General features: G+C 47.4%; 2 protein-coding genes across 2 annotated transcripts; one reads left to right on the top strand and one right to left on the bottom strand.

The window, feature by feature from the left end:
• Window positions 1–45,465: 45,465 nt before the first annotated feature.
• Window positions 45,466–46,773, bottom strand: LOC109752188 (protein FAR1-RELATED SEQUENCE 11-like). The gene is made up of 4 exons (XM_073506338.1): window positions 46,552–46,773; window positions 46,412–46,477; window positions 46,194–46,319; window positions 45,466–46,113 (listed from the first exon to the last, which is right to left on the bottom strand). The coding sequence occupies exons 1-4, from the start codon at window positions 46,693–46,695 to the stop codon at window positions 45,466–45,468; spliced, it is 984 nt and encodes a 327-aa protein (XP_073362439.1). The 5' UTR covers window positions 46,696–46,773.
• A 5,976-nt stretch (window positions 46,774–52,749) lies between these two features.
• Window positions 52,750–57,735, top strand: LOC109752175 (protein MALE DISCOVERER 1). Its single transcript, XM_020311066.4, has 9 exons — window positions 52,750–53,413; window positions 53,521–53,656; window positions 54,198–54,269; window positions 54,816–54,959; window positions 55,039–55,158; window positions 55,787–56,217; window positions 56,354–56,544; window positions 56,628–56,760; window positions 56,882–57,735. The coding sequence occupies exons 1-9, from the start codon at window positions 53,320–53,322 to the stop codon at window positions 57,445–57,447; spliced, it is 1,887 nt and encodes a 628-aa protein (XP_020166655.1). The 5' UTR covers window positions 52,750–53,319; the 3' UTR covers window positions 57,448–57,735.
• The last annotated feature ends 7,486 nt before the right edge of the window (window positions 57,736–65,221 follow it).

Below are 65,221 nucleotides of genomic sequence, written 5' to 3'. Positions count from 1 at the left end.
AGTCAGTCTAGAGGGCATTATAAATTAATAAAAAAATCAAAAAAAATATAAAATCTTGGAAACCTACCTTTGTTTGTGCAAGAGATCATGTGTGCCAAAGTTGAGGTGATTTGGAGGTGGTCGAAAAAATGACCGCATTCCGGAGGGGCCATTTGGTCTAACTTAAGCCAGTTTTTGAACAAATGTGATTTTTCCCACCACCTCCAAATCACCCAAACTTTCTTGAACATGGTGACCCACATGTGCCAATCATGCCTACGAATTCGTGCACACCTTGCCTGGGGGCCACATTGGCCATGCTCACATGCTCCCAAAAGTTGGGGTCATCTCATGCATGCCCCCACATGCACCATGTACAAGCCGGACCATTCGGGTCTGCCGGAGGGCAAGTTTGAAAGAGGTTTTCCTTGCCGGACACCAAATGATCCCAAACTTTTTGCACACCCTACCATGACCATGGCATGCATGTGGGAGGAGAATTCATACACCACGGCCTCATTTTTGTTGAAATCCCATTAATATCCATGCGTATTACATGTAAGTGAGCATGTGTAAAATTTATTAGATGACTTGAAGGTCAAAACATTAACTTTTCATATATGCAAAAAAATGTGTATCGAATGCAAGTGAGCATGTGTATAATTTAGTGTGTGTTTTGAAGATCAATACACATGGCAATATGCCAAAAAAAAGTGCCCAACCTACCAGAGCAGGAGAATTCATACTCCACGGCCAGCATATGACTAGGAACCCTGCCATGCATGGGCCGGGATGCAGGCCCGTGGTGCAGAATATCTCTGCTGCTAGTAGGCCCCACGGGGCAGAGGGGACGAGAGTTAGGCAATGTACTGCCTGCAATTGATAGGAGCTTGGGAGGGGAGTCGCAGCCGGGTATATAAACCGGTGCGGCGCTCTCTCGCTTGGCGAGGTGGGACTAAACTCCCACCACCCAACGGTTGTGCGCTGCGATGTGCCCTGCGCGGCTCCGCCTTGGGCCCAATTCGGGCGGGCTGGCCCAGGGCAGCCTTACCCGCGCGCTGATCTGTTTGATATTCTCTTTGTTTTTCACTTCTTAACTCCGGAATTTGTTTTCTTGTTTATATTTCTAATATTTAAAATCAAATCTCTTTTTTTCTATATTATTTCTAACAGTGTTTACTAAAATTAAAAAATTATGCCAAATTCTGTTGTGTTTTATTTCATTTGTTCGTTCTCTTTTGTATATTGATAATATTTACGAAATATAAACTAAAATGGTGTGTTTTATTTCAATTCTTCATTCTAATATTTCTTATCTTTATTATTTTTGAAATATTTTTAGTTTGTAAGATAAAACGTTCTGTTTTATTTCACTTCTTCATTCTAATATTTGTTCTCTTCTTTATGTTTGAAATATTTTGAAAATGTAAGATAATATGTTATCTTTTATTTCACTTCTTCATTCTAATAGATCTTATCTTTTTTATATTTGAATTATTTTTTAAATGTAAGATAATATGTTGTCTTTTATTGCACTTATTCATTCAAATTTTTCTTCTGTTTTCTATATTCTCCTCTTTTCTTTGTTCTGACAGTTATAAATTTAATTAATGTATGATATAATGTTGTCTTTTATTTCATTTTTCATGGTTGTCCTTCCTAATTATAAATTTTCTTTTCTGTTTCATACTTGAAATATTATTAAATCAAATATAGTTGGGACAATCGCATGTATGCCTCCACTTGCACCATGTACTACAAGCAGGTTTTTCTTCTCGGTCTCACCAATTGATACCAAACTTTTATGCACACCCTACGATGAGCATAGCAAGCATGCCTGGAAACTACCGTTCATTTCTGACACTCTATGCATTTTGTAGGCGTTTTGCGGTGATAAAACCCTAGAACAGTGCCTCAACGTGACGCAACGTACGTATTGTGTCCGAATTCGTGCACACCTTGCCTGGGGGGCCACATTGGCCATGCCCACGTGCTCCCAAAAAGTTGGGGTCATCTCATGCATGCCTCCACATGAACCATGTACAAGCCGGACCATTCGGGTCTGCTGGAGGGCAAGTTTGAAAGTGGTTTTCCTTGCCGGTCCCACCAAATGATCCCAAACTTTTTGCACACCCTACCATGACCATGGCATGCATGTGGGAGGAGAATTCATACACCACGGCCTCATTTTTGTTGAAATCCCATTAATATCCATGTGTATTACATGTAAGTGAGCATGTGTAAAATTTATTAGATGATTTGAAGGTGAAAACATTAACTTGTCATATATGCAAAAAAATGTGTATTGAATGCAAGTGAGCATGTGTATAATTTAGTGTGTGATTTGAAGATAAAAACACATGGCAAAATGCCAAAAAAAGTGCCCACCTACCAGAGCAGGGGAATTCATACACCCCGGCCTGCATACGACTAGGAACCCAGCCGTTCATGGGCCAGGATGCAGGCCCACGGCCGCATTTTTGTTGAAATCCCATTAATATCCATGTGTATTACATGTAAGTGAGCATGTGTAAAATTTATTAGATGATTTGAAGGTGAAAACATTAACTTTTCATATATCCAAAAAAATGTGTATTGAATGCAAGTGAGCATGTGTATAATTTAGTGTGTGATTTGAAGATCAAAACACATGGCAAAATGCCAAAAAAATGTGCCCACCTACCAGAGCAGGGGAATTCATACACCCCGGCCTGCATACGACTAGGAACCCAGCCGTTCATGGGCCAGGATGCAGGCCCGTGGTGCAGAATATCTGCTGCTAGTAGGCCCCACGGGGCAGAGGGGACGAGAGTTAGGCAATGTACTGCTTGCATATGATAGGAGCTTGGGAGGGGAGTCGCAGCCCGGTATATAAACCGGTGCGGCGCTCTCTCGCTTGGCGAGGTGGGACTAAACTCCTACCACCCCACGGCTGTGGGCTGCGCTGTGCCCTGCACGGCTCTGCCTTGGGCCCAATTGGGGCGGGCTGGCCCAGGGCAGCCTTACCCACGCGCTGATCTATTTTATATTTCTTTGTTTTTCACTTCTTAACTCCAAAATTTCTTTTCTTGTTTATATTTCTAATATTTAAAATCAAATCTATTTTTCTATGTTATTTCTAACAGTTTTTACTAAAATTAAAAAAATATGCCAAATTCTGTTGTGTTTTATTTCATTTGTACGTTCTCTTTTGTATATTGATAATATTTACGAAATATAAACTAAAATGGTGTGTTTTATTTCAATTCTTCATTCTAATATTTCTTATCTTTATTATTTTTGAAATATTTTTAGTTTGTAAGATAAAATGTTCTGTTTTATTTCACTTCTTCATTCTAATATTTGTTCTCTTCTTTACATTTGAAATATTTCCAAAATGTAAGATAATATGTTATCTTCTATTGCACTTCTTCATTCTGATAGATCTTACCTTTTTTACATTTGAATTATTTTTTAAATGTAAGATAATATGTTGTCCTTCCTAATTATAAATTTTATTTTCTGTTTGATACTTGAAATATTATTAAATCAAATCTAGTTGGGACAATCGCATGCATGCCTCCACATGCACCATGTACTAGAAGCAGGTTTATCTTCTCGGTCTCACCAATTGAGACCAAACTGTATGCACACCCTAGGATGACCATGGCAAGCATGCATGGCGAGTATCGTTCATTTCCGTCACTCGATGCATTTTCTAGGGTTTTTCCGGCGACAAAACCCTACAACACTGCCCCCACATGACGCAACGTGCGTTTTGTGTCTGAAATCGTGCACACCTTGCCTGGGGACCACATTGGCCAAGCCCACATGGTCCCAAAAGTTGGGGTCATCTCATGCATGCTTGCACATGCACCATGTACAAGCAGGACCATTCGGGTCTGCCGGAGGGCAGGTCTGAAAGTGGTTTTCCTTGACGGTCCCACCAAATGATCCCAAACTTTATGCATACCCTAGGATGACCATGGCATGCATGCATGACAAGTATCGTTCATTTCCGACACTCGATGCATTTTCTAGGGTTTTTCCGGCGACAAAACCCTACAACACTGCCCCCACGTGACGCAACGTGCGTTTTGTGTCCAAATTCGTGCACACCTTGCCTGGGGGACCACATTGGCCAAGCCCACATGGTCCCTAAAGTTGGGGTCATCTCATGCATGCTTCCACATGCACCATGTACAAGCAGGACCATTCGGGTCTGCCGGAGGGCAGGTCTGAAAGTGGTTTTCCTTGACGGTCCCACCAAATGATCCCAAACTTTATGCATACCCTAGGATGACCATGGCATGCATGCATGACAAGTATCGTTCATTTCCGACACTTGATGCATTTTCTAGGGTTTTTCCGGTGACAAAACCCTACAACACTGCCCCCGCGTGACGCAACGTGCGTTTTGTGTCCGAATTTGTGCACACCTTCCCTGGGGGACCACATTGGCCATGCCCACCTGGTCCCAAAAGTTGGGGTCATCTCATGCATGCCTCCACATGCACCATGTACAAGCAGGACCATTCGGGTCTGCCGGAGGGCAGGTCTGAAAGTGGTTTTCCTTGCCGGTCCCACCAATTAGGAAGTCATAAATAGGACAACATTTAATCATACATATTTGAAATGAAATTGAAAACAATGAGAAGAAGTGATATGGAATTATGAAACATGAACAAAAAAATAGGAATAAGAAGGAGAAAACATAAAATAACAGGAAAACCTACATTTGTTGCAACTTAAAGTTGTGATGAGAGGCATAAGCAATCAACAAACGAATAGATTCAAGGCGAGCAACGGGAGCAAAGGTTTCACCGTAGTCGATACCCTCGACTTGGGAGTAGCCTTGTGCCACCAATCGTGCCTTGTTGCGAATGATGGTCCCATGAGCATCTTGCTTGTTCTTGAATATCCACTTGGTTCCAATGACATTGTGGTTCCCCGTTGGCCTCGGCACTAAACTCCACACCTTGTTGTACTCAAAGTTGTTGAGTTCTTCATGCATGGCATTAAGCCAATCCGGATCTTCGAGTGCTTCATATACCTTATGGGGTTCAACACAAGAGACAAACGCGTGATGTTCACAATAGTTTGCCAATTGTCTACGAGTGCTTACCCCCTTTTGAATGCTTCCAAGCACATTCTTCATGAGATGACCCTTGGTGGAGAGCTTGGATGCAATCTTGGCGGCACGACGCTCCAATTCCTCCTCGGTGGTGAGTCGAGGAGCGGTCACTTGATCATCTTGAGCGCCGTCTTGAGCTTGTTCTTGATCTTGAACTTGCTCGGGGGAGAGAACTTGACCTTGGGCATCACTTGGTGTGTCACCACCGTCTTGATCATGATTTTGCCCTTGGTCTTGTTCATGAGGTTGAGGGCCTTCACTTTGTTCTTCGGAAGCGTGTGGGCCTTGGGTTGGTGATGGCTCCACTTGAGTGGAGCATTGTCCTTCTCCTTCGGCCACAAGGGGTTCCTCAATGGGTAGGATAAAACCAACACCCATTCTTCTTATGGCTTGAGGAGGAATTTCATCACCTACATCACAAGTGCCACTTTGCTCCACTTGGGAGCCGTTATTCTCATCAAAATCCACGTTACACGTCTCCTCAATAAGTCCCGTGGATTTATTGAGGACACGGTAAGCATGAGAGTTTGTAGCATAACCAACAAATATGCCCTCATATGCTCTAGCCTCAAATTTAGACAATCGAACACCTTTCTTGAGAATGAAACACTTACACCCGAACACCCGAAAGTACTTGAGGTTGGGCTTATTACCGGTGAGTATCTCATACGGAGTCTTGTTCAAGCCCTTGCGGAGGTAGAGCCGATTGGATGCATGACACGCGGTGTTGATGGCTTCGGCCCAAAAGTTGTATGGAGACTTGAACTCCGCCATCATGGTCCTTGCGGCATCCATCAACGTCCGGTTCTTCCTCTCCGCAACACCGTTTTGTTGAGGGGTGTAAGGTGCGGAATATTGATGCTTGATCCCCTCATCACTAAGAAACTCATCCAAGGTGTAGTTTTTGAACTCGGTGCCGTTGTCACTTCTTATTGTCAAGATCTTTGCATTGTGTTGACGTTGGGCTTCATTCGCAAAGTCAATGACGGTTTGTTGGGTCTCGCTCTTCCTCTTGAAGAAATACACCCAAGTGTATCTTGAATAGTCATCCACAATCACCAAGCAATACTTCCTACCCCCAAGACTATCAAAGGATGGAGGCCCAAAGAGATCCAAATGAAGGAGCTCCAAAGGCCTCTTCGAGTAAATGATAGTCGTGGGAGGGTGAGCCGTCTCATGAAGCTTTCCTTCGATACAAGCACTGCAAGCACGATCTTTAGCAAAACTAACATTCGTTAGTCCACGGACATGGCCCCCCTTGAGAAGACTTTGCAAAGATCTCATATTGACATGGGCTAACTGGCGATGCCAAAGCCATCCCACGTCAACTTTAGCCATTAGGCATGTCGCGGTCCTAGTGGGTCGCTCCGAAAAGTTAATCACATAGAGACCGTTTTCGACATGCCCAACAAAGGCTACTTTAAGAGTCTTGCTCCACAAGAGGGCCACGGTATCAATATCAAAGAAAGTGGCAAAGCCCATGATAGCAAGTTGACGAACGGAAAGTAAATTGTATGCAAGGGACTCAACTAGCATGACCTTCTCGATCATGAGATCATGAGAAATGACAACTTTGCCGAGTCCCAATACCTTAGAAGACGAGGCATCACCCCACTTGAAATTGGTGGGCATAGATGGAATCTTGTGCACGTCCACCACCAAGTCCTTGCTTCCGGTCATATGATTTGAAGCTCCACTATCGAGCAACCATGATCCCCCACCGGAAGCAAACACCTACAAGAGATCAATGCTTGGTTTTAGGTACCCATTTTGTAATGGGTCCTTTGATGTTAGTAACAAGGGTCTTAGGAACCCAAATAGACCATTCAATATACTCATGAGGAGAACCAACAAATTTGGCATAAACATGCCCATCACTAGCACGGCATAGCACATAAGAAGGATTAAAGTCGCCGGCTTTGTTGGATGGGGTGGTATTGCCCTTCTTGACACCGTCACCCTTCGCATTGTTCTTCTTCTCCTTGGAAGCACCCTCTCCCTCCTTCACAAAAGTTTGCTTGAGAGGAGGAGGTCGTTTGGTCTTGTCATTCTTCTTCTTGTTCTTGGGCTTGGGTGCGAACCCAATCCCCTCCTTGGCCACAACTTCCTTTTGGTTTCTCAAAAGGTCGTTGAGGTTCATCTCACCTTGTATGCATGACACAAGGCCTTTCTCAAGCTGCTCCTTCAACTTAGCATTCTCCTCAACAAGGTGCACATGCTCACAACAAGGGTTAGTAGCATTTGCATTATCAATTAACACCATATGAGGAAAGGTGGCTTTCTCCTTAGTTAGCTTTACTTGGAGTTGATCATGAGACTCCTTGAGGCTAGCATGAACACCCTTCAAGACTTTGTGAGCCTTGTCGAGAATGTCAAACTCCTCTTTAAGTCTAGCAAGATCTGTTGGAAATATGCCCTAGAGGCAATAATAAATTGGTTATTATTATATTTCCTTGTTCATGATAATCGTTTATTATCCATGCTAGAATTGTATTGATAGGAAACTCAGATACATGTGTGGATACATAGACAACACCATGTCCCTAGTAAGCCTCTAGTTGACTAGCTCGTTGATCAACAGATGGTTACGGTTTCCTGACCATGGACATTGGATGTCATTGATAACGGGATCACATCATTAGGAGAATGATGTGATGGACAAGACCCAATCCTAAGCCTAGCACAAGATCGTGTAGTTCGTTTGCTCAGAGCTTTTCTAATGTCAAGTATCATTTCCTTAGACCATGAGATTGTGCAACTCCCGGATACCGTAGGAATGCTTTGCGTGTACCAAACGTCACAACGTAACTGGGTGGCTATAAAGGTGCACTACAGGTATCTCCGAAAGTGTCTGTTGGGTTGGCACGAATCGAGACTGGGATTTGTCACTCCGTGTAAACGGAGAGGTATCTCTGGGCCCACTCGGTAGGACATCATCATAATGTGCACAATGTGACCAAGGAGTTGATCACGGGATGATGTGAGTTACGGAACGAGTAAAGAGACTTGCCGGTAACGAGATTGAACAAGGTATAGGGATACCGACGATCGAATCTCGGGCAAGTAACATACCGATAGACAAAGGGAATTGTATACGGGATTGATTGAATCCTCGACATCGTGGTTCATCCGATGAGATCATCGTGGAACATGTGGGAGCCAACATGGGTATCCAGATCCCGCTGTTGGTTATTGGCCGGAGAACATCTCGGCCATGTCTGCATGGTTCCCGAACCCGTAGGGTCTACACACTTAAGGTTCGGTGACGCTAGGGTTATAGAGATATTAGTATGCGGTAACCCGAAAGTTGTTCGGAGTCCCGGATGAGATCCCGGACGTCACGAGGAGTTCCGGAATGGTCCGGAGGTAAAGATTTATATATGGGAAGTCTTATTTTGGTTGCCGGAAAAGTTTCGCACTTTATCGGTATTGTACCGGGAGTGCCGAAAGGGGTCTGGGGGTCCACCAGCCCCGGGGGGCCACATGGGCTTTAGGGGGTGCGCCTTGGCCTATATGGGCCAAGGGCACCAGCCCCAAGAGGCCCATGCGCCAAGAGATAAGGAAAAGGGAGAGTCCTAAAGGGGGGAGGCACCTCCGAGGTGCCTTGGGGGGGAAGGACTCCTCCCTGGCCGCACCCTTCCTTGGAGGAAGGGCCAAGGCTGCGCCCCCCCCCCCTCTCCCTTGGCCCTATATATAGTGGGGGGAAGGAGGGCAGCAAAACCCCAAGCCCTGGCGCCTCCCTCTCCCTCCCGTGACACCTCTTCCTCCCCGCTTGCGCTTGGCGAAGCCCTGCCGGGATCCCGCTACTTCCACCACCACGCCGTCGTGCTGTTGGATCTCCATCAACCTCTCCTCCCCACTTGCTGGATCAAGAAGGAGGAGACGTCGCTACTCCGTACGTGTGTTGAACGCGGAGGTGTCGTCCGTTCGGCGCTAGGATCATCGGTGATTTGGATCACGACGAGTACGACTCCATCAACCCCGTTCTCTTGAACGCTTCCGCTAGCGATCTACAAGGGTATGTAGATGCACTCCCCTTCCCCTCGTTGCTAGATTACTCCATAGATTGATCTTGGTGATGCGTAGAAAATTTTGAATTTCTGCTACGTTCCCCAACAGTGGCATCATGAGCTAGGTCTATGCGTAGTTTCTATGCACGAGTAGAACACAAAGTAGTTGTGGGCGTAGATGTTGCCAATTCTTCTTGCCGCTACTAGTCTTATCTTGTTTCGGCGGCATTGTGGGATGAAGCGGCCCGGACCGACCTTACACGTACGCTTACGTGAGACAGGTTCCACCGACTGACATGCACTAGTTGCATAAGGTGGCTAGCGGGTGTCTGTATCTCCCACTTTAGTCGGAACGGATTCGATGAAAAGGGTCCTTATGAAGGGTAAATAGAAATTGGCATATCACGTTGTGGTTTTACGTAGGTAAGAAACGTTCTTGCTAGAAACCTATACAAGCCACGTAAAAACTTGCAACAACAATTAGAGGACGTCTAACTTGTTTTTGCAGCATGTGCTATGTGATGTGATATGGCCAGAAGATGTGATGAATGATATATGTGATGTATGAGATTGATCATATTCTTGTAATAGGAATCACGACTTGCATGTCGATGAGTATGACAACCGGCAGGAGCCATAGGAGTTGTCTTTATTTTTTGTATGACCTGCGTGTCATTGAATAACGCCATGTAAATTACTTTACTTTATTGCTAAGCGCGTTAGCCATAGAAGTAGAAGTAATCATTGGCGTGACAACTTCATGAAGACACAATGATGGAGATCATGATGATGGAGATCATGGTGTCATGCCGGTGACAAAGATGATCATGGTGCCCCGAAGATGGAGATCAAAGGAGCAAAATGATATTGGCCATATCATGTCACTATTTGATTGCATGTGATGTTTATCATGTTTTGCATCTTATTTGCTTAGAACGACGGTAGTAAGTAAGATGATCCCTCACTAAAATTTCAAGAGACGTGTTCCCCCTAACTGTGCACCGTTGCGAAGGTTCGTTGTTTCGAAGCACCACGTGATGATCGGGTGTGATAGATTCTAACGTTCGAATACAACGGGTGTTGACGAGCCTAGCATGTACAGGCATGGCCTCGGAACACATGCAAAACACTTAGGTTGACTTGACGAGCCTAGCATGTACAGACATGGCCTCGGAACACAAGAGACCGAAAGGTCGAACATGAGTCGTATAGTAGATACGATCAACATGGAGATGTTCACCGATGATGACTAGTCCGTCTCACGTGATGATCGGACACGGCCTAGTTTGACTCGGATCATGTATCACTTAGATGACTAGAAGGATGTCTATCTGAGTGGGAGTTCATTAATCAGATGAACTTCATTTATCATGAACATAGTCAAAAGGTATTTGCAAATTATGTCATACGCTTTAGTTCTACTGTTTAAGATATGTTCCTAGAGAAAAATTTAGTTGAAAGTTGGTAGTAGCAATTATGCGGACTGGGTCCGTAAACTGAGGATTGTCCTCATTGTTGCACAGAAGGCTTATGTCCTTAATGCACCGCTCGGTGTGCTGAACCTCAGCGTCGTCTGTAGATGTTGCGAAACATCTGACATACGCATTTTGATGACTATGTGATAGTTCAGTGCATAATGCTAATGGTTTAGAATTGTGGCACCAAAGACGTTCTTGAAACGTCGCAGAACATGTGAGATGTTCCGAAGACTGAAATTGGGATTTCGGAATAGTGCCCACGTCAAGAGGTATGAGACCTCTGACAAGTTTCTTAAGCCTGCAAACTAAGGGAGAAAAGCTCAATCGTTGAGCATGTGCTCAGATTGTCTGAGTACCACAATCGCTTGAATCGAGTGGGAGTTAATCTCCCAGATGAGATAGTGGTGGTTCTCCATAGTCACTGCCACCAAGCTAGTAGAGCTTCGTGATGAACAATAACATATCAGGGATAGTTATGATGATCCTTGAGCTATTCGCGATGTTTGACACCGCGAGAGTAGAAATCAAGAAGGAGCATCAATTGTTGATGGTTAGTAAAACCACTAGTTTAAGAAGGGCAAGGGAAAAAGGGATACTTCATGAAACAGCAAGTCGTTTGCTGCTCTAGTGAAGAATCCCAAGGTTGAACCCAAACCCGAGACTAAGTGCTTCTGTAATGAGGGGAACGGTCACTGAAGCAGGACTACCCTAGATACTTGGTAGATGAGAAGGCAGGCAAGGTCGACAGAAGTATATTGGATATACATTATATGAATGTGTACTTTACTAGTACTCCTAGCAGCACCAGGGTATTAGATACCGGTTCGGTTGCTAAGTGTTAGTAACTCGAAATAAAAGCTGCGGAATAAATGGAGACTGGCTAAAGGTGAGATGACGATGTGTGTTGGAAGTGTTTCCAAGGTTGATGTGATCAAGCATCGCATGCTCCCTCTACTATCGAGATTTGGTGTTTGCGTTGAGCATGATTGGATTATGTTTATCGCAATACGGTTATTCATTTAAGGAGAATAATGGTTACTTTGTTTATTTGAATAATACCTTCAATGGTCTTGCACCTAAAATGAATCTCGATCGTAGTGATACACATGTTCGTGCCAAAAGATATAAAATAGTAATGATAGTTCCACATACTTGTGGCACTGCCATTTGAGTCATATTGGTATAGAACGCATGAAGAAGCTCCATGTAGATGGATCTTTGGACTCAGTCGTTTTTTAAAAGATTGAGACATGCGAACCATGTCTATTGGTATATATGCATGAAGAAACTCCATGCAGATGGATCGTTTGGACTCACTTGATTTTGAATCACTTGAGACATGCAAATCATACCACATGGGCAAGATGACTGAAAGTCCTCGTTTTCAATAAGATGGAACAAGAGAGCAACTTATTGGAAGTAATACATTTTGATGTATGCAGTCCAATGAGTGCTGAGGCATGCAGTGGATATCGTTATGTTCTTACTTCACAGATGATTTGAGTAGATGCTGAGTGTATTTACTTGATGAAACACAAGTCTGAATTATTGAAAGGTTCAAGTAATTTCAGAGTGAAGTTGAAGATCGTCGTGACAACAGGATAAAATGTCTGTGATATGATCATAGAGATGAGTATCTGAGTTACGAGTTTGGCACACAATTAAGACATTGTGGAAAGTGTTTCACAATTAATACCGCCTGGAACACCATAGTGTGATGGTGTGTCCGGACATCATAGCTGCACCCTATTGGATATGGTGCATACCATGATGTCTCTTATCGAATTACCACTATCGTTTATGGGTTAGGCATTAGAGACAACCGCATTCACTTTAAAAGGGGCACCACGCAATTCCGTTGAGACGACACCGTTTAGAGAAACCTAAGTTGTCGTTTCTTAAAAGTTTGGGGCTGCGATGCTTATGTGAAAAAGTTTCAGGCTGATAAGCTCGAACCCAAAGCGGATAAATGCATCTTCATAGAAAACCCAAAACAGTTGGGTATACCTCCTATTTCAGATCTGGAAGCAAAAGTAATTGCTTCTAGAAACGGGTCCTTTCTCGAGGAAAAGTTTCTCTCGAAAGAATTGAGTGGGAGGATGGTGGAGACTTGATAAGGTTATTGAACCGTCACTTCAACTAGTGTGTAGCAGGGCACAAGAAGTTGTTCCTGTGGCACCTACACCAATTGAAGTGGAAGCTTATGATAGTGATCATGAAACTTCGGATCAAGTCACTACCAAACCTCGTAGGACGACGAGGATGCGTGCTACTTCAGAGTGGTACGTGATCCTGTCTGAGATATCATGTTGTTGGACAATACTGAACCTACGAGCTATGGAGAAGCGATGGTGGGCCCATATTCCGACAAATGGTTAGAAGCCATGAAATCCGAGATAAATGGATCTTTGAGAAGAAGACGGACGTGGACGGTAATGTTACCGTCTATGAAGCTCAACTTGTGGCAAAGAGTATTTCCACAAGTTCAAGGAGTTGACTACGATGAGATTTTCTCATCCGCAGCGATGCTTAAGTCCGTCGGAATCATGTTAGCATTAGCTACATTTATGAAATCTAGCAGATGGATGTCAAAACAAGTTTCCTTACCGGTTTTCGTAAGGAAAGGTTGTATGTGATACAATCAGAAAAGTTTTGTCGATCCTAAGGATGCTAAAAGGTATGCTAGCTCCAGCGATCCTTCCATGGACTAGAGCAAGCATCTCGGAGTCAGAATATACGCTTTGATGGAGTGAGCAAAGTTTTTGGGTTTATACAAAGTTTGTTAGAAACTTGTATTTACAATAAAGTGAGTGGGAGCGCTACAACATTTCTGATAAGTATATGTGAATGACATATTGTTGATCCGAGATGATGTAAAATTTCTGGAAAGCATAAAGGGTTGTTTGAAAGGAGTTTTTCAAAGGAATACCTGGATAAAAGCTGCTTACATATTGGGCATCAAGATCTATAGAGATAGATCAAGACGCCCGATGATACTTTCAAAGAACGCACACCTTGACATGATTTTGAAAGAGTTCAAAATAGATCAGCAAAGAAGGAGTTCTTGGCTGTGTTACAAGGTGTGAGTATTGAGTAAGACTCGAGACCTGACCACAGCAGAAGAGAGAGAAAGGACGAAGGTCGTCCCCTATGCTTTAGACGTAGGCTCTATAGTATGCTATGCTGTGTACCGCACATGAAGTGTGCCTTGCCATGAGTTGGTCAAGGGGTACAATAGTGATCCGGGAATGGATCACATGACAGCGGTCGAACTTATCCTTAGTATCTAGTGGACTAAGGAATTTTCTCGATTATGGAGGTGAAAAGGAGTTCGTCGTAAAGGGTTACGTCGATGCGAACTTTGACACTAATCCGGATGACTCTGAGTAGTAAACCGGATTCGTATAGTAGAGCAGTTATTTGAAATGGCTCCAAGTAGCGCGTGGTAGCATCCACAAGATGACATAGATATTCGTAAAGCACACACGGATCTGAAAGGTTCAGACCCGTTGACTAATAACCTCTCTCACAAGCATAACATGATCAAACCAGAACTCATTGAGTGTTAATCACATAGTGATGTGAACTAGATTGTTGACTCTAGTAAACTCTTTGGATGTTGGTCACATGGTGATGTGACCTGTGAGTGTTAATCACATGGTGATGTGAACTAGATTATTGACTCTAGTGCAAGTGGGAGACTGTTGGAAATATGCCCTAGAGGCAATAATAAATTGGTTATTATTATATTTCCTTGTTCATGATAATCGTTTATTATAGATGCTAGAATTGTATTGATAGGAAACTCGGATACATGTGTGGATACATAGACAACACCATGTCCCTAGTAAGCCTCTAGTTGACTAGCTCGTTGATCAATAGATGGTTACGGTTTCCTGACCATGGACATTGGATGTCATTGATAACGGGATCACATCATTAGGAGAATGATGTGATGGACAAGACCCAATCCTAAGCCTAGCACAAGATCGTGTAGTTCGTTTGCTCAGAGCTTTTCTAATGTCAAGTATCATTTCCTTAGACCATGAGATTGTGCAACTCCCGGATACCGTAGGAATGCTTTGCGTGTACCAAACGTCACAACGTAACTGGGTGGCTATAAAGGTGCACTACAGGTATCTCCGAAAGTGTCTGTTGGGTTGGCACGAATCGAGACTGGGATTTGTCACTCCGTGTAAACGGAGAGGTATCTCTGGGCCCACTCGGTAGGACATCATCATAATGTGCACAATGTGACCAAGGAGTTGATCACGGGATGATGTGAGTTACGGAACGAGTAAAGAGACTTGCCGGTAACGAGATTGAACAAGGTATACACTACTAGGAAAAGGCCTACTAATGGCGCACCTAATTTGGCCATTACTGGCGCATTAGTGGTGCGCCATTAGTAGCACGCCATTAGTATATTTTACTAATGGCGCACCACTGGTGCACCATTAGTATCTGGTATACTAATGGCGCACCCCAGATGCGCCATTAGTATGTACAACAGTGCGCCATTAGTATGCCTCCCAGGGGGCCATCTATACCCAGGTGCTTTGGCATACTAATGGCGCACAACAACAGGATGCGCCATTAGTAACTTCGGCATACTAATGGCGCACTGTTTAGTGATGCGCCATTAGTAACCTTTGGCATACTAATGGCGCACTATGATGTGATGCGCCATTAGTATGAATATTAGGTTTTTTTATTTTTTATTTTTCTGTTTTTTGCACAGGTTACAAAATGTATAATTGGACAAAATATAGACAGCACACATCAACAACAGATTCATCGAATACAATAGAAGATTAGTCTCTGAATACAATTCATCATTTTAGTCTCCGAATACAATTCATCATATTAGTCTCCGAATTGAAAAGACTGAACAAAGATAGAACATTATATTACAAGTCTCGAGACCGCGAGTTTGTCTTCACATTACAAGTCGATATCGATCATCTAAACTACCATCACATAGAAGAGAGCTGCGGTCATCACGATGAGCATCATCACGATGAAACTCGTCTTCATCCGGTTCCTCCAACGCTCCCTCCCCTCTCCCGCTAGATAGCGGGCGTATCTAGATTCGGCCTCGGCCCTAGTGGCGTACCCTTTGTAACTGTTACCGTTGAATCGGTGAACCTGTCTCTGACACTCCTCCCAGTCGTCGTAGACTCCGGGAACCTTACCCTTGTACACGACATACCACGGCATCGCTATGCAGTAGCCAAACGAAACGTTAGTACCAATTCACAGACAATACATAAGCAATATATAAGTATGCAACAGAACGATCGGAAGAGAAAAGCAAGACATTAATAGCATCGATTACATCTAAGTTGAACGACTCTCGAAACCAAAGAGACATACTACAAGTTCATTAAAGTTTAATTACAACATGAGCCAATCGATGTTTCAGAACTAGACACAGCATCACTGCTTCCGACTCGACTCAAGGGACCGGAGTGTGGATGAAGCCGCCGTCTATTGTGGGAGTCATGAAACAACGGGCGTTGTCAGCCTGCATTTGTAGGATTGTGTCGATGTCACTGTTGGACGGTTGATTTCTGAGGTAGAACTGCCCCGAGGTACGAAGGACATCTTGATGGATGATTTCCGCAAACTCCGACTGGATGCGAAAGAATTCTTGTCTGATGTCCGCGTCCTGGATTGCCGACACGCTCGCGGCCCAATCTTTGAGTCTACTCGGTAGCAGTAGTTATTGATGGTCCCGTACGATCGCCCGCATGTGATGGATGGCGTAGTAGGCACCCTTCTGACCGCCAGGCGGCTGCTTGACGCAGCAGAACGTCGTATTGTGGGAGAACACGTGCTTGCCGTACTTACGAATAGGCCTGGTGAAGGTGGCTCCAGATTTGACGTAGCCGGGGAGAACATCATCAAGAACCTTCTTGACATTTGTGTAGTCTATGTTCGACTGACGGTCCGGGTCGAAATACGTGGCCATGGAATATTTGGGGCTTAGGAGGATGAGCGTGCAATGTGTGTCACTGCAGAAAACACGGAATGTTAAAAGAAAAACGATCGAAATCTAAGAATTCATATGTTACGGGGCGGTTGAGGGGAGGACTTACTCGGGAAAGTAAGGCATGAGGAAGTTATCCTTATCTTGGTTTGCCAGAATGACGCCTTTGAGGTAAGAACTCGCGACTTGCCGATCCCCAGCGCTGCCCAAGATCTTGGCACGCATGTAGAAGGGGTCGACTATCACGATGTCCGGGGTCTTGTCGCGAATGATCCGCATCTCCATACTCAGCGAAAATAGCCGAACGAAGGTGTAGTGCAGCGGATGAAGGTTCAACATAGCGTGGATGTCATCAAACCGCAGGACGATCGTACCCCCGATGGAGTTATCCACAAAGCCCTTGCCCTCTGGCACCTTGGCCGCGAAAACCGGGTATGCCACATCCTTCTCTCGGAGACGCCGCTTCTCCAAAGAAAGAACACTGTCATGCAGACTCCGCATAGCACCGGTTGCAGCATCGAGCATATTTCTCGGTAGCATCGGCCTACCCGCCACATGCACCCTCCTCGAGATATCCGCAGTTGAAGGTGGGCCGTCCTGAGCACGGATCGTACTCGGTGCCGGCTGGCCCGCACCCTTGTTAGTCTTTCTTTTGCGTGCCTTCTTCTTCTCCTGTAATGGGACCGAGTTCTGCTCACAGACCGCCTTCTTGAGTGTGTTGGGGCTGATCATATTTCGCACCTCGCCTATCTGAGGCTCGGTGAAGTCGGCAGCTGGAGGCGTCTCCTGAGAGCTGAACTGCAGACGACGCCTGTTGCAACTTGGCTTCTCCGCGGTACTAGCTAGATCGCACACGTCTTTTGTTGGGTTGGGTTCTTGAGAAGGAGGCCCCATGAAGTCGCCACCGTCCCCATGATCGGCAAAGTACTGATCGACGTTGGCAAATGTATCTCGTCGTCGTCGTTCTGATCCTGTGCCATATGCATGTTTGGATCCAGTGGCATAGGGATGTCCAGCACCGTTGCGGCGGTCTTGCCATGGGGCCGACTTGGCGCCGGCACGACTGGCGGTGTTGTCTTTGGGGTGGTGTCCCCTGCCCCCAAACGAATCTGGCTCTTCGGCCAAAGCAGGGGCCAGCTCAGGCAGGCGCTGAGGGTCATCACGTCATCATCGTCGGCCCCGATGGGTCGAATCGGAGGTAACAACTCGTCGCAGCCTGGCAGCACCCGAACCAGTTGAACCCTAAACAAGTTGGGTGGCATCTGGGTACCGTGGAACAAGGGGTTGCCCGGTTGAACGATTTTGCCCTTGGCGACATCGACCAACTCGTTGTTCACGAAGTGCAGGAGAGTGCACGGAACGTCGGCGGCGCCCTGCGAAAACATGTAGGGCGTTAGGGAGGCCCAGTCAAAGGCAAGGAGATGAAGTCCTCGGCCGAGAGAGGCTTAATTAGTTACCGTGATGATGGCGTCGAGCTCGGCTAATGTCGAGGCACCACCAACGGCAGGCGTGCAGTTGACGGAGGGGCCGCTTGCTGCAGAGGTGCCGGCCGGCGTACACCCGGGTGCATTAAGCTCCCGTGCCGGCGTCGGAGACACCAATGCCGCCTCCGCCGGAGACACCAATGGCCCCGCCATCGCGTTCTGCGAGTTGCTGGCCGTGAAGCTAGGAATCGGGGGCGGCCCCTGTTGGCCGCCCGCAATCCACGCACTAATCCCCTGGATCAAGGTAGGCACAATGGCGGTGATCGTCGCTCCGAGTTGTTGTTGCACTTGCTCTTGGACAATCTCCGGAATCCACCTGTGCCCTGAGTTCTTGAACCTCGCGCGCCTGGCTTTCCGAGCTGGTCTTTTTCTCCTTTCGCCCAGCAATGTTATAGTATGACGACCATTTTGTCGACAAGCCTTTGCCGGCCACACGACCAGCTGACGTCGGCTTACTGAGCTTATCCTTGTTCTTCATTACATTCAACGCCCTATTTAGAGTGGTGTCCCAAGGGTTGCTCTTAGTCGACCCCACGCTACTGCTTTCAGTCGCCTGCGGAAGGAATGTGAACCATTTAGAAATTTGGCTTCATTAATTAGAATGCAACCATATGGAGCTAATTACGCGGGGGTGTATTCCTTACCAGAAAAGCTCAAGCGCCCTGGTCTTCGGATCCGTGGTAAGCTCCTTTGTTTTCGGGTCCTTCTTGTACCGGGCCCTGACAAAGTTCCTGGTCTGCTTGTCACCGTATTTATCGAAGAGGGGCGGTAGGCCTTGCTCGGCACGGTCCGCCTCCTCCTTGTCCCATATAGGCTCCGCCACTCTGTAACCGCCGGGACCGAGTGTGTGTTCCCCTAAGTTCAGCTCCCGCATTTCTTTCCCCCACTTACTTGATTCGGAGTTTGCGGTGCTCGAGCAATTGATCTTGAAGTCGTTGTAGTCATCTTCGGTGATCGAAGGATTTTTCTCCTTGATCTTCTCATAACTCTCACCTTTCTCGATCATTCTCTTCACATTGCTTTTCCAAGTAGACAGGGCCTTGCTCATCTTCGTGAGGGCAGCATTGTTCACTTTATTCCCTTTGAGGCTTGTGTTTTCAAATTCAGCGGGGAACTTGTATCGTTCGTGCAGCTTCGTGAAGAGGAGGTTGCGCAAATTCCCTCGGTCAGGATGCCTCAGGTTCTCGGTGTTGATCGAGACGGTGCTCCGGAGAATGCACCCGAGCTGAAGCGAGTACCCCTTGACTATTCGTTCGGGCGCCGTTGGATTCCCGTCGGAGTCCACTTCAGTAACTTCCTCCTTGAGGGTGCGGAGCACGGTCGGGCGCCGGTCCTTCCGTTGCCTCTTCGGTTGGCTGCCATCTGTGCGTGCGCCGCCATCATCAGTGGTGGCATCCTCGGCGGCACCATCAGTGGTGGCATCAGTGGGGTCATCCTCGGCGGTACCATCAGTGGTCTCAGGATCGGTGGGGAAGGCGGCGTCCTCATACAAGTGAGGTTGTTCCTCCATCTCCTGGGACAGCTTCCAGAATGGCTTGTCGACGCCCGAACCCCCGGCCTCATCGTTGTTGGCCATGTTTCTCTCTAAATAGGAACAAAGTTTGGTCAAAAAGTTGGTTATTGTCAAGTAACAAGATCATGGTCTCATCATTTAGGGTTTGTCGACACCGAGGCATCCTAAAAGCTAAGCTTTTATCATTGAGGGTTTTTCGACGCCGAGGCACCCTAAAAGCCTAAGCTTTCATCATTTCGGTTTTTATCGACACCGAGGCACCCTAAAAGCCATGCATTAGTCACAAGTACGCCGGGGCACTTGATCCTACTTAATTAACTACTAAGATACCCCGGCCCATGCATTAGTCACAAGTACCCCATATGTCCTATTTTTAGCAAAGTCATGCTAAAATTCACGAAAAATTTCAGCATGACCTTTGCTGAAAATAGGACATATGGAGTACCCGAATTTGCCGGAACGGAAGTTAATCGACATTCCGGCAAACTCAAGGGCCTCTCGGGTGGACAAGGCAAAAAAGGCCTCCATCACAACATGGAAAATACATTGGCATGTGAAGAGGTGAAACAATATATGCATCTCCAAGTAGTATCATTCAACATTTTGGACAAAACACTACAAGCAACATGAGACACTGAAAACAATTGCTACCAATGAATCTACACTTCTATAACAAAATAAATCAGAAACTTAGTTTGTCATCATTAGGCAGCCACCATTAGTTATTCCGTTATGTTAAAGCAGAAATAGAAAAATAGACTGAAACAAAGAAAGAAACTACGGGTGTTGGTAGCAAGAAACAATGCAACCACCTGAAAACTTCTTATGTTTTAGTCAATCATCACAACCAATATGATTTGCTTGGAGATTCAGAGCACAACCATGATACTGAGGATATCATAGTGGTGGAGACATTGACTGCAATAAAGATGACTAAAAGAGAACTTTTCTGCCTCCTTAGATCTATCAAACGAAAAAGTGTACAAAATGGGCTGTCTTTGAGTGGAATGCATTTTCTCAAGGTAAAACACACGCGGAAGGGTGGGTGACATGAAAAAAGTGTCCATTTTGGCAGGCAATGAATGAATGAGCACTGCTGTTGTATACCAGTAAATTTTTAATGGCAGTAAATTTAGGATGCAGGTCTTGTGGGAAGAATCCAAAAACCTTGTGTAATCACATTTTTAATGGCAGTAAATTTTTAATGGCACCAGCCTCCACCCTGATGCTCATACAACATAGAGAATCTAAGAACATGAAAGCATTACCATGGGACAACCAATGGCAACAAACAAACAACCACTAACGCCATAAACTACTGTGTAAACTAGTAACTGACAGTTGAGTGCATCAAATTAAGCAAGTGAGGGTTCCCTCTGGGTTCATCTATATGTTTCAATATAGATGAATAACCATTGTGGTGTCATCATCCACAAGAAAGTCAAATCAGTATATACTAATGATGTATGTACCCAACGATATGTTTCCAAGATATCCAAATAGTGCCTATTTGTTTTTCAACACTGTCCTAATCTGCATGCACAGTCCTATCACTGCTGGGACATGGAACAACTTCTTCAGGGGCTACTAATCCAAACAAGTCATCAGCGAATTCATGTAATCTAGATTTCAAATTCAGAAAGCTTGCATTGTCCAAGCTAAGCTGAGCACTGACCAACACCAAGCTTCGAAGAAAACTCATGGTTTTGTACCAGAATTTGGTAATGATAATCTGCATACCTCCAAGTGGATGAGCCAGCTCTGAGACCCACTCCCTAACCCTCTCTGCAGATGGTACCCCGGCGCGCTCCCGTCCAAGCACACTGCATCATCCCAAGCACGAAATTTCAGAAATCACACTCAAACCCTGACAAACCTGAGGGTGCATCATCATATTTGTAATGACTGAAAATATTTACTTCAGGAAATATTTACTACTGTAGTTTCTGTTACAAACAAAAAAAAGACTGAAGTTTGTCCTAGCTATATTTCAGGATGATTTTTCAGTTGCTCATGCTTTTTACAAATTGTAGCTACTGTTTTTTATACCTAAACAAAATTGCCCTAGCTATATTTGCTACTATTTTTATACCTAATTTTTTGCTACTGTTTTTTTAATTTGCTACTGCTTTTTTTAATTTGCTACTATTTTTATACCTAAACAAAATTTCCCTAGCTATATTTGCTACTCTTTTTTTATTTGCTACTGTTTTTATACCTAATTTTTTTGCTACTGTTTTTAAAATTGCTACTATTCTTTTAAAATTGCTACTGTTTTTTATACCTAAACAAAATTACCCTAGCTATATTTGCTAATATTTTTTATTTGCTACTGTTTTTATACCTAATTTTTTTGGTACTGTTTTTTTAAATTGCTACTGTTTTTGCTACTCGGTTAATTATAAAGGACCGAAGCTAGCCATGGTTCAGGGGGAATGCTACTGTACTGTTGATTCATTTTATACAAAAGAAATAGAGGTGAATGTGGTGAAGCTAATGAATGCTCGGCCTCCTCTCTTGTTACTCCAGTTTGAACATCAAAGTCATAAAGAACAATGACATCAAACTCAAACAATTCAAGTCTTATTCTGAGGGATTGAATTCTTGGAACGGTATCCAGCACTGTGTCCACATATTTGGCAATATCTGCCTAATCAAAGCGATGATGTGTGGCGAGCAGATTTGAAGCAGGCCTTATGCAGACCCTTTTGTAGAATTGCAAAGTTTATGGTACACAAGATCGACACTTCAAGTATAAGTGATTTAATCCATACCATTAGGGACTAATAAATGTATCTTCGCCCTCCTAAGATTTATTTCAATCTACGCCACTGCCACCTATATATATTACTCAAACTGGCCCAAGGGCCATGATGTTACAGACAAATTACAAGCCGATGTAATCCATTCAGTTAGTGAACTCTCATTGTTTCTCAAAGGAATTCCAAACAAGCACAAACAGAAACTTCATGTAAAATTCATGAGTTCACATGTACATGCTAGGTGCTTACATACACCGAGTAGTTTCAGACTGGAACCGTGTAGAACATACAGAAGATTGATTATTTGCAAACCCTACACCCTAAAATTTACAAAGGGGAAGGAGGAGGCTGGAGGGGGAGGGAGAGGTGGGGGCAGTACCTGAGGAGGCGGAGGAGGCCGGAGGGGACAAGGAGGAGGTCGGAGCGGCGCGGCGGTGGCGCGGACGAGGAGGAGGGCGAGGACGAGGACGACGGGGCGGCGGCGTCGGGAGAGGAGAGGGGAAGGGGATCGAGGGCGACGTCGAGGGGCGAGGAGGAGGTCGGGGCAGCGGCGTCGGGAGAGGAGAGGGGAAGGGGCAGCGGCGTCGGGGCGTCGGGGCGGAGACGAGGACGACGGGGCGGCGTCGAGGCAGCGGGGCAGCGGCGTCGGGAGAGGAGAGGGGAAGGGGATCGAGGGCGAGGGCGAGGGAGAGAGAGGGGATAGGTTATCTTCCAACAGGTACATCCATACTAATGGCGCACCTCACCCTGGTGCGCCATAAGTACATCCATACTAATGGCGCACCTCACCCTGGTGCGCCATTAGTATTTTTTTTTGATTTCTGCTCGAGCCAACAGGTTATCTTCCACCTGACCTGATCCACACCAAGTTCCCTCTACTAGCTCGACTGGTCAGCAGCCAGTTCTCACACCAGGAGGTCCTGGGTTCGATTCCCAGGCTCCACAATTTTTTTTATGCATTTAAAATGCTGTTTGCTATTTATTTGTGTTTAAATATGTTCAAACTTGTTTAAATCATAACAGTAATATTTTTTTATAAGACAGTAATAATTTTTTTAAAAATATCATCAAACAGTAATGCCGGTGGAGCGGGGGAGGGTGCGCGGGGTGCGGGGGGCCGGTGGACCGGGGGGTGCTCGGCGGCGAGGGGGACCGGATCTGGCGAGGTGGGATAGCGATCGAGATGGAGGGGGATCGAGATCGAGTGTCCATGAAATTTAAAAATATTCATGATAGTTCAAAAAGTGCCCATGAAATACAATCGAGAAATGAAGGCTACGATTTAAATACAATCGATCTTAGCTAGCTATTTGTTCACAATCTTCTTGCCCTTCTTTTTCGCAAATGGAGTTCTTCTGTGGAACGGACGTCCTTTAGGTAGGGTGGTCCTGCTTCTTCTTGTGGTGTATGCTGCTACTTCATCATCGTCGTCATGTTCGATTCTCGGGTCGCCGTACTTGTCGAAGTCTTGCTCATTGGCTACTCCATCCATTCCGATGATCTTCCTTTTGCCTCTCCTCACGACAACACGACTGGGCTTTGACGGGTCGGTAATGAAGAAGCATTGGTCCACTTGGGAAGCCAGTACCCATGGCTCATTTTTCGCGGTGACGTTTGCGCCTGCGGTCTTGGATTTGGCTTCGGGTATAACCATGGTGGTGAAATACCGGTCTTCTTTTAGGACGCTCTTGGCCCATCTGACACGGAACATCGGGACCTTCTCTCCAGCGTAGCTCAGCTCCCAGATCTCCTCGATCCTTCCGTAGTATCTGTCCTTGTCGTTACCGGTGTAGGATTCCATCGTTACCCCGGAGTTCTGATAACCATCGCTCTTCATGTCCTTGGCCTCGGTGTAGAATTTGTAGCCGTTGATATCGTACGCCTCATAGGTCATCAGGTTGTGCTCGGCGCCCTGTGACAAGGCGAATATGAGTTGTTCTTCCGCGGAAGAATCCTCATGTAAAGGGTACGACAGAAGCTTCTGCTTGAACCAACGCGTGAAACATGAGTTGTGCTCTTTGAGTATATCTCCGTCCGTCCTCTGTTGGCCTCGGTCATTGTACGTCTTCTTAATAAAGGTTTTGTGCTCTACCACCCAAGGATCGACCACGTCTATGTGTTGTAGCGCGACTAGGTTTTCTCTTTCAAAGTCGGCGAGTCGACCCTCGAAGTCGACATGCATTTCGCGGCGACCCTCACGGTGACCCCATCCAGCGAGCCTGCCGAGGTGCCTGTTGACGGGCAGACCAACGGGGTTCTCGATGCCTAGATAATTCGTGCAGTAGGAGATGCACTCTTCGGTCAGAAAGCCCCTGGCTATGCTTCCCTCTGGACGTGACATGTTGCGAACGTATCCTTTGATGACACCATTCATCCTTTCGAACGGCATCATGCTGTGCAGGAACGTCGGCCCAAGTTGGATGATATCGTCCACGATATGGACCAGCAAATGCACCATAACGTCGAAGAATGCGGGCGGGAAGTACATCTCAAGCTCGCATAGTATCACCACGATCTCTTCCTGTAGCCTTCTGAGTTGCCTCACGCCAACAGACTTCCGAGAGATGACGTCGAAAAAGTTGCATAGGCCAAATAGCGTTTCACGGACGTGCGCGTCCATGATCCCACGGATTGCAACTGGAAGTATCTGTGTCATCAGCACGTGACAGTCGTGAGACTTCATCCCGCTGAACTTCAGCTTCGCTAGGTCTAGGTATCTGCTTATCTTCCCCGCGTAACCGTAAGGAAGTTTTACTCCTACGAGGCAGGTGAAAAACTGCTCGATCTCCTCCTGACTTAGAGTGAAGCACGCGGGAGGGTAGTCATTTCCGGTCTTCTTGGCCTTTTTGCCTTTGCGACGACTTTCCGTGTCCTGCTTCGCCTCATCATCATCATCATCATCATATATAGCGTGAAGCTCCTGCCTGATGCCCATTGATTTCAAGTCTGCCCTTGCTTTCGGCCCATCTTTGGTCCTCTCTGGCATGTTGAGCAGGGTACCAAGCAGACTCTCGCACACGTTCTTCGTGATATGCATGACATCAAGGCTGTGAGGCACACGGTGGATCTTCCAGTACGGCAAGTCCCAGAAAACAGACCTCGTTTTCCATACCTTCAGCAGCGGCTCTGGCGCCTTTCGCTTCTTTCCCGGCTCTGGCGCCTTTTGCTTCTTTCCCGGCAGTGGGCAGTCTTTCCAATTTTTCAACAGCTCGTCTATTTCCTCGCCACTCCTCGTACGCGGGCGTCCTCGGGGTTCGGTTTCACCATCGAATAGATCCTTGCGTTTTCTCCACGGGTCATCGTCGCGAAGCCACCTTCGATGTCCCATGAACACGGTTTTCAAAGACCCGGGATCTCTATCTAGCTGGCGATACGTTGTGTCATCCATGCACCTGACGCATCCAGAAAATCCGTGGACCACCTGCCCCGCGACATATCCGTAACCGAGATAGTCGTGCACCGTCGTGAGCAGCGCGGCTCTCATAGGGAAATATTCTTTCTCTGCGGCGTCCCACGTATTGGCTGGCGTTTTCCACAGCGTGTCAAGCTCCTCTTTCAGCAGCCCCAGATACAGATTGATGTCGTTCCCTGGTTGTTTCGGTCCTTCAATTAGCATACTCATGTGAATGTACTTCCTCTTCATGCACAACCAGGGGGGAAGGTTGTACATCCACACAAACACAGGCCAGGTGCTATGTGTGCTTCTCTGGCTGCCAAACGAATTGACTCCGTCGGTGCTCGCGCCCAGCACGATGTTCCTTGGATCGTTCCCAAATTCTAGGTCTTCGAAGTTCAACGCTTGCCACTGGCTCGCATCCTTAGGGTGACTCAGCATCTTGTCTTTTTTATCTATCTCCGGATCATTTGCGTCATCTTCTCGCTTCTTCTCCTCCCTATCCGCGTGCCAACGTAGGAGCTTTGCTACCTTAGGGTCCGCGAAATACCGCTGCAGACGAGGAGTGATCGGAAAGTACCACACCACTTTTCGAGGAGCTTTCTTCCTCTTCTTGTATCGAGTGACGCCGCACACCGGACATATGGTAGACTCCGCGTGCTCGTCCCGATAAATGATGCAATTGTTCATGCACACATGGTATTTCACGTGCGGTAAATCCAGAGGACACACGATTTTCTTCGCCTCCTCCAAACTGGTCAGGCACTTGTTCCCCTTGGGAAGACGTTCGTGCCAGAATGACATGTTCTCGTCGAAGCATGCGTCAGTCATTTTGTGTTTTACCTTCATCTCCAGAGCCATGAGCGTTACTTTCAGGCGGGTATCCTCGGGCCTGCATCCTTCATACAATGGAGTAACCGCGTCTAACTCAAGTTGATCCATCTTGGCTTTCTCTCGGGCGGCAGCTCTTGCGTTATCCGTCTGCTTGAGAAGCAGCTCTTGAATATGAGGGTCCTGCACCCAGCCCATCGATGGTCCAGCGTCGTCTGCTCCGCCGGCATCATCATCTTCATGATCATGCCCGTCGTCTGCTCCGGCATCTTCCTCATCATCATGTCCTGCATCTTCTACATGATGACTGTGTACAGCATCACCGTCGTGATCATCTCCTGGGGATTCTTCGTCTTCTCGCCCGCCCGAGCCGCAGTGGTTGTCTTGCTGCCCTTCCTCATTTCTTGCCCGGCCCCCATGGACGACTTCGTAGTCATCTTCATCACCTTGCCACCGATAGCCATCCATGAAACCACGCAAGAGCAGGTGGTCCCGCACCTGCCCGGATTCCGGGTCCGCAATAAGGCTCTTCAGCTTGCATCTTCGACACGGACATCTTATCTCCGTCTCGTTCTTTTGAAGCATCTCGGCCTTCGCGGAACTCAAAAACCTATTCACGATGCCTTCGGTCATCATGCGGACCATGGTCGCCTGCGGGGTAGAGCAAAACGATATTTTAGAACCAAGAAAAAAATTGGCATGACTTTCCCTAAAAATAGGACCAAAAAGAATGCTTAATGCCAAAATTCTCGCCGAAACAGAAATGAATCAACATTCCGGCAAAATATTGGCAACTATCGCATTTCAAATACCGGTACACCTCCAAACACAAACACATATGCAACACCACAAACATATGCAACACCACGAACATACATAGATCTAGCTAGGCCATAAAAAGTGCATGTGCACATTGTTGTAGGGAGAACAACATAAATATAGCTTCCCCCCTTACTTACCTATCAAAACAAGGTAATTTAACCACTTAAATTGAATGAATCTATGGTGGAAATAAGGTGAAAAAGAGGAGGCACCCGAGACAAGGAGGAGGTGGAGAGAATGAAGTGGGGAGAAAGTGAGTGTGGGTAGGAGAGGCTGTCCAAAATATCTTGTTGCTGCCCACTTACTAATGGCGCACCAACTCTAAATGCGCCATTAGTAATCCAGGTTACTAATGGCGCACCTTCTGGTGGTGCGCCATTAGTAGTTTTGCAAAAAAAACATACTAATGGCGCACGGTGGAAAAGTGCGCCATTAGTAGTTTTGCAAAAAAGGGAATAAAAAATATAATAGAAAAAACAACATTAGTGGCGCACTTTCCGGCAGGTGCGCCATTACTAGTTACAACTAGTAATGGCGCACTGTGTCTGGATGCGCCATTAGTATGTTTGGACTGGCGCACTAGTTAAAAAAATTGATACTAATGGCGCACCCTAGGCCAGGTGCGCCATTACTAGTTACAACTAGTAATGGCGCACTGTGTCTGGATGCGCCATTAGTATGTTTGGACAGGCGCACTAGTTAAAAAAAATTTGATACTAATGGCGCACCCTGGGCCAGGTGCGCCATTACTAGTTACAACTAGTAATGGCGCACTGTGTCTGGATGCGCCATTAGTATGTTTGGACAGGCGCACTAGTTAAAAAAAATTCATACTAATGGCGCACCCTGGGCCAGGTGCGCCATTAGTAGTTTCAACTCTAATGGCGTATCAGAAGGTGGTGCGCCATTAGTATATACTAATGGCGCACCACTTGTCAGGTGCGCCATTAGTGTCAATCCCATCTATAGCCCTTTTTCTAGTAGTGATAGGGATACCGACGATCGAATCTCGGGCAAGTAACATACCGATAGACAAAGGGAATTGTATACGGGATTGATTGAATCCTCGACATCGTGGTTCATCCGATGAGATCATTGTGGAACATGTGGGAGCCAACATGGGTATCCAGATCCCGCTGTTGGTTATTGGCCGGAGAACATCTCGGTCATGTCTGCATGGTTCCCGAACCCGTAGGGTCTACACACTTAAGGTTCGGTGACGCTAGGGTTATAGAGATATTAGTATGCGGTAACCCGAAAGTTGTTCGGAGTCCCGGATGAGATCCCGGACGTCACGAGGAGTTCCGGAATGGTCCGGAGGTAAAGATTTATATATGGGAAGTCTTATTTTGGTCGCCGGAAAAGTTTCGCACTTTATCGGTATTGTACCGGGAGTGCCGAAAGGGGTCTGGGGGTCCACCAAGGGGGTCCACCAGCCCCGGGGGGCCACATGGGCTGTAGGGGGTGCGCCTTGGCCTATATGGGCCAAGGGCACCAGCCCCAAGAGGCCCATGCGCCAAGAGATAAGGAAAAGGGAGAGTCCTAAAGGGGGAAGGCACCTCCGAGGTGCCTTGGGGGGGAAGGACTCCTCCCTGGACGCACCCTTCCTTGGAGGAAGGGCCAAGGTTGCGCCCCCCCCCCCTCTCCCTTGGCCCTATATATAGTGGGGGGAAGGGAGGGCAGCAAAACCCCAAGCCCTGGCGCCTCCCTCTCCCTCCCGTGACACCTCTTCCTCCCCGCTTGCGCTTGGCGAAGCCCTGCCGGGATCCCGCTACTTCCACCACCACGCCGTCGTGCTGTTGGATCTCCATCAACCTCTCCTCCCCCCTTGCTGGATCAAGAAGGAGGAGACGTCGCTGCTCCGTACGTGTGTTGAACGCGGAGGTGCCGTCCGTTCGGCGCTAGGATCATCGGTGATTTGGATCACGACGAGTACGACTCCATCAACCCCGTTCTCTTGAACGCTTCCGCTAGCGATATACAAGGGTATGTAGATGCACTCCCCTTCCCCTCGTTGCTAGATTACTCCATAGATTGATCTTGGTGATGCGTAGAAAATTTTGAATTTCTGCTACGTTCCCCAACAAGATCAACCCCAAGTTTTGCCTTCTCAGAGTTTAGCACACGAGACACAACAAGAGCATGATCAAGATCTTTCTTTAACTTAGCATGATCATCGTTGTATGACTCCTCAAGAGCCAAATGAAGACCACGCTCTTCATCAAGAGCATTGGAAAGATCTGAAATCTCATCGGCATAGTCACGACGATGCCCCTCCATCTTAGAGATGGTATCTTCGTGAGCCTCGATCATGTCATTGGCTTCACCAAGTTGTTCCAAGAGAGCAACGAAGTGCTTCTTGGATTTACCCTTGAGCTTACCCATAAAGGTCTCAAACTCATTTTCCTCCACATTTGTCCCCTCATGTTCATCAATGCTATCCGTCGAAGAAGGAGGATTAATGATGGTAGTTTTGATGTTGGGGGTTACCTTGTTGGTGGCTTTAGCCATGAGACACTTGGCGGTGATGTTCTCATTGGGTGAGTCGAAGAGAGACATCCGTGGAGTCTTCGCAATGGCAACGGAGGCCATGGAAACCGACTCACCATCTTCATCATCGTCATCATCCTCATTGTACTCTTCTTGTACCACCAATGCCTTGGGAGGAGTCTTCTTGGTGAAGTTGCTCTTGTTGGGGAACGACTTGGCCTTGTCCTTTCTAATGAGCTTGCCACCATTGTCTTCCCTCTTCTCGTAGGGGCACTCCGCAACAAAGTGGCTCACATTGCCACAATTGAAGCACGTCCTCACTCGTTGCTTGCCCTTTGCGCCACTTGAATTGCTCTTGTTGAAGTTTGGCCTTGTGTTCTTCTTGCTCCAAAATTGCCTTGAAGCAAGAGCCATGTGTTCATGATAGGCATACTTCGTATCTTCGAGGCTGCCCTCCTCTTCTTCCTCTTCATCCTCTTCCTCCATACTAACCTTGGCCTTTAGAGCAAGGTTGGGCTTCTTTACTCTTTGAGAGCAAAGAACCGCATTGTCGGCGGTCTTGTCCAAGATGCTCATAGCAACAAACTCATCCAACACTTCACTTGAGGACAAGGTGTGGAAGTCCGGCCTTTGACGAATTACGGAGGGCATGGCTTTGTGGTAGGGCATCATTGCCTTGAGGAATTTGCGCTTGATCCAATTGTCATCCGTGTCCTTACTTCCATGATCTCGGAGAGAGACCGCGAGTTTGATTACTCTCCGAAAAAGCTCACGAGGTTCTTCATCTTCTTTCATTGCAAACTCGTCGGCTTCATCTTGCACTACTTCATAGTTGGAGCGTTGAATGCTTGCGCTTCCCCGATAGAGGGAAACAACTTGGAGCCAAGCATCTTTGGCCATGGTGTAAGGCCGGAGATGAGGAAGATCTTCGGGTGGGATTGCTTCTTGGATGATGAAGAGAGCATTCTCATTGAATTGATGATCCACAACTTCTCTAGGAGTGAAGTTACGTCGGTCATGCGGATAGAAACCTTCCTCAATGATTCTCCAAAGGTTAGTGTTCACATGATTTAAATGACGCTTAAAACGATAGACCCAAGAATCAAAATCTACATTCTTCTCAATCTTAGGAGCCGAGCCGGCATGATTTAAATGAGTGGAAGGGAGCGGTCCACCATAGACAGGTGGAGGTTCCACATGGGCAAAGATGTCGGTGCCCTTTTTACCACTAGAAGAAGGAGCTTTCTCGCTAGTAGCTTCCCCTTTGTCGGAGGTAGCATCCGTCACCTTGTTGGCGGGATCACCCACTTTCAACGGTGCGGTGGAAAGCTTAAGCCCTTCTAAGTATTTATTAAACATGCTTTCGACCTCGGTAGTCATGGAGGTTTTCAATGTGTCCAACGCCACATTTAATTCCTCACGAGAGACCGCGGTTCCCCCGTCTCCCGTAGACGAGACCGGATTCACACCGGAGTGCTCCTCCACACTGTCTACGACGTCAACCATACTCTTCAGACGGTAAAGTCCTTAATAAAGAGACGAGGCTCTGATACCAATTGAAAGGATCGATATAGTTGACTAGAGGGGGGTGAATAGGCAACTAACAATTTTTAGCTTTTCTTTACCAATTTAAACTTTGCATCAAAGTAGGTTGTCTAGATATGCAACTAGGTGAGCAACCTATATTATGCAACAACAATAAGCATACACGCAAGCAAGAGATAAGGCACAAATAAACTTGCACAAGTAAAGGCACGAGATAACCAAGAGTGGAGCCGGTGAAGACGAGGATGTGTTACCGAAGTTCCTTCCCTTTGAGAGGAAGTACGTCTCCGTTGGAGCGGTGTGGAGGCACAATGCTCCCCAAGAAGCCACTAGGGCCACCGTATTCTCCTCACGCCCTCACACAATGCGAGATGCCGTGATTCCACTATTGGTGCCCTTGAAGGCGGCGACCGAACCTTTACAAACAAGGTTGGGGCAATCTCCACAACTTAATTGGAGGCTCCCAACGACACCACGAAGCTTCACCAAAATGGACTATGGCTCCACGGTGACCTCAACCGTCTAGGGTGCTCAACACCCAAGAGTAACAAGATCCACAAGGGATTAGTGGGGGGATTCAAATATCTCTTGGTGGAAGTGTAGATCGGGGCCTCCTCAACCAATCCCTAGAGAATCAACAAGTTTGATTGGCTAGGGAAGGAGATCGGGCGAAAATGGAGCTTAGAGCAACAATGGAGCTTGGAGGTGGAAGAGGTGGTCAACTAGAGGAGGAAGATACCCCTTATATAGTGGGAGAACAAATCCAACCGTTATCCACCAACTCAGCCTGCGCAGCGCGGTACTACCACACCTGAGGCGCGGTACTACCGCAGGGGCACGCGGTACTACCGCACCTGAGGCACGGTACTACCGTAGGGGTACGCGGTACTACCGCCCACGCAGCAGAGACCAGAACAGCCACACAGCACTACGGTAGAGGGCGGTAGTACTGCTGGCGCGGTACTACCGCACCTCCTTGCGGTACTACCGCAAGGCAGGGGCTGTCGAGGGATGGGAAGGCACGGATATAAAAAATTACATCCGTGGCTACTTCCGCGGAGTTGGAGTCGATGCAAAAACCCGACGCGGTAGTACCGTAAGCCACGCGCGGTACTACCGCGCTAGGTGCGGATGTAAAAAATTACATCCGCCCCTTACAGCCGCATAGTTGCGGAACTAAGCAGGGACCACGGTACTACCGCTCACTAGAAGCGGTACTACCGTGGGGCCTTGCGGTACTACCGCACCAGTGGGCGGTACTACCGCAAGGTCCTGCGGTACTACCGCTCTGACGAGCGGTACTACCGCACTTCCTAGTTCGGGAGACAAGAGCTATAATTGCATAGACACGGAAAACTTAGGATGCTCCAAAGGCAAGAGGAAAAGAGGTGCAAGGGACGATGTGTACGTGATGAATCCACCCAACCTTTCCAAAGCGGACCCCCTCTTAATAGTATGGCTTCCCTACGACTCAATACCACCGAAAAGAACCGAAGAGAAACGCCGTCTTCTATAGCCTTTGAGGGGAACCCAATCATCTTGTGCCTAGTCAATATATCTGAAATATTTGATGCACATGATTAGTCCGCAAAAGCATTGTCATCAATCACCAAAACCAACTAAGGGATAAAATGCCCTTACAGTTACCCTGTTAATAAGACAACCAGACGAATTAGTAACAGTTTACCATATTAAATTTATTGATTATATAATTTATCTGATACTCAAAGAACTTGATCAGATGCAAGTAAATTCAATTACCAATTGTAGTTATTTTTTTATTGCCTCATGTCAGCACACACTTGGCTGCATGTTGCAGTATACATGGTGCTAGTTTTGTATTTGCATTAGTGTTAGCTACTGCCAGAAAGTTTTATATTTTTGCATGTCTATTGTTATTTTTGCTTTAGTGTTCGCTAATGTCACGAAGTTATATATTTTCTTTCAACAGGATGGACGAGCTGAATGGAGAAATAGTATGCGCCGTTGAGAAATGGTGCAAGCTTGTTGCAGCTCTATCGAGCGGTCAACGTGCTAGAGTGGCTGATACAACATTGCGCAGCATGCTACACATACCATCTATTAAGATGCATAACCTACTGATTAGGTATATGATTGAGAATTTTCAGGCCAGCACGGCTAGATTCATTATACAAGAGTAGGTTGGGGAGGTGACTCTCGGTGCGGTCGACGTCGAGTGCATCTTTAACCTCGAGAACCAAGGACTGTCCACTTCGGACATTCTGACTGAAGAAGGCGAGGACATCAAGGAGCAGGTGCCGCCACAATTTCTCAGTAAGACATCAGAAAACATAGTGATAGATAATCTCATTGAGGACATAATTAAAAGTAAAGCCACCGACGACGATTCCTTCGGAAAGTAGTCCTTGTCCTGTTAGGAACAATTATTGCTCCCATGTCGAGCAAGATTGTGCCAAAGCAGTACTACGCTTTGGTTGATGATGTGAAACGTATTTCAAAGATTAACTAGAATGCCTTCACCATGCGTGTTCTCCTTGATTGCCTTCGCATAGTGAAGAGAGGCAAACACCTCCGCCAATGGCCGAAAGGCAATTTGGCTCTCTTGCAGGTACACATATGAGACCTGTTGCATAATGTCAATTATCATATCATTGCAATTGTATGTGATGTATTGTACTAACTCTAAATCCTTATATTTTTTTGTAGTACTTGTAGTGGGAGAAGGTGCAACCGGTTGAAGGAGAATGCGCCTATAATCCCAACTTGTCCATACAACCTCTTATGAGGAACTGGACCGAAGGTGCAGCCACTAGGAGAGATCGGTTCGACTATGACAATGGGCGCGGCCGTGGTAACGTCAGGGTAAGTCATTGTGTTTCGTCTTTCTTAAATGTTTTGTAACTTAATAATATTTATTTTTTATTCATCACATGTATTTCAATATCGCATGCAGATCGAAAATAATATCACCGAAGAGTATAGGGCTCAGGAGCCCAACATCCCAAATAATGCGCCTACCATGAAGCCAAAAACCAAGCCTGCAAATGGAAACGCAAAGAAGTCGACGACAGCCCCAATGTCGGAAGATTTGATGGAGCTTCTAATGAAGCGGTGCATGGACTTCATACACACCCAGATGAGGCAAATCCCTGATCAAGTTGCTGAGGTGTCACGCCCAAACTTTATAGTTTACAGTATGTTTGCTGTTTTAAACCATGCTAGAATTACTAAATTTATATTTCTATTGCAGAGGTTGTTGGAGAAGTTGAACAAATCAGGTGTCATGTACAAGCCGGCTGCTGCCGTGCCATCCGCGGACAATGATGTGGATGAAGAACTAGATTCGTTCGAGAACGGTCCATATGAAAAGAAGGAATTCGTGTACAAGGATGACATAGACTCACGCGGAGAGCCTGTCATTGACATGACGCGGCCTGATGAAGTGGTTCCCAACCATAAAACCGTACCTGAGGTACTATGTATATATATTTCTGTCTATAATTTTCTCCTTTAATTTATTTACGTGCTGAAATGTTCACACGATTTTGTTTGCCAAACAAAAAACCCCACCGAAGATGAATGGACACAAGGAAGCTTCACCTATTAGGCGTAATGATGAATGTGGCGCTACACCCGAAAACCCTTGGGTCATTGGTACTTCTACTCAAGCACCTTCATCGGACATAGACATTTGTCCATCTTCTGTCAGCAAGTTCATGGCTAAGGCGAATGGAAAAAAGGGTGCAACAATCGATAAGGATGAGGAAGTTATGTCCGGTAAGTGCAAGAGGACCGTTCCTAAGAAATTTGAATCCCCCTACGCACTTGACAAGCCCAGCAGGCGTCCCAACCATGGTCAGAAACCCTCCGGTACTTCTACTGCTACTAGAGGTATCGTAACTAACTTTCTTATTTTTTTATATGCTACGAATGCATATGATCACCATTGTTGACGTTCATATTATTTCATGCAGCTCTGTTTTCTGAAAATCATGAGCCGGAGGTTGTGGCAGATGAGTTGACGCCGGAAATAATTGATGCAGCTGTTTCATTTGTCGAGTTAGCTGCTAGCACCGAGAAAAATAAGGGGAAGAAAGTTTACTACAGTGAAGGGCGTGGCATATCTCTAACTTCCGAAAGGATTCGATCGGTACTAACTCACAGATGGCTGTCGGACGATGTAAGTACTACTTGCATGTCCTGTTATTAAAATTCTCAATAATCTATGTCTCAACTTTTAACATGTAATGCCCTCATATTCTATGAAGGTAATTGATGCTTATATGGGACATTTGGAGCTGCGCGTTGGTCATGATCGTTACCTCTGTCCAGCGTGGAGGTCCAAATTCCTTGTAGATCGTGCTATCGCACGAGACGATCCATTGCCGTCGAGCTGCAACATGGATAGTGCTCTTTCCAAAGCTGGAGCAGTTAATAGAGTCACGAACGAGTATACTGTGTGTGATAAGGTACGTTATGTTTGTAATTCTTCACTACAGGACATTTCATCAAGTATTTCGTTTGATCCACAATGGTTTTTTGCACTGTAGACGTATATCGCGTTGAATATCGACAATGCCCACTGGATGACCGTGGTCATGCACTTGATCAAGCAAGAATTCCAAGTTCTCGATTCGCTCTATCCTCTGGACCTGACAGAAAAGACTGTGAAAGCACTGGTAATATAACCAACATTTGTACCATTGGTCTTACATGTTGTTTATGATTATTCTTTAACACTATCCTCTTTATAGCGAATGGCTATAGCACAGGATATAAGTAAGTGGCCTATCAAGGAGTATGACATGCCCCAACAAGAGGATGGGTGAGTTAATAGGACATCATGCACATTCAAACAACAATACACATGTTCGTATTGCCCACCGCTAATGTTTGCATATGTACCAGGAACTCTTGTGGCCTTTTTGTCACAGTATGTCTAGAACATTGGGACGGGGACCGAATGACCCGCGGTTTTTCACAGGTATGCTGTTATTTACGTTTTTGGACTAGCTACTATGGTCGTGTAGCAACTCCGGTTCATGTAACCTTTATGTCATTTTTTGCAAGCCACCGTTGACGCAAGGAGAAGACATTTCGTCGCGGAGTTGATTATGTCACCTTCGAACACGATGGAGTGTGTGAAGAACAAAATTCGCGAGATCGCAAGGAAAAGGCGCGCCTGAAGAATTCGTGCGGCATGCAAGATTGAAGTTTTAGTGGTTTGGATTTAGTCCGGTCGAAGGTTTCGACGGCATGATTATCTTAGGGGTTCTATCATTTTTATGTAATAAACAGGGCATCTCGAATATTGTGACACATACATGTGTATGTGTCTGTCAGACAATTCGCTCGTATCAGACAATTCGGTCATACAATTCGCTCGGAGAAGACAATTTGGTCGTACCAATAAAGTTTTGGCTTCACTTATCAATTGTTCTTGCTTAATATTTTTCTCGTTCTCCAAACTTTTATAATTGTATTTTTCACGGCTTCACTTATGAAGTGTTCTTGCTTAATATTTTTCTCGTTCTCCAATTTTTTATAATAGTCTATTTTTCTCTTCAACTGCTCTTGTAAGTTTCATATTAAAATTTTCACAATCTTTACTTTTTTAAAACTCTACCAAGCTTAGCCTTCTGCCTTAGCTATCTGCATGCCATCATCTTGCATAATCTCCTGGTAATTCCCCCTCATCACATGATTATGAAAAGTAGTCATGGTAGATAAGTAAATATATCAAGCCAAAATGTAATATTACACTGATCAAAATTAGTCATGTCAGCTCGTTGGCTCTATCGCGTGTTATCAGGCATCATGTTTTTCTATTTTGTTTTACAAACCCGTCGTTTTTTTATTATATGTATAATTAACTTTTTCTGTACTCACCATGATGCCAGGCACGGCCCATCTAACCACGTGAGGGGCCCCATAGGCGGGCTATCGTGCCGACAGCGCTACACCAGCCCATTTTGCCAGGTTCACATCGATCTTTCCCCTTTTCTCGTTTCCCTTTCCAAATCCCTAGCCATCTCTCCATTTGCGCCTCCAAATCTCGACAGTGAAAGCATGACAGCGAGCTGGGCGTCGGGCAGCGGCGGCTGCGGCGAGAAGAGCGGTGGCGACCGCAAGTTAGGTCGAACCCTGGCTCCTGCAAGCAGGTGGGGCGGATTCAGTGACACAGGAGGCAGCGGCGGCGGATCGAGTGGAACAGGGGACGGGGGTTTCGTGGGCGGCGACGGGCCGGGAGAACCCACGGCTAGGGTTTCTTCAGTGCTACACTTTGGTGGCAAAAAGGTAAGTTCTTTACCGTTGTTCTTTACATCCCAGCAATATCGCCCACAATTCATCACCTGTGGCCATGACAAGCTCCATCTATGTGGTCATCAGGAAACTCCTGGTGGCCGTGTCTGCATAGATGCAGACAATTTTGGCAGCGCACTCGGGGGATGTGTGTTTGAGGTTAGTATACTGAGCATGATCTTCAAACTAGTACTGCTATTGCGGTCAAGCTGCAAAAAAGTTCAGTGTTTAACGCTTGCATTGACAAGTTCAGTTATAAAATGACTTGAATTGCTCATGATTTATTTAGGATGGTATCACTTATGAGTATGTTGAATGGGTTGATGGGGAGTGGGATAGCAAAGCAAAGTCAGTCATTAAGTATCTTGCCATGAAGAACAAGAAACTGGAGACTAAGATTACAGAATATGAAGCTGAAATTAAAAGGAATGAGAAAGAAAAGAGGGCAATGGTTAAGATGCACAAGGAAATATTGCTCTATAGGGATAGGATTTTAGGATTTGGAGGTCTTCTGTATCTTGGCCTGCTTGCCATTATGATTGCTGTCATAGTTAGCAAGTAGATTGTTCATAAAGTTATTGACATCATTGTAATTGACATGATGAAATGCTGCTGAATTATTTGCTATTCAGTTTATGGGCAAAGTGTAACAAAGATTGCAGCATAAATAACATGGGGCCATCATGATTGGTAGACAATGCACTTTTGGCATGTTCTATATTTGGCAGACAATGCACTTTTGGCATGTTCTATATTTGGCAGAAAATTCACTTTTGGCATGTTCTATATTTGGTATGTGATGCACATGGGAACATCACCTAGCAACACTACTGATTTATGCAGCAGCCCAGTTCATTGTCTTGTTGCAACATAGGAGCAACATCTAGCAGCTTCCTCCTCCTTTGATGCAACACTGAAGCAAAGCAACAGTATGCGACGCCCCCGATTTGACCAGACACTAATCATGCACGCAAATGTGTACGATCAAGATCAGGGACTCACGGGAAGATATCACAACACAACTCTACAACATAAATAAGTCATACAAGCATCATAATACAAGCCAGGGGCCTCGAGGGCTCGAATGCAATTGCTCGATCATAGACGAGGCAGCGGAAGCAACAATATCTGAGTACAGACATGAGTTAAACAAGTTTGCCTTCAGAAGGCTAGCACAAAAGTAGCAACGATCGAAAAGGCAAGGCCTCCTGCCTGGGACCTCCTAACTACTCCTCGAAGTCGAACTCCATGCAGAATCATCCTCGGGATCTCTAGCTCCTGGACTCCAGCACCTGGTTGCGACAACCAGGTATAGAAAGGGGAAAAGAGGGAGAAAAGCAACCGTGAGTACTCATCCAAAGTACTCGCAAGCAAGGAGCTACACTACATATGCATGGGTATATGTGTAAAGGGCCATATCGGTGGACTGAACTGCAGAATGCCAGAATAATAGGGGGATAGCTAATCCTATCGAAGACTACGCTTCTGGCCACCTCCATCTTGCAGCATGTAGGAGAGAGTAGATGGTAAGTTCACCAAGTAGCATCGGATAGCATAATCCTACCCGGCGATCCCCTCCTCGTCGCCCTGTTAGAGAGCGATCACCGAGTTGATCTGGCACTTGGAAGGGTGTGTTTTATTAAGTATCCGGTTCTAGTTGTCATAAGGTCAAGGTACAACTCCGGGTCGTCCTTTTACCGAGGGACACGGCTATTCGAATAGATAAACTTCCCTGCAGGGGTGCACCACATAACCCAACACGCTCGATCCCATTTGGCCGGACACACTTTTCTGGGTCATGCCCGGCCTCGTAAGATCAACACGTCGCAGCCCCACCTAGGCTCAACCGAGAGGTCAGCACGCCGGTCTAAATCCTATGCGCGCAGGGGTCTGGGCCCATCGCCCATTGCACACCTGCACGTTGCGAGGGCGGCCGGAAGCAGACCTAGCCTAGCAGGCATTCCAGTCCAATCCGGCGCGCGCCGCTCCATCGCTGACGTCAAGAAGAGCTTCGGCTGATACCACGACGTCGAGTGCCCATAACTGTTCCCGCGTAGCTGGTTAGTGCGTATAGACCAAATGGCCAGACTCAGATCAAATACCAAGATCTCGTTAAGCGTGTTAAGTATCCACGAACGCCAACCAGGCCAGGCCCACCTCTCTCCTAGGTGGTCTCAACCTGCCCTGTCGCTCCGCCACAAAGTAACAGTCGGGGGCCATCGGGAACCCAGGCCCACCTCTACCGGGATGGAGCCACCTGTCCTTTCAGCCCCCTCATCAGAATCACTTGCGGGTACTCAACGAGCCGACCCGACTTTAGTCACCACATGTGTCATGTATAGAGTATATAAGTATATACCCGTGATCACCTCCCGAAGTGATCACGGCCCAGTAGTATAGCATGGCAGACGGACAAGAGTGTAGGGCCTCTGATGAAACACTAGCATCCTATACTAAGCAGTAGGATAGCAGGTAAGGGTAACAACTGTAGCAACAATGACAGGTTATGCATCAGGATAGGATTAACGGAAAGCAGTAACATGCTACACTACTCTAATGCAAGCAGTATACAGAAGAATAGGCGATATCTGGTGATCAAGGGGGGGGCTTGCCTGGTTGCTCTGGCAAGGAGTGGTCGTCAACACCGTAGTCGAACTGGGGGTCGCCGACAGTCTCGGGGTCTACCGGAAAGAACTAACGAAGGGGAACACAATAAATAACAGAGCAATCAAAGCATCACAAAGCGTAACATGGCAATACGCGGTGCTAGGTGTGCCCTAACGCGGTAGGAGGTGATACCGACGAAGGGGGGAAACATCCGGGAAAGTATCCCCGGTGTTTCGCGTTTTTGGAGAGGTGAACCGGAGGTGAAATGTTACAGATTTGCTATGCTACGTATGTGTGGCGGGCGAACGGGCTGCGTAACCGGATTCGTCTCGTCGTTCTGAGCAACTTTCATGTACAAAGTTTTTCTATCCGAGCTATGGTTTATTTTATATCGATTTTAAAAGATTTAAATCATTTTTTGCATTTATTTAATTATTTTAATCCAACATTATCCAGAACAGTGCACGCTGACGTCAGCATGACGTCAGCAGTCAACAGAGGCGTTGACTGGTCAACTGACGTGTGGGTCCCGTTCGTCATTGACTGTTTAGTCTAATTAGGGTTTAACTAATCTAATTACTGTTTAATTAATCTAACTAGTTAATTAGATTAATTAAATAGGATTAATAAACTTAATTAACTAATTAATTAATTTAATTATTATTTATTTATTTTTATATTCCTTTTTTTAATCGTTCTGGGGGGTGGACCCCGACTATCATTGGGCCAGGGCCCCTAACGGGTCGAGCGTGCAGCGGGGCGGGCGAACCCGAGCGGAAAAGGGCGAAGCGGGCGGGGCGCCCGAACGGGGCTCTGGCCGTGGCGGGGCGCTGGCCCCGGCCGCGTGCTGGCTGGCCGGCGGCCATGGCAGGGCGGCCGCAGCCGACCCGAGTGGGGGCAGCGAGGTGAGGGGCGGGGCCAGGAGTGGCGCAGGGCGAGTGCCGCGGCGGAGCGGGACGGCAAGTGCGGCGGCGGCCTCGGCACGCAGTGCGTGGCCACGGGGAGCAGGGGGTAGGGCGGAGCTGGCCGCGGCGCGATGGAGGCGAACGGCGCCGGCGGGGGCGTGCGCGATCCGTGGCGGGGCCGCGGGGCTGCGGGGGAGGTAGAGCAGAGGCAGTAGCAGAGCAACAGCGGGGCGGCCACGCGCGCGAGCAGGGAGCGATGCGGGGCGCGGTCAGCGCGAGCGCGCGCGGTGGTCGGGCACGGTGGGGCGCGTGGCCTAGGCGCGTGCGGGGGAGGAGGCCGCGAGCACGGGGAGTGCGGGCGACGATGGTAGCATGGGAGTGCGGGCGACCGGAGGAGAGGGAGCTCACGGGGGGTGTAGGGTCCGGGGGCAGGGGTGCTCGGGGAGGTAGACGGGGACGACAGCGACAGGGTGGCAGTCCGGCGGGGAGGCGGCACGGGGGTGCGGCGCACGGCGGAGAGGACGACGAGGCGTCCAGCGAGGAGGAGTGGTCGAGGCGGCGCGGTGCGGTCGATCCGGGCGGCGGGGTTGTCGAGGGCGGGGGCATGGTCGCCCCGATCCCGATCTGGATCGGGGGAGTGGGGGAGAGAGCGAGTGGTGGGAGGGAGTGTGTGGTGGTAGTGGGTCAGGGTTTGCCCAGGGGGGTTATAGGGGGCGGCTGGGCCGGCCTGGTTGGCCCGATGGCTAGCTGGGCCGAGGCCCAGGGAGGAAGGGGGGTTTCTCTTTCTTTTGTCTTTATTTGTTTTGTCAGTTTATTTTCTTATTTTCCTTTTCTGTTTTATTTTTAGTTTTATAAAAATTACCATTAGTATCTAAATTTGTATTTATAAATGAAGTACTGTCAGATTAATTCCTAGCCCATAATAAAATAGTTTTAATATCTTATAAAATTCAATAGGCATTTATTTAATTGTTTTCAATACTGGTTAAATCATTTTAGTGCACTTAAATATTTTATAAATATGTGTATTCTCCACCATAATTAACTATGCAATATTTGTCACCTCTAGAACATTCTAGTTTTTATGTTCGAAAACTTTTAATGTTTGCCTAAAATTCAAATTTGATTTTGAAAAGTTTTGATCTAACGCGAGGTTAGCAACAGTAACAGAGGTGACGTGGCATCATTAGCGTAGGTTTACTGTAGCATAATTATCCGGGCGTCACACAGTATATATTCAATATTCAGAAATTTAACTGAACTTGACACTTAGGGTGAGCAGTAGATATTCAGTTCTTCAGCCACAAAGAACCCGATCAAACCGTATCGATTGCATAACTTATATGCTTACATATAAAAAGCATACCTAACCAACATCAAACCCAAAATAATGTTAACTTATATGCTGAAACATATAACAGCATACCTAACTTAAGATAACCAGCAGCTTCCTCCTCCTTCAGCAACTGTGCCCATCTTCACTTCTTCAGAAATTTGAGGCGGCGTGAGCGGCGCACCACACACGGAGAAGCCTTCTTCTTGACCGCCGTTCTGTTCGACAGATGCGCCACCTGATCCTGAGCCACCTTCTCTTCTTCCACCTTCACTATGTCAGGGAGGAGGGGAAGGAGCTCGACGTCGATGGGCATTGTCTTGCCACCCTCGACGGCGACCGGCGCTACCATCTGCACAGCGTCCTCATCGCCCTCCTCATGGTCATCAAGGATGACCAGTACCTCCTCCACGTCGTCCTCCACGACGTCAGAGCCCAACGGTAGCACTGGCTTCGGCACGTGGCGGACCTGGTAGTCCGGGCTGACGGGCGCAGGGAGAGCGAGCTCGACGTCGACGCGCTCCGCCCTCGACGCGACGCGTGCTGAATCTGGCCGCAGCGTCATGGTGGTGGAGCGGTACATCCACCACCTTGCGCGCTGAACAGGGGAGTCGCTCAGCGTGGCCTCTCGCATTGCCCACACGAGGAGGACAACCGGCGGGACGCCGTGGCCGTAGGGGAAGGCGCGCTTCCTCTCGGCGTCGGTGAGGACTTTGACGAGGCCACACGCGTGGTTGACCAACATCTCCGTGCTGGGGAACCAGCCGCACACCTCTGTCAACTGCGCGCGCCACCCCTCATCATCGCCGGCGAGGTCCATCATCGCTCTCTGCCAGCCGAGGCTTCTCTCCATGGAGGCGGCTGCAGCGGTCGCCGGCGAGGGTTTTCTCGATCTACTGTAGGTGGGGATAAGAGGGGAGTTCGAACCGGCGCCCGTGGGAGGTGGGTGAGTGTGTGGTGGGGAGGAGAGTGGTACAGCTACTTATTTAATGGCATTTAGGACGTGGGTAGGGGAAATGTACAATATTCTTTCTACCTCCCGGCCCGGTCATAACACAGTAAAGGATTTTTTTGATTTTTGTTTAGAGGAAAACATCTTACTTTATTTAAACAAAGACTGGGATCTCGTCTGCTAATACACTAAGGATACAATCAGGGGGCGAAAGCCTCCAAACCAAAGAAACACAATCGCCTACAGCTACCTTAGCCAAAGTATGAGTCGGCCGATTAACACAGTAAATAATTGAAGCAAGTGTTCTACTCTTGTTCCTTCTCCACTTTTCTGCACATGATAAAAGACAAGCTAAGTTAATGAATGATACAAAATTTAATAATCCATAATGCATACAAACACTTACTTCTGATTTAGTTTGCATTTCTTGCTACGTTTAGTGTGTCCTACCAATTTGCAAGCGCCGCACCGGGTTTTCAACTCATCAAAAGAGAGTGGTCTACCATTTTTTGAGACAGGGCGGCTCTCATCTACCTTTGTTGCACCTTTGCTTGACACTTTCATAGGATCTTTAACCTCAATCATGTTGCCTTCACCATCGTCCACATATTCAACTGCACACTTACTGATGTCATTTGTTTGCTTCAACAAATTTTCCTGTAGCAGATCGTACTCATGACTCTTAGCTATCACAGCCGTCAAACTCTCCTGTAACTGATCCCACAAAGCAGGGTGTTTGCATGCCGCATGCATAGCTTCAGACGCTAACACACTGACCTGGCTATATTTCATTCTTTCCCTGGCCCCAGTCCAACCAAATCCCAACAGATCGCTTGTGCGCCTCGCGGGCAGTCCCAACCTTGCTTCTTTCGTGAACCGAACAAGAACTAAACACTTTGGTATTTCAGATATGTTCAAGTGCTTCAGTACATGGAATATGTGCTTGCAAGGTAGACCCTTTCGAATCATTCTTCTGCAGCTGCACCTTATAGTTTCTGCGGAATTTACTGGTGTATACTCCACCCAAAAACGGCGCTTCCGGTTATTCTTCCAGGCCACGATGTACTGCTGTGATCCGTCTCTTAGCTTAATTTCTACAATTTCCATGCCGTCAATTTTTCTAAGATCATCTTGCAACATATAGAAGTTTGCTGGAGTGAAGACGTGAGAAGCAGCTATCTCAAGTTCCCTCGAGCAAGTAACTGGCACCGGTAAACTCTGTGAGGCCGTGCAGTCATCTCGCGCCTCGTTTTCACGGATACGCACAACGGCGTTCTCATAGTGCAAAATCATATCCACCAGGGTCATTTCACTGTCTAGGTGGAGGTGAAGGCATGAGTTCAGGCTTTCACTCCGCTGGTTGCTTTTCATGCCAAGCCAAAACCCCTCTGTTAGATAAGCCGCGGCCCACAGTCTCCTCTTCTTATACATCCGCCTCAACCATGTTACAGTTTTTTCCGACTGCCATCTTTTGGAAAATGTGTGCCATCTCTCCTCAAACGTGGTCGTGGACGTGCTGTAGTACAGAAGAGTTCGGAACTCCTTCAAGGACTTGTGACTGAGGTGAATCTTCATATTTTTCTCTATGTGCCACGTACATATACGGTGCCACACACGTCTGGCAAGACTTCGCGAATTGCTTTGATCATCGCAGCGTCGGCGTCTGTGATAACACTCTTAGGCATCTTTTGACACATGGACCTCAAAAAAGTCTGCAGAAGCCACACGTATGTCTCCTCGGTCTCGTCCGAAACTATGGCACAACCAAAAACAGTGGTCTTCCGGTGATTGTTAAGACCAACAAAAGGTATGAATGGCATACCATAGCGGTTCATCTTGTACGTGCTGTCAAATACAAGCACGTCGCCGAAGTCCTCATAGTCATGACGAGACTGGGAGTCGCACCAGAACATCCTATTCAAATGTCCTTCCTTATCTAGCTTGTACTCGAAAAAGAAGCTAGGATCCCTCTATTTCCTACTGGCCATGATGCCTATGGCTGTGGCAGCATCACCTTTTGAAAGCAGCTTCCTCTTCTCCTTGGCGCAAAGGTTGTATATTTCACGCCTGGTAAAACCAACACCGTCGTACCATACATGTTTGCTGATGAAGCAATCCATCATGTCGTGAATTCTAATCGCTGCAGCTCCCATGGACATTATCTCATGCTTCTGGTACTCTTTGATTTTTCTGTGGGACCAAAGAAAAGGTACCTCGTCCGGTCCTGCCAACATATGGCTATGCTTGTCCTCAAAACTTTCAACATACCAAACCCCACGCTTTTGGTCAAGCTTGACGGTCAGGTGCGCTTCACAAAAGCAGCGTGTCTCAGCTCTAAGCCTACGGCTGTGTCCTTCCTCGGTTAGCAACTTGCTGTCACGTTTTCCTTGTCTGGAACAAACAAACCGCCTATAACACATATGACGTGACTCCGTTTTGCTATACCTGACCTTATTCTTTCTAATGCTGAAACCATTATCTCTAGCATAGTTGTTGTAGAAATCATACGCAGCATCGTGAGACGTAAAGGTCATTTCCATTATCTGCATGAACATATCCCTCTTATCATCTGCACTGGCAGTATCTTGGACATTCTTTGCCCCATCATCTTGTGTCACCTACACAATCAAACAACAGCCATGAAAACAGTTTTCTATGGTTTAACATTACTTCCATAGAACATTGATTACACACATACCTCACTCATGATGACCGACGACTGGGACTCCCCAGAATCAGGTGCGTCTAATGATTCATCGTTAAGGCATGTCTCCGCATCAGATTCACCGTAATAGTCATACGCATTATGACATTCGGAAATGAACTGAAAAATACAACACAAATACATAATACTTATCATATAATATTCCAGAAGAAATTCAAGTTGCATGCCAACAAAATTTTTCACTTACATACCTGACTAATGTAATCTTCATTCGAGAGCTCCGAGTTGTTTTCCTGATCATCATCAAGCTCATCGATCTATAAATTTTCAACACAAAGATTTAATGTTGTCGGATGCCACCAAAAAATTACAACATGACAATGCCACTCACATTAAGATCGTCCCATTCGTTCCCATTCTCTGACCGATCTTCATGATCTGAATTTTCATCATCTGACCAATCTTCTATCCAGTCTTTCATCAGTTCTCCAAACTCCATGTCTACCATGATATCAGTTAACTCCTCGTCCGCCATTTCCTACAACCAATAATATGTATCATCACATGTGCAAACATTATCAATGATGAAATATACAACACATAGCACACGATCACGGATGTTATGTAAACAACCGCAACCAAGGCCGTTCAGATCTGCCAAACTTAGTAAGGAAGATGGCCACGGCACCCGTCGTGATCACTTTCAATCGCGAGGAACTGCACGATCTCAACACCTAGCTAGATCTGTGATTACCTCTGCCGCCGGATACCTAGGTTAGCCGCCACATCAAATAACGATACTGGTGGTGCGCACAGCCGACGGCAACCGACGCTACGTGAACCCAGATCACGAGGAGCAGCACTACCGGAACAAGATCCACGATCCATGCGCCGCCGGGTAGCTAGGTTACCCGCCCCGCTAGGTTAACCACTACCACTGGCGGTGGCAGTTCGTTCGATGTTGCCGCGAGCGAGACTAGAGGGGGGACGCGGGATGCGGTACCTGTGCGCGCTCGTTGGAGATTCACGACGTTGTCGCGCCCGCTGTCCGACGAGATCGCCGGCGACGAGATAGCCGCCGCTGAAGATCTACTACGTGACTTATGGAGCTGCGTCAATGCTCGCGAGATTGATGGAGCTGCGTGAATGATTGGATTCGGCAGGTCTTACGTGGACGTGGGGTCGTGTGATGTTTTTTTTCGGACCAGGGTACTGTACGTATACGATCTGGGTTATACAGGGCTTGGATCTGGGCTACGGCGGGCCAGGAAAAAAATAAACTCGCGAGGACAAAAATACCCCTCCGAAATTAGGTTAGGGGGAGCACCGGAGCAGGGCTCATGAACTGGTTGTTCAGAAAGAAATAACACTAAAAGGTTTGTACATCCGTCAAACAAACAGCAACGTGTTCCTCCCATATTATACAGCAGATGATTTTGGATGCACTCTCTTCTGTGAGATCACCTCCACCTTCATGATTTTTTGGAGGAAATAACTCCTTTGCAATGTGCCTGCGTGACATGGTAGCATCATTACATCAATGTTATGTATATCAAATCATCTTATTGGTTATTAAAATTTAGTTTTACTCACACTTTCTTTGACTTCTTGCCCATAGGTGGGTCTTCCACTACTGGTCTTTTGTGTCCCTCCGAAGTGGGAAGTAGCAGCATCAAATGGCTAGAAATGATTCGCAAAAACTGTATGAGTTCGATTAACAGAGTGTACTTTGGTTAAAAGTTCAAAGGCATGGGCTGAAGTTACCTATCTCTTTTTTTCTTTTTTAGAACGAAGGCTCAAGGGGAGCCCGACTTTGAATTAACAAAGCCATCAACCGGCCAGGATTACACAAGGCCACCAAGCAAGAGCGACCGAAAGATACAAGGGAGCTGACAGAGCAGTTTACAACGCAACGCACACTACTGCACACATAGATATACACCTGAGAGCTCTGCAAGTAATGTCGAAGCCCATAGCACATCGGCACCAAGAGGCAGGGAGCAGAGTAGCGTCAAGGATCAGCCAAAGGCCAGCAAGAACTGCGCGCAGCCAGTTCGTGGGTTGGGAACACGAAACCTGTCTTCCAACGCCGAAGAGGACCCCAATCCTCTCACCTAGGCTCGAAGGCGCCGCACCGTCGGGTCGTTGGGCGCTCACCCGAGAGCAAGAGCAGGTGTCGGTCGGAACCCAGAGCAGGCAAATCACACCGTCCTCACCACGTCGAAGGCACACCACTAGCTGCACTGGCACCTGCCCGGGGTCACCGAGAGCAGAAGGAAAACCACTAGGAGGATTGGCGAAGAACAAGCTGCAAGGACCCAAGGTCGAAGCTTGGGAAGCCTCTACTTGGACTCGCAGCCGACGAGCACACTCCTATCTCGGCACCACTCACCCGAAGAACCAGACAAACCAAGGCGGCGCCTCCAAGGAGGGAACGACGTGCAGGACGCCGCCACCGCCCAACCCGAGACGAGTTTTGGGCTTTCACCCGGGATCTGGGACGGGGATGGATTCGGGAGACCTCCGCGGTGCCTCAAAGGAAGAAAGGCGATGCGCGCACGCACCCTCACCGCCGTGGTCGGAGATCCGACCAAGGGTTTCCCCCGGACTCGAGATATGCCACCGGCACCCTGCCAGCACCAGAACTGGCAGCAAAAGCTGCAGATCGGACACAGCCGGAGGGGAGGAGTGAGCAGAGGAGGAGGAGGAGCTCGACCTTCAGATCTGGAGCGGAGGGACCGCGCCACGACCACCACCCGCCGGATCCGCGCCGCCCGAGCAGCCGACGACTCCGGCCGTCACATCCCGCGCACGCCGCCTGTCGCAGAGGCTGCGCCGCCTCGCCGTCCGGGGCCGCCGCCCCGGTGTCCGGGGTCCTTCGCGCGGGAACGAAGCGACGAGAGGCCTCGCCGCCACCTTCATCGGCAGCCGCCGGGGCTTGCCAGGCGTCCCTCAGGTGGCGGCGAGGGGAGGGGATGTAGGGGGGGTGGCGGCGGCGGGGGGAAACCCTAGTCGCCCCCGGGTCGCCCGCTGGGGACGACACGGGAGCCGGACGACAATGGTCATCTCTTTTTTTCTCGCTGAACATTATTCCCTCTCTGCAGCTTATTTCTCTGTTTTCATTCACTAGGCCACTAGGGCAACTACAAAACACAGAGATAACGTGCTGCAAACTGTTATATGTATGGCTATAGAATGAACTAATCTGAATATGTATGCGCCTCACCCGCACGCTCCCCTAAAAACGTATCCCCTTGTTGCACAATGCAAATCCTCTGTGGACATAGACAGTGCGTTAGTCCAAGAATTCACATAATAATGACTACGAAAAAATTGCATATCATCGTTCCTTTACAATATAACTATGTTCAGTTTCAGAGAAAAAGAACTTTGTGTACAGGCCTGCTCAGAGCCAGTGGGCGATGAGTGGTAGTTCGCTTCTCAGGACATCTCCAGCGCGGACTGTTAAAACTGACATACTACTATTTGTGGTCTGAACCAGTCTACGGATACTGATACAGGAGCCGGTCACCAAATCCTGTCCTCTAAGTGTCTGTTTTTTTTTCTAGTTCCACAACACTCAAAATAATTATAAAAATAGCAGAATTCATTCATAAATAACAAAGCGAATATCCTAGTACAACAATAATTCAAACATAAATATCACATCTGAGATAGTAGGATGATCAACAAGTTTTTTGGAATTCATCGATTCCAAATTCAATGATACTAGAGTCAGAACCCGCGCATGTCACCCCACACATAGTTCCCCTTGAGCTTCGTCCAATAGTGTATGAGTGTAAATGGCCTCCCTCCTATGGTACAGCACAGCAGCCGCGTCCATGCTATACAACATGATGATTATCAAGTTGTAATATTGAGTGAATCAATGAATTAACAAGCATGTAGAGCAATAAAAAGTAAAACTTATGATCTTCATGGTTGATAGGGCCGATGACCACATTCTCTTCAGTCATACAATCGCACAACAAAACTTCATGACGAAGTTGGAGATGATGTACCATCGATGCGTTAACGACTTCGCATTGGGTTCATGGATGACTATGCATGTAGTAGGGTGCGAAGTTCTTATGCTCATGATACTAAGCATGCAAGTTTTACCAAAAGGTCGATCCCTTGCTCATGCCTGCAAAATCCGTAGGTACAGCCAACCATGCATCGCACAACAACTCATTCTCGATGACTAGTACCCTGCCATCGTGCTTCCTCTAGAAAACACCAAGAAGTTCAACGAAAAGTCTTAATGGCATTTGACCTAACTATTTCTAAGCTAGCTAGTTGAGAACTAGCAAAATTGTTTCTTAAATATATATAATACTCATTTTCATTTTTATTTTCAGACGAGAATAGATTTTATCTTATTTTTGTTGGGAGTGCCCGAACTGCCCTAAGTGGCCCGCCAGCTAAATACGTGAGTATGACACAAATGTCGATGATTTGCACGGAACTAGGACCTAAGTGTTACTTATGACCGGCGCTAGGGTTCGTTTCACGATTAATGCACGGGTGATATGTATTTTTTATAGACTTTGGTGTGCACCTACCCGCAACCGGCTGGCATCATCAGGATGTCGTTGTGCTGCGCTAACGGCATTTTTGGTGTACGTTTTATAAGAATCTAAACGCTCTTATATTTTTTTACGAAGAAAGTATCTAACATCCGCGTAGTAGCATACTGCCTGATATTCACGTACGCATTTACCGGCGTTTAGAAAAGAAAAAAAGATGTGTCAACCAAACCAAACAGTCCCGAGAAACTTAAGCACCTCCCCCGTCATTTCATTTCACGCCCAATCCAAGGACAAAAGAAATTCTAATTCAGGACAAATTTTGGTAAAATTTGACCAAAAGTGAAAGTATTTGTTATTCTGGTTGAAAAAAATGTTTCAATCTTCCTAGAATTATCGGCATGGTAGTGCTAATTTTTTACATTTTTACATTTTTTTTTCCTAAGAATGTCTTCTTTTGGTCAAATTTTGACGAAAGATGGTCCAGAATTTGTTTTTCGTTGTACTTTGTAAACCTTTTGGCAAAAACTATTTAAATTGTTTCCACCTTTATCAACATGGCAGTGCTCATCTCTTGGAATTTTGTCAATTTTTTTCTGAACACTTCCATATTTTTTTGTCAATTTTTGATGACGTGACGGCCGACTAGGCGATCATCTCTTCAAAACCAGTCAAAACCGACCAGAAAACTGGTTTAAGGAACACATGGTTGAAAGTTGTCCGGTTTTGAGAGCTTGGGGTTGCAATGTAGATCGTATTGGAGTTCGGGGTGTGAATTCGACTAGGGCATGAGTTCATAGTTAAAATATGCACTCCTCTAGAAAACATGCGTAAAAAAGAGATGTGTCAACCAAACCTAACAGTCCCGATATTATGGGTAAATTTGGCAATCCTTGCACGAAGGATGATCTCAACATCTTCTATGCCTCCACTATCATCACCGTGGGGAACGGAGCCAAAACGCCTTTTTGAACTCCCTTTGGCTGCTTGGGCGGAAACCCAAGGACATTGCACCGCTTATCTATGAGGCCTCGAGAAGAAAGAACTGGAAGGTGAGGGAGGCCCTTAACGGCAATGCTTGGATCTTCAAAATCAACTACTACAACACTGTCGTCTTCGGTGAACACATTCGAGAATTTTTCACCCTTTGGATGCTGGTCAGCGACATTCATCTTGATGAGCAACTTGAGGATGATATCTCTTGGAAGCACTCGAATGACGGTATCTACACGGCGGCCACCGCTTATAGGGCCCAGTTCCTGGGCTAACTCTTTCCCCAATGGACCACATGGTTTGGAAGGCTCCCCCCTAGGTAATTTTTTTTGCTTGGTTGGCTATCCAAGATAGGATCTGGACCGCCAATCGCTTGGATCGATGGGGTTGGGATAATTGTGGGCTATGCCCTCTCTGCCCCACAGGGAGCAAGAAACGGGTGCACATCGCTTCTTCAAGTGCCGGTACACGCTCCGACTCTGGAGGGCTATCATCGAAAAGCTTGGCATTGCTCACATGGACACCACCGATTGGCACCTCCACGATTCCGTCCGCGATTGGTGGGACAAGAGAACCGGCAATCACATCCCCAACCGGAGCGCTATGACCTCCGCACCATATTGGAGGAGGCAAAGCTTTGGATCACCGCTGGTGCGATAAGACTAGGGATAATTATTTTGCGCGAGTAATTGTCATGCCGTGTATTTGGGTGTTGTAAAACTTTAAACTTTGTTCCTCCTTTATTAATAGACGAGGCGAATCTTTTGCCTCCGTTTCAGGAACAGACCCGAGGCTGCTTTCGTGGCGCAACTCCTCCGTCATTTCATCTCACGCCCAATCCACATCCACGTGACGCGACGTTCCAACCACCATTGACCTCACCCTGTCCCGGCACAGGAAAAACAAAGCTCTGAACAAGTCAATCACGCCCCAAATTCTTTCCGGATCAATCACGCCCCACTTGGCCACGCACGAATTACGTTCGTTTTTTCCACGCCAGACCGGGCGACCAGCCCAACAGAAACCTGTAGTGAAAAGGAACGAACGGACGGCGCCATTTCCCTCTCAGCCCGTTTGAACGATTCCATTCCGTCCTCCTCCTCTCCGCGTGCGTGCGTTTTCCAGGCTAGTAGTACGTACGCACGCCATTAGTGCGCCCGATTGCGCGTCCCGCACCGTCACCCGCCCGCCACCATTCCACCATTCACACCGCTTCTCCTTCTCCCTCCCCTCTCCCTCCCTCTCCCCTCGTCGCCGCCTCCCCTTCCCCCGTAGTAGCAGCAGCAGGAGTACTTTTCTCCGGATCCACCGGGATTAGCAGACTACTAGGCGGCCCTGTCTCTCTCTCTCCCGGGAGGGCGCGATTTGGTCACGTGTTCGCCCCTTGATTCCTTCTTGGCTGCGGCGGCGGTCCCGCTGGTCTTCCTCCCTTCTCCTCCTTTCCCGCGCTTAATCCGCTCCGCGTCCCCTGCTGCTCCAGTCGCTCCGGACCGGGAGGAAAGGTCGAAATACTCGCGGAGCTCACAGTTCTTTGGAAAGATCGACGGACCGGAATCAGGAGCGCGCTTCTTCCGGTGCCAGTTCTTGGAGCAGCAGTTCTTGGGAGTCGCTCGGGTTCTTGTGAAGCTGCTTCAGGCATGGGGAATTTCCGGAGGAGAGGCCCGGCGGCGCTCTTCCTGCTCTGGTTCCTGGCGACGGGCTTCGAGCTGTGCGCGGCCCTGAATCACGAAGGTGCCGGGTCGTGGCTTCGGTTGCTTCTTCTTTCGGCTGCGGTTTGTTGCTTTTCCAGCTTCTTGGTTTGACTCTGTTCAGGGCTTTGTTTCCTGGATTCTTTGCAGGTCTTGCGCTTCTGAGGTTTAGGGAGATGGTAGAGGCTGATCCGCGCGGTGCTCTGGCGGATTGGGATGAAGGGCACGCTAGCCCTTGTTCTTGGTTCGGCGTGCGGTGCTCGGATGATGGCCGGGTCGTAGGCCTGTAAGTTGCTTTCTTTGCACAGAAATAGATGGAACCTGAAAGAACCCTGAATTAAATTGTTAAGAAGAAAACAAAGGGATTAACCTTACATTTTACTTGTTTAGGCTGATTTTTTTTATTTATGGCTATTATCAGAAACTGCAGAATCATATTAGTATGTTGTTTTGCACCGTTGGAAGGATTATTGGCATTTTCTTGTTCTAAAATAAGACATTTGAACTGCATTTAGGGAGCATCTTTCTTTGGATTGACAATTTGTTGATCGTCCTGATAAGGAGGGTCCTTATTAACACTTCAAAAAAGGAAATAGGGCCCTTTACAAATCTGCATGTGGAGCATCAGCTTATCTGTTTGCGGTGACATTTTGTTGAACATCTAGTTCCCCTGACATGCATGGGCTGTTTAGTATAGGATGCAGCTATGTTTGCTCTGTTTAAATTGTTTTCTTTCATGTGTTATGTTTGCAATATTTCCCTATGATCTGATTGATAATATGTATTTTGATGTTTTTGACTAATTTATGTGTGCCTTTGTTTTGTAGGAACTTGTCAAATCTTGGTCTGAAAGGCGTGTTATCTCCTGAGATTGGACAGCTTATTAATATGCATTCTCTGTAAGCATATTCTGTACTTCCTTCAGTGGTATTTTTTGGAACACTTTGAATTGACAATACATGTTTCACACTTCGAACCATAAGATAGTATTTGATATTTCTGAAACTACCACTGAATCAGAGTCATTTTGCACTTCGATTAGGATTTTATGTTGAGCACAGCAGTAAAGCTGTAACTTTGTAGTGTGTATGTTTTCCTTATGAGACTTGTGACCTTCAGCTTTTGAGCTGTCAATTAGAGCACATTAGCTAGCTTGATGGAATACAGTCTACATGAATCTAATTCAAGTACATGATTGTTTGATGGCAAATAGACCCCCCACTCCCCCAAGAGCCACCCACCCATTGCAAAGAGCTCTGTAGTTTTCCTATCGTTAGTAGCATCATAAATCTAACTGTTAAATTATGTATGCCCATTCAGGCGTTCACCAAGAAAGCATCTTATATCTAGAGATATCATTTTTTGTTTCTTATGTACTTGTGGTACTTGTGAAATGATATTCGCCCTTCAAACTTTTCTGATCTATTTTCCTTCCATCCATACAGTGTACTGCACAAGAACTTGTTCTATGGTATTATCCCTAGAGAGATAGGAGATTTACGGGAGTTGAAGGTGTTGGATCTGGGGTACAATAACTTCAATGGATCAATTCCATCAGAGCTAATAAACATTTTATCCCTGGAGTTTATGTGCGTGCGAACTTCGATATGTGTTTTTTCCATTTCAGTTTAACTTCAAACTTGACTGACCTTACTACTTGAATTGCAGCTTTCTTAAAGGAAACAGACTTTATGGTGATTTACCTCTTGAGCTAAATGAGCTCATCAGTCTTTGTGAGTCTCAGGTTCACCAAGGCAGGGCTTTGTCAAATAGGATGCCCACTGCAAGGTTTGTCTGAGCTTTCTTCTACTTGCATATCTGAGAGTTAAATTTGTGATTATGCAAGGCTTGAGTGCAAGTTCAAATCAAAAAGGGATTAGAGCAAGCTTGATTTTGGGTTTAAAAAAATCCCACCCTGCTCCTGCAATCACATGTATGTTAATGGTAGCTGAAATATTTTAGAATTTCGACTCAACAAATGTCAGGGCTTTTGTTAGGAACTGTTCCTTCCTCGGTAAAATGGTAAATTACATCCTAGTCTTTCGTAGCAGTGTAAGGCTACCTCAATGGATCAAATGGATGTATGGCTTGTTGGATGCTCCTTTTACTTGAACACCAAGTTGGCAGTAACTACTAAGACCAGTATAAATATTTTGTTAGGAGAACTTACTTTATAACACATGTCTGGAGTTCAGTACTTCAGACTGTCATAGGCACCATTACTTGGTTACTAGGTATATTTACGTTTTGGTCTACAACGGATTCTTGGTTGATGAAACTATTATTGAACGTTTTTCCGTTAGGATGATCTAGTAAGGATGACTTGGAAATTTTATGGCTTCTTCTGCAGGATTTTTTTGTTTACTGCAAACATGATCGTTTGTTTCCTCTTAACATTCAGTTATTCACTATGTAGGGGTAAGGACAGCGCTACAACCAGAAGACTTCTAGCAGGCAAACAAAATCATTCTCCAAAGAACGAGATGCTTGGTTCTGAAAATTCTGTATTAGAACCATCAGATGTGAGCCCTTTTTTTAAGCTCCATGAACCCCACAAGGATCCAACACCACCAGTTTCGCCCCATGCCCTGACACCACCTCCTCCTTCTGAACCTGCTCCTTCCCTTGCCTCTCTTGCATCTCCCAACAAAAACCAAACCGCAAGCAAAGGGAGCAAGAGCAAGAGCGGGAAGAGCAATGTGACGATATATGCATTAATAGGAGCAGCGATTTGTTTTGTGGTTCTATCCTTGTCAGCTGCAATATTTATTTGCTACCGCCGTGGGAAGGCTAGCAGTGTTGTGCCCATGTCTTCAAGTAGGGAACTGCAGACCACTATCCTGGGAGGTTAGTGTGCTGACAGATTTGTTTTTCCCATGTGAAGATGCATTTCTACGATCATGATAGCAACAGTGTGTGCTTCTTCTAACGCACGCAACAGAAATTTGGAGTCAACTGCGAAATTCTGACTTCTATTTTGCAGGCATAGCTTTATTCAGACGGTCAGAACTTGAAACAGCCTGTGAAGATTTCAGTAATGTAATCGGTACGCTACCTGGATGTACATTGTATAAAGGAACTCTCCCATGTGGAGCTGAAATAGCTGTTGCGTCTACACTGATAAAACATGCCTACGGGTGGTCTGCTATAGCCGAAGCACAATTCAAGAATAAGGTATCTAACAGGGTTTTCTGTTTCATTCTTCTCAACTCTGTAAGATGCTGAGTTTCTAACATAAATATGATGTTGTATTCTAGGTTGAAATGTTGTCGCGGGTGAACCATAAGAATTTCCTGAAACTTGTGGGTTACTGTGAAGACGAAAAACCATTTACCCGGATGATGGTGTTTGAGTATGTTTCAAATGGATCACTATTTGAGCACTTGCACGGTAAGAATTCCCAAGTACATTTTGTTATTCTTCTTGCCAAGATGACTCGTGCTACTAGCCTACTAGTAGTTATTACTGTCCACTGTTAGTTAATCCTAACATCGAAACATTTCTGTTGCAGTTAATGAGGCAGAGCACTTGAACTGGCAGTCGCGCCTGCGGATGGCGATGGGAGTAATATACTGCCTTTACCACATGTACCAGCAGTATCCTCCTGTGATCCTAAGGAATCTGAACTCGTCGTGCATATACCTGACCGAAGACAACGCTGCAAAGATTTCAGACATCAGTTTCGGCGATGACTGGAAAGAAGGCGAGGACGAATTCGATGAGCCTGAAGAGTGCACCATAGTGTATAGGTTTGCCTTGCTTCTGCTTGAGACGATCTCTGGAAGGCGTCCGTTCTCCAATGACACCGGCCTCCTGATTCTGTGGGCGCACCGGTACCTCACCGGCGAAAAGCCCTTGACGGGTATGGTCGACCCGACACTGAGATCAGTCCCCTTGGAGCAGGTAGCGGCGCTGACAGAGCTGGTGAAATTGTGCATAAGGGATGACCCCTGGCGGAGGCCGTCGGTGGGGGAGGTCACCCGGCGGATGCAAGAGATCACTGGGTTCTCTCAGGATCAGTCGACCCCAAGGAATAGCGCATTGTGGTGGGCTGAGCTTGAAATCCTAACGGTATAGAGAAATGCTAGTTCGTTGTGGAATTGCCTTGAAGCCATTCTGCAGTCCATTTGGTAGAAGGATCAGAGAAAATTGTACAGTTTGGTTTTCTTACTCTTTAGGCAGGCATACAGTTGTACAGTTATGCCTGCACCGCTCACTCTATTCTTTCGTTCTTTGGTAGCAGATATGTTTTTTTTTCCTTGTTAAATTTGACTAGTGAAATCCTGAAAGAGCTTGTAAGGCGCAAATATGTGCCAAACATTTGTAAATAAAGTTTGAAATGTGATGAAACAACTTGTTTCAACAGTTCAGTGAAGACTTGAAACGATATGTACAATGTGCAGGTTTTGGCTCTCGTGTCGATCATCTTTTGCTGTTCACAGCATTGCTCCCGCGCGCGTGACAGAGCCACGACTCGGACGGCGGCTTCACCTGCAACTGCAGCTGCGGCATCCGCCCGGACGTCGAGTGCAGCGGCGAGGAGGCCGCCTTGCCGCTCCTCCTCTCCCTGCTCGTCCTCGGGCTGCCGCCGCCGCCGCTGTCCGTGGCCGATCGCGCCAGCCTGCTCAGGGCCTTCCGGGCGTCGGCGCAGTACCTCTTGCTCGTGCCAAGGATCGACATGCCCAGCCCGGGGCCGCCGGGACTCGACCACTCCTTGACGCTGCCGCTGCTCTTCTCCTCGTACCAGTGCGACGGGTCGCCGTTCCGTAGCCCGAGCTCCTTCACCAGGACGTCGCCCATCGTGGTGCTCCGGCGAGGAGGGGAGGCGCGGGGGTGCCGCGGCCGCGCCGGGCTCCACGGGAACCCGCACAGCACCGGCTTGACGCACCAGGGGAAGAGCACCGTGAACCCGCACGCCCTCGGAGGCGTCTCGTCGCCTCGCGCCTCCTCCTCGTGGCGCCACGCTATCTCCTGCGGCGGCGTGCCATTCCAGCTCTCCTCCTCCTGCTGGAGAGCGGGGACGTGGCGCTCGCGGCGTGGCGTGTGCGTCTCGAGCCTGGCCGTGGCCGGCGCCTCGTCCTCGTTGTCGTCGTCGTGCTCGGAGCGGCGCGCGGCGCGTCGCGGCGATTTCTTGGCGCGCTTCTCCGTGGACGTCCTGGCGATGGCGTTGGCGGCAGGGAGGAAGCGGTCCATGATGAAGCTGGACAGGCGCCTCGACGCGGCGCGGCCGTCGATGGAGCTCAGCCGGGCGGAGAGCGCGGCGAGCCGGTCGGACGACGAGATCCTGTCGAGCGCGTCGGAGAAGGTGTCGTCGTCATCGTCGCTGCTCGTCGCGTCGGTGGTGGTGTTGCCCCCGTGGTACGCCCGGCCGCCGCTGCCGCCGCGCCCCGGCGGCGGCCTCGGGGGCAGCCATCCCCGCTCCAGCGACGCGCCGCCGGCCTTGGGCACGCCCGGGGAGCTCTCCCACGAGAATGGCACGTGCGTGCGCTGCGGCGACGCGGCGCGCGCGCTGCGCGGCGTGCCGGCCGCCGACCCGCAGCAGGAGCGGCGCGGCGTGGGGAGCGGCGAGTCGAGCAGCTGCGCCACGACGTGCCCGTCGCTGGGCTTGCGCCGCCGCCGCCCCCGGTGCTGCTGCTGCTGCTCCTGCCCCTCGTAGCCGCCCCTGGCCGTAACGATCTCCATGCCGGCGACGGCGCTGCACCTGCAGTGCACGGTCGGCTACGCAACCACCGCTGCTGCTGCTGCTACTCCCGCGGCGCGCTGGAGCTGCGGTGCATGCAACAGTGGTACGATCGGGGGCGCGTATAAAAGGCGGCGTGGCGAGGTGGTTGCGCGCGGGCGGGCATTGGCGCGACGGAGCACCGGCAAAGGCGACGCGCGGCTGGTGGTTGAGCGTTGGTTCGGCGCGCGTGGGGGTGGAGGTGGGGAGCTCTCAGCTCTGTCGATCTACTTCCCGTGACGCCGTTTATAGGCCGCAATGGAGGTTGCCGAAAGGGAAGGGAGCCGCTTCCGGTGGAAAACTTTAGAAGGCTCCGGTGCGGGATGGGCGGCATTTTTTTCCATTGTTCGTGGAATTCCTGCGTGATTTCTTACAGAATTTCTACGTATTATTAATAAGATCACTTCTAACAAGCCACATTGGTAGTACACAGAAAGTAAAACGAAAAAAAAAACTTCCACTACCGTCATGTCTTGAAACATAGAGCTGAGCTACTATGCTGAGAATCAATGGTTTATACCCGCAAAAAAAAGTTGAGAATCAATGGTTTAGTTTTTTCTCGACACACTCATTGTCATATTTTTTGGGATGTGCTACGCGTTCGTCGGCTGATCTTTTCAAAAGATTTGGCTCATCAAGCGGCCGAGCGATACCCTCCAACATTGCAACACATGTTTTTTTTATATATTTTGCAATTGAAGTCTTGTTGCGTATTTTTTTTTTTTGCAACAGAGCTTTGTTGCCGTTTTTTTGTCTTCACCTTTTTGCAACATATTTGACGTTACGGAAGAAACTTCTGCAACATTAGTGATGTTGCAGACAAATTTGAGGGGAATCGTTTGGAGCCAAGGGCACACGTGACGTGGGATACTTGTTGTGTGAGCGATGCGACGGGAGAGGCCAAGAAACAGTCAGTTCATAGAAATCATTTCTCATAAATTTTAGGCAAATCTTGTAAGGTCCTTTGCTGTACCATTTTCTTTAGAAATGCACACACACTCACGAACGCACACCCTGTCTTAGGAGCATCTTTGAGATACCAAAATAACAGATCTTGAGATTGATGCAATCATCATATGCACCTTGTAGTTGACGGCTATGTCATATCTTTAAAAAAACGCCGAAAAGCCTTAAATAAATTCATAAAATATGCAAGTACGCAAAATCAAAGTTGTGCTCAATTCGCAGCCACTTGCTATAGCATGATGTAAATCCACACAAAACCTTCAATTCTTTGCAAAAATTCCATGATATTGAAGTGTTGCATTTTGGACGTCGGTTTGAAATGAACCTAAGTGATAATTGTCCTTTTTTCATGATGCTAGTAAGGAGTGATCTATAGGTTCGACTTAGATATAGTTGTTCTAGGTCGACATCAATAAATTGCCGATCATGCTCTTATCAAATATAGATGTTTTCGATTTAGAAATAACAAAATTGTCTGAATACACACCAGTGCGTTTATGTGCACCTCCGCGGTATACTACTCCAATTAAAAGGCACTTATTTTGAGACGGGGGAGGGGGGGTGTAAGTTGTACTGGAGCTTTTTTGGAAAATCTTAAAATTACGTGGATATGTTAACCCTTTGTTTCCATTCAAGATTCATTTTCCCTCTTTTTTTTCTCTTGGGCCGCAGGAACTAGCCGGAACGGAGCTACCCTAGCTACTACCTTGTCGAAAAATATTACTCCCTCGGTCCGGGTTTATTAGGCCGTTTTTTATTTTGAGCCAAAATTTGATCATTAATTTAACTAATAAAATATAAATTATATGTCACAAAAGTTATTTCATAGAAAACTTCTTTCAAATACAAATATAACAATATAATGTATATATTTATAGTCAAATGCTTGGTCAAACTTGAACCCAAAATGCAAGGGGGCCAAATAAACCCAAACGGAGGTAGTAGTGTTGTTTTAAGCTCCCCACTGAATTGTTCCACATGGATCCGCGCTAGAGGGGATTTTACTAGAGAGACGTTTAGTTAACGTTAATCACAGGCTGACGATCCCAACAGTAGAATCGGGTCACCGGCATTCCATCCGCTCTGCGCGAGATCGAGGGCAACCCAACGGCACGCCAGTGCTGCAGGCTTCTGATGAGGCGTTGGCAATGACAGGTTTCTCCTGATGTACGGAGGTGTACAGTGTACTTTAATGCCGAGAAAGAATCTTTCGGAAACGCCGTCCCGGCAGAAGATCAGTTTCTAGTACACCACTCTATTACCAGCCTGCCACATTTTTAAGCCGCTGGCCTGATTAACATGGCGACTGGCGAGCCTTTGAAACAAACCACATGCGGATGTCGTGTGTCATGGGGGTGTTGGGATCTGAAATGCCATGCCCGCCGGCCACTGACACATATGTTTACCATCTGACATCGGGGGCTGCGGATCTTGCTTTCTTAGCTGCGATTCGAACACGCCGCCCGGCTGTCTATGGTGACTCCTAATCCGTTGCCTCGGCGTCAGAAACCAAGAATTATTTAGAAATTGGACGTAGGTCTTGTACAATGCAAAGTGTTTAGAAGAGATGCTTAAAAATAGATTAATTTTATTAGTCATCGATGTTTATTTATAGTGGTTAGACGATTAATTAGACATCCTCTTGTCGAGATAAGCATCGGTGTTTAATAAAATCTGATTTCCCTACTTCTATAAAAATGCGAGTTGGTGATGATGGTGTATCTGCTCCAGGCAATATGAACCATTCGATGTTGAATCTGTGGCTGAGATTGAGACTGAGAGACATGTTGCCGAGCCAACCGCCCAAACAGGATAATCTGGAGGTTTCTCCATCTCTCGCGAAACAGATCTCTAGCGCCGCCACCCACCCCATCTCTGGCCGCAGGAGTCCATCCTCTCCCCAGCCGGCAGAACGCTCCCACTGCTCCGGTCGTCCCGCCCCTCCCACCTCGCCCCCACACTGAAAAGAGAACACGGTCCCGACTCGGCACCCAAAGGAGCACACCGACGTTAGAGGCTGGATCGAGCCCATCCCCGCCGCCACGGTCGCCTGTCTGCTGTTGACGATGGCACTGACGCTGCCCCAAATGCAGCACCGACGAATTCTTAACCTGCGCACTCTCCTTCGTTGCGCCCCCATGCCAGCGCGCGCGAGGCTGGGCCATTGGATCGATGTTGCGCGTGCTATATGTGTGTGCACGTGCGCTTGAATGCTAGGACGGCGTGCAGGAGTTCCCCCCCTTCTCCTCCCTTTTCCTCTCCTCGGGCGTGTGCAGTGGAGCTTGAGTAGAGCTGGAGTTCTTGGAGGCGGAGGAAGAAGACGGACAGGTAGGAGGCGTGGACGTTAGGGAGTGGCTGCGTGTGAGGAGGGCGTGAACGCTAGGCTGGCTGGCTGGCCGATGAGTGCATCAAGCCTGCTCTAAGAGTATTTAACCAAAAACTACCACATTTCACGGACATGTGACAGAAAACTACCACTTTACGTTTTTGTCCCGAAAACTACCACTTTTTTATTAATCCGTGGCAAAAAACTACCAAGTGTGAAAACTGCTCGTTTTGCCTGGGTTAAACGCGAATCTGACTGCCCGACCCCACACATAAGCGGGCTAAAAATGCAATCGGGTCCCTAGTTTTTCTTCAAAAAAGCAATCGGGTCCTCCGCCTCCGATGACGTGCTCCTGCGCGTTCGCCGGCGCCCTGCTCCGCCTCTCCGACGCCTGCAGCTGCATCGTCCCTTCGACGCCGTCGTGCTGCCAGGCGCCTCCGGAGAAGTTGAGGGTGCCAGCCTGGCCAGCGCCGAAGGAGAGGAAGTTGGACGATGGCGGCAGCGGCGACGGCTGCCCCAACTCGTTCTTCACCGTCGCCGATCCGAACGGCAGGTTCGGCAACGACGACGAGCCTCCAAAGCTCGGGAAATCGGTGCTGCGAGATGGATGGAACGACGGGGTCGCCATCGGCGACGTGGTGTAGTACTGCTCCTGATGGCCAGGCAGCGGCGGCTCCGCGAACTGCTGCTCCATGCCGGGCACGGTGACAGGACCCCCCTCTTGGTGGTACATGTACGCCATCCTCCGGGCGTTGGTGATGGCCTCGAACACGTCCTCCCAGCACCGGTGCGGCTGGTACGGCTTCCCTCCGGCGAGCGTGACCTGGACCCGCTGCGCGAAGCCGTCGGAGATGTGGGCGTCCTGGTAGAGCCTGACGCGGCAGCCGCGGCGCTGGCCGAAGAAGGTGCGCGGCACGCCCGGGAAGGAGCAGCAGCCGTTCCCGTCCGCCGGCGGCAAGCGGCTGCGGAAGGAGGAGGCCGGCGACGAGCACGTCATCGGAGGCGGAGGACCCGATTGCTTTTTTTAAGAAAAACTAGGGACCCGATTGCATTTTTAGCCCGCTTATGTGTGGGGTCGGGCAGTCAGATTCGCGTTTAACCCAGGCAAAGCGAGCAGTTTCCACACTGGGTAGTTTTTTGCCACGGATTAATAAAAAAGTGATAGTTTTCGGGACAAAAACGTAAAGTGGTAGTTTTCTGTCACATGTCCGTGAAATGTGGTAGTTTTTGGTTAAATACTCATGCTCTAATGTTGTTAATTTTTCTGCTCTGCCCTGATGTACTGCTTTTGCGTATATAAAGGGATCGTAGAGGAAAGCAGTAGCAGTAATCCTAATGCTGCGATTTTGTTCATGCCGCTACTGGTTTTGTTCATGATGTTACTTTCTTACTGATTACAGTTGCTGCTACTAGGTGATCAATTCATGATATGTAGATATGTATGCTGCTGGTAGGTACTCCTGAGCATGGTGACAAGTGATCGGTGCTGCAGCAGGAGTCTGATGGCCATGCAGTGGCAGCCGGTACTTAGATGTGTAATCTAGCCGGCAATGGTGAGAAGACTTTGATCTTGATATATTAGATGTAAGCTCCATACGCCATAGGAGGTCCTGGTGATATCAGCCGGTGAGCTTTCTCCATCTCCACTCTCTAAGATAGATTGGTTCTGCATTATGCATCTGTAGCTTAGATAAGAAATCAATGTTTCTATCTGAATATTATCCCATTATTCTTTATTTGTCCAAATCGATTTACGAGAAGAGATAGAGACAAGAACACGTTACTGGTGTGGTTCATTTGGGAAATTCAGTACTTTTTCTATACTGCTTTGTTTTAGGGGATGAAATAAAGAGAAGAAATTCCTATGATGGATCTCTATGCAAGTTGTTACATTAAGTATTTTATCTTGGAATCTACTTTGAATACCTCTTGTGTTGGGTTTGGTCTTCATTCAATCTCCAAATTATATGGTTTGCTAAGATTTTCCTTTTTGCAAATTTGATTGTTCCGTCTCAATTCTTGGCTTCTATCGCAATCACACTGGAACAGTGTTGCGCGTCTTTTGTGCCGATGTTGTTGTGTTCTATCTCCACGCTTCGCCGCTGTCATTTCATCCGCCGCAATTGCCATGTGTTTGTGGACGGATTTTCTATTTGCCGCATATGCTCTGCCCCCCTCAATATGGGACAACAAGGAGAAAGCTGGGTAGGAAGAACAACAAGTCTTCTGCAACGTGAAAAATTGAGAAGAAAATGTTTGGCTTGGACGAGGAGATTCATGGGTCGGAAACCATATATTTGATTTTGCTCTATGTGTATTTATCAAAAACATGGCATCATTTTTATGATATCTTGGTACATCTTTTATTGTTCAGTAGGGTCTTGACACTTAAGTGAACAAGTTACATCCGATCTTTTGTGATTCCGTAGCGTAGCACGGGCATCTTACTAATATTTTATTAAGTATCTTTCTAAACATATTGCATTGCATAAGGTCTTGCGCACGCGCGCACACACATAAATCAACGATGCTTTTGAGAATTGATGGCTGATGATATCTTATGAGGATGTCCCAGGAAAGTGGATAGATAACGTTGGACGCCGATTTCCATCACACGTATGGCATAATAGGCATTTGCCCACACATCGTGTGTGGCATGAGCAGGGGGCAGCCCACACGGGCTGTGTGTGGGCGAACAGTAGAATTGCCCATACGTGTGGGCGCAGCTACTTCATGCCACACGTCCAACAAGTACTACTCATCCCCATCCCGCGCGTGTGGCATGAAACAAATATGCCCACACGTTCTGGCGCAGCTACAATAGGTACCGGCAGGATGAC

The sequence above is a fragment of the Aegilops tauschii genome, chromosome 1, assembly GCF_002575655.3.
Source record: "Aegilops tauschii subsp. strangulata cultivar AL8/78 chromosome 1, Aet v6.0, whole genome shotgun sequence".
Lineage (NCBI taxonomy): Eukaryota > Viridiplantae > Streptophyta > Magnoliopsida > Poales > Poaceae > Aegilops > Aegilops tauschii.
This window is presented reverse-complemented; position numbering and strand designations above follow the sequence as displayed.

Excerpts from the sequence above, each read along its gene's own strand:
- LOC109752188 (XM_073506338.1), bottom strand. The coding sequence starts at position 46,695 with ATGGCGGACGAGGAGTTAACTGATATCATGGTAGACATGGAGTTTGGA. Across the intron at positions 46,478-46,551 it reads ACGAATGGGACGATCTTAAT|ATCGATGAGCTTGATGATGA; the intron begins GTGAGTGGCATT and ends GAAAATTTATAG. Across the intron at positions 46,114-46,193 it reads CGTCGGTCATCATGAGTGAG|GTGACACAAGATGATGGGGC; the intron begins GTATGTGTGTAA and ends TTGATTGTGTAG.
- LOC109752175 (XM_020311066.4), top strand. The coding sequence starts at position 53,320 with ATGGGGAATTTCCGGAGGAGAGGCCCGGCGGCGCTCTTCCTGCTCTGG. Across the intron at positions 54,960-55,038 it reads ATTTTATCCCTGGAGTTTAT|CTTTCTTAAAGGAAACAGAC; the intron begins GTGCGTGCGAAC and ends CTTGAATTGCAG. Across the intron at positions 56,218-56,353 it reads GCAGACCACTATCCTGGGAG|GCATAGCTTTATTCAGACGG; the intron begins GTTAGTGTGCTG and ends TCTATTTTGCAG.